Source organism: Poromitra crassiceps (genome assembly GCF_964638095.1).
Source record: "Poromitra crassiceps genome assembly, chromosome: 2".
Lineage (NCBI taxonomy): Eukaryota > Metazoa > Chordata > Actinopteri > Beryciformes > Melamphaidae > Poromitra > Poromitra crassiceps.
The window spans coordinates 20,507,114-20,579,202 of NC_139624.1; the positions used below are offsets into that span (position 1 = coordinate 20,507,114).

General features: G+C 42.8%; 3 protein-coding genes across 3 annotated transcripts; all 3 read left to right on the forward strand.

Annotated features, from left to right (window-relative positions):
* Window positions 1-5,763: 5,763 nt before the first annotated feature.
* On the forward strand, window positions 5,764-46,271 carry tbk1 (TANK-binding kinase 1). The gene is made up of 21 exons (XM_083658121.1): window positions 5,764-5,808; window positions 7,328-7,434; window positions 17,841-17,981; window positions 18,593-18,722; window positions 20,031-20,212; window positions 20,677-20,837; window positions 24,669-24,779; window positions 26,006-26,185; window positions 27,511-27,707; window positions 27,999-28,057; window positions 30,222-30,313; window positions 32,887-32,988; window positions 35,690-35,768; window positions 36,665-36,786; window positions 37,520-37,596; window positions 37,909-37,948; window positions 38,646-38,747; window positions 39,909-40,005; window positions 41,009-41,109; window positions 42,585-42,656; window positions 42,774-46,271. The coding sequence occupies exons 2-21, from the start codon at window positions 7,348-7,350 to the stop codon at window positions 42,823-42,825; spliced, it is 2,184 nt and encodes a 727-aa protein (XP_083514247.1). The 5' UTR covers window positions 5,764-5,808; window positions 7,328-7,347; the 3' UTR covers window positions 42,826-46,271.
* Window positions 46,272-53,327: 7,056 nt separating this feature from the next.
* gpr19 (G protein-coupled receptor 19) lies at window positions 53,328-54,614 on the forward strand (the record flags this gene model as incomplete). Its single annotated transcript, XM_083651131.1, has 1 exon — window positions 53,328-54,614. The coding sequence occupies one exon, from the start codon at window positions 53,328-53,330 to the stop codon at window positions 54,612-54,614; it is 1,287 nt and encodes a 428-aa protein (XP_083507257.1).
* A 5,387-nt stretch (window positions 54,615-60,001) lies between these two features.
* crebl2 (cAMP responsive element binding protein-like 2) lies at window positions 60,002-65,417 on the forward strand. Its single transcript, XM_083654817.1, has 3 exons — window positions 60,002-60,247; window positions 61,029-61,226; window positions 63,714-65,417. The coding sequence occupies exons 1-3, from the start codon at window positions 60,233-60,235 to the stop codon at window positions 63,864-63,866; spliced, it is 366 nt and encodes a 121-aa protein (XP_083510943.1). The 5' UTR covers window positions 60,002-60,232; the 3' UTR covers window positions 63,867-65,417.
* The last annotated feature ends 6,672 nt before the right edge of the window (window positions 65,418-72,089 follow it).

Below are 72,089 nucleotides of genomic sequence, written 5' to 3' on the forward strand. Positions count from 1 at the left end.
AAAAGCACAGACAAAACGGGACAGCGAGACGGAATTAATCTGATGCCAAATATGAAAAACATTGACCATTTTTGCTCAACGCTACTACTACTACTTCTACTACAGGCTGAGGCTGGGCTGTGGAAAGAGAGAGGAGCTCCCCCCGGAGGCCGTGGGCCGCCACTGCTCTGCTCTGCAGGCCGGGAGGGCAGCCATTTTGTCCGCGCTGGAGGAGCAGGGGTTTCTCCAGTTACCCTGTAAACTGGGTGATAAGCCTTTTCAGTGGCAGAGAATGTGGTACTGGGTCTTTTTTTTTAACCTCTTCATTTACAAAACGGTCGTAGGGTCGTCTTGTCTGTGTGTCGTTTTCAGTCGGCTGTTGCAGGTGTGAGTCATTTTGCTGGATCCTGGATACAGGACAGAGCTTCTGATCGAACGCAATAACACTAAGGCACATATTTATTCATTTTTGTCACTAGCCTCGCTCGGCACGACAGTAGCCACTAAACCGTGTCGACGAGGAAGCGTTTGGAGCTCGGTCAGAAGTTTCCAGAGGCAACAAATAAGAATTTGGCGACGTACTAAACGATCGGGATCGAGTCAACTCAGGATGGCTCACATCTCCAATTCACCATCCACATACAGACAGGACGTCAAGCAAAATGTAGGCAGTTTGTCCTTTTTATTTTTCACTTCTAGTTGTTTTTTTTACATTACAATGCCTGACTGCAACTGTAGAAACCATATTTTGAGTGAAACAAGACCCAAAAGCACATTGACTACAGGGGTGCGTTCATGAACCCCCGAAAGCGACTTTCCTGGCCTGGGTTTTAGCGGTGTTTCCCTCCCACCAAGGACAAGATCTCGTGCCTGACCAGTTACACATCTTCACTTTTTGTTTTTCTTTGTTGTTTGTTTTTGGAAAACACAGAGGAAAATCCAGTGCCCACTAAATGCTATAGTATTTTTGTACCACATATTGTGTAGATAACGTATTTATAAGCTATATAGAAAATCCATTGTAAATCTATCCATTGAATTCTTGCAGTACTTTCTTTCATTCCGTCTTTTTTTTTTAATATGCCTCATTATATTTTTCTACAAAAATATCACTCCAAAAGTATGGCGACAATCTCAAGACAGATCAGTCAAAACGAAGAACATATCCAGGTATTTCCCCTGTATTTGTCATGGAGAGAGTGATCTGTGCATTTAAAGGATCGCTTTGCCCATTTTCAACCAGCTTTGTGTCATTACAATGTGGATAGATAGTATATGGAAATGAACAATGTTTACCTTCCCTCCGTATTGCCTGGACCGAGAACGCCCTTCACCTCACCCCACGGAGTTTCTGCCCCGCGAATGAAAGGGGGGATCTCGGTCCTGCTCTATATACTACCCACTTTATTATTACATTACGTCATTTAGCAGACGCTAATGTCATGATACAAAGCTGCTTGATCCTTTAAACTGCTCACAGGTCAATCTGACGTTGAAGGACTCTTGTGCCAAATCGGAATTTTTACAATCTAGAGGCCGGTGCCCTCCTCGCTGAGTCTCGAGGCCGGTGCCCTCCTCACTGAGTCTCGAGGCCGGTGGCCTCCTGGTGGCCTCCTCGCTGAGTCTCGAGGCCGGTGGCCTCCTGGTGGCCTCCTCGCTGAGGCCGGTGGCCTCCTGGTGGCCTCCTCGCTGAGTCTCGAGGCCGGTGGCCTCCTCACTGAGTCTCGAGGCCGGTTGTCTCCTGGTGGCCTCCTCGCTGAGTCCAGTTTGGGGAACTGGAGGCAGGAAGGGAAAAAAAGGCGAGCTGGGACCACGGGTCTACATGAGGTGGCATCTTGCCTCTCTGCTTGTATCAAACAATCTCTTTTTTTGTAAAAAAAAAAACTGTCCTGTCTCTTGTGGCGTCTTGTGATGATCAGAAATCTATTTTTCAAGGTAACTCTTGTTGCATCGTCTAAAAGAAATGTTCGTCTCTGAGGAGGATTGTTTTGTCAACGTTGTCTCTCTTTTTTTTTTTAGCATTCCTCCCTGTCGTCAGATGTTCAGCATGGGTACAGGTTCTTCGTTCGCAGCTCCTTCCTGTGTGTCTTTTTTTTCAGGAGACATTGTGGAAATCGACGCGTGTCGTTTTTCGCTTCTGAACGTCGCCGGGTTTGTTTTTTTCCGTTTTGCTCTTTTCTACACCCAAATTGTTCCCTGTAGTGTAGTGAAGACAAATACACCAGCATGCATTTAAAGACAATCTTTAACACTTACACACACACACACCTCACGACACCTCAAGTTGTTTCTGTTCTTCAAAAGTCTAAATGTGTCTTTTCTCAAAGGGCAAAACTGTGTATTGATGAGACATGCTCATCATTTCTTATTTTTATTTAATTTTTTAAGCAGTGATATTCAGTCTCGGACCTGACGTCAGGGACGCTGGAAGTCAGTCAGAGTTGGGGGTGCTGAGAAAAAGTCTATATAATGGCATCATCTTAAATGCAGAGGTTGATACGGTTTGTTACACAGATTTGGTGCAAGATTTAACCATTTTTGACCGCTCAAGAATTGATGGGCAGAGATCTCCCCCTAAAACACCACCTGAAGACCTTGTGACCTTGAAAAATACTAGAAAATGTAATGATGTGATGCAGTATCAATAACTTTCTAAAATTGGAGATTTGTGCGATTTTGACATGCACCATTTTCTGAAAATGCCTCAGAAAAACCCACTTATCTTCAATGTAGCTGGATATCCCGTGTACATTTTCTGAATGGTCTAGGTCTAGTTTGGGGTTGTAAAGTTTCATGAGGCTGTGATTTGTCCTAGAGATCACAATAGTTCATTTTTTGCAGTGAGGTCAAGTTCCATGTCACTAATATAATCACACATTAATACACTGAACTCATTGAACCTGAAAGAGTCTCAGATTTCCAGTCAGACCCAATTTATGCAATTCCAAGACTGTTTAGGGACCCCAGTATGCAGAAATATTCAATTAGAAAATGACACATTTATACTGCATGCAATAGTGGGATGGCATACTGCATGGGTTTAGCATAGTGGACAACATGTCTGTCAACAGGAAACTTGTTGGTACCCATAGAACCCATTCTCAGTCAGATATCTTGAGGTCAGAGGTCAAGGGACCCCTTTGAAAACAGCAGCATGAGATGGTTGATACCAATGCATGCCTTGGGTCTTCTAGTGTATACCAGTATATTCACTCTGGCTTTACAAATGAGCCCCGCTACAGCCTCTGAAAGACTAATGTCAGCCACGGACGTCCGCGTCCTCAAGGAGTAGCGTTTTAGACTTGTAGTTACAGCCCCCTGCCAGCAGGGGCTACTGCAGCCCCCTCAGCACCCCTACTTCCAGCGTCCCTGCCTGATGTGCTGGTTAGGTTACACATCAGAAAGAAGAAAAAAAAAAGTGTATAATTCTGCAATGGAAAACGCAAACCACCACAACCAGTAATGACGCCAAATGTGTATGTTGGACCAGTATATACCGTATATCGCTCCCCTGCTGCCTCCATGTCTTCAAGTCTGTGGTGTATTTCTGTCAACATGTAAACGAGCCAAGAAACTGCCTGTGGTACAATCACTCATTTACATATCTTAGGTGTTTTTCAGGCCAACCGTGCACATCCATGTCGAATTTAAAATATTGTTCGGAGAGGTTCTCATTCTCTTAACTGCACTTTACAGTAGTTTTTAGCTGATTTCCGGTACAACACTACCATGTTATCATGCAGCTGACTTAGATTGATGTAAGGGTGACACGTCTGTGCGTGTGGAAGTGTCCATATGAGAGGGGGGGGAAACTATTGGCTCATTCGAGAGAGAAAGTTTTGGCATGTACGTCGGGAGAACAAGACGAATCGGATCAGAAAGCTCCGTTTAGTTTTCTGGCTCAGTGTCCTGGTTGAGGTGTCGGCCATTTGTGGTGCCCTCAGAGCTGTGCGCTGACGGGCCGACCCTCGCAGCGTCCGGCTCTGTTCAGAGCGGGTGCTGAGCAGAAAGCGGCGTACATTGTACAGATTGCGGCGAAAGTGACGTGCGAAAAAGGTCAAAGGAAGTTGTTCTGTTGTAAAAAAAAAAGACGTATTACTCAAGGTGGACATGCGGAGGTTAAGTCATTTGGAATTTAAAAAAAATAAGCACTTTTGTCTCCATGTTATCGGGGGTCAATGATTTAAGATGGGGAATCCGGAGAAGTTTGTTGTTTTTTTGAAATGTCATTCATCCATTTTGATACCATGGTGCTTTGCAAGGATGTATTTCAAGATGACCAACATTTGGTTAGTCATATTCATTTAATTTCCACTAACGCTACTTTTTTATACATTGATTGCTTTACATGTAAAACAGTGTATAAGATGGACCTGTACAGCTCATCCAGCTACTACCATAAGCTGTTGTAACAAATGAAATGCTGATTTTTTTTTTAATATAAGTGAGTGACTTTTATCTTCACTGTTGTCCTTGTCTGACTCTCAATATACAGTTATATTTATGGTAGATGCACATGAAGGGTTAACCAGTGGCATGGCATCGCACAGTAGCAATAACTGCAATGCAATTGAGATTTTTTTGTACAAATGTTGAAATGCCCTGCCAAATTACCAATTTCACAGCCATTTGCAGTTGCTTTGCATGTTATTTACTATCTTTACGGTAGTGACCCACTCTACTCTGCCTCTGATCGGTTGCCTTCCATGGCAGCAGAAAGCAGATGAAAATCCTGGTGTGTGCTGATTGACAAGCAACTTAAATTTGAAAATGGCACTTCATATCAAAAAGGCTTCCCACCCCTAATATAGACTAGACTATTCTATAATGATTAAATATGAGTTATAATAACCAGCTACACACAAAACTTGAACCTAGGAACCCATCCTTTACTTGCTGACATGCATTTCTCAATATACAATGTGCAGTAGTGTTTATTAGCATATAAAAATACTGCCGAGTGAAATTTCAGCTCATGACCAGTCTGTGGGGTATGACATCATCAGTGGGTATATCTGCTTTAATAACGAGCCAGTCTGTACAACACAATATTGTGTTTTTGTATGATTAATATTGATATATAATATTATATATATAGAAAAATCAAGTGCTTTTGGGGGGCCTAAGCAGGTAGGGGCCTAAGCAGTTGCTTAGTTTGCTTATGCCTAAGGCCGGCTCTGATCTATGGTATAACATCATCAGTTACTACTGGTGGCCTTTGCATGCTCAGTTGATGGATTGTGTTTGTGTGGGTCGCTGCCGGCCACCACAAGATAACATTTGGACTTCTGTTTTTGCCTGATTGAGTGCTCAAGCTGGCTACACTAGAGAAGGGGGTGAATTTATATACAGTATGCAGTATGAAACAAACCAACTTATGAATATACAATGTTAGAATGACAGGGCTTCTGCTGAGTGGTTGGACAATGTGTATTATATAATGCAAGTATGAGAAGGACGTCCAATCCGTCCATAGCTTTCTGTTTCGTTTGCGACTATATAATAATCGATTATAAAGAAAGTTGCGGTTCTCAGTAGGATAACTGTTGTCCAGCGCTATCTACCATAACTAGGGGCATAACTGAAAGCAGTGGGGATAAAATAATACCGTTATGAAGAGGGCAATGCAATTCATTTTATTTATAAAGAGCCTCAGTCCAGAAATGGGTGATAGTCTCATGGATAGTCTCGTCTGAGCCTCTTTTCTGAATATTACGGTAAGTGAGACGCTTCCTGGTCCGCTGGCCACACCCCCTTTGCCGCTCTGCCCTGATTGAAGCGCTTCGACCACGTGACCCAGGACACAGCGGAAGAGGATTTGGCAGAAGGGTGAGGAAATAAACAAAATACATGTAGCTATAATACGGTTGATTTTATGAGATAACCCCCGCTTATTAGCTGTCAGTATCACGTCGTTGGCGCTCTGAATGTATATGTGGTTGTTACAATGTAAACATTGAGACTTATTGAATTGTCTTATTTGAGGTGCAGTTTCACAGGATATGTCCGCCGTCAAGAAAATGAAAACATTCCATAGGTCGGAGCTTAGCTAAACGTCCTGTGTGCCTATAATATCATAATGCAACGTTTGTCAGGGGACATTATTATTTCAGCCACCTGCCAGTTAGTGATATTTGCAGTAGCCCTTCTAGGTTTAAGAATGGTGTGGGTTCGTTATTGGCTCGTTCACCACGTCGCAGACTGCGTTACGAACGGAATGAAATGGAAAAGAAGCAGGCTTTGTTACATTAAAGTGCATGTTGCTCAGGGGGAAACTGTCTGTCATGGCTGCTTTAGCTTTCGGTTCATCTCTTTTGAAAGGTTGAGTTGGTTTGATAATAAATCCATGGTTTGAGGCCTGAGCTGAAGGGGGGAATTTCCCACTGTTACGCCGTGACGTCACGACAAAAATAAACACGCTGTAATAGACTTGAGACAATGAGGCTAGACCTTTTTCACATCAGCCATTTAATGATGTGTCATAGCAGGGTAAACAGGTACATCACCGATCCTTTCTTCCATTCCATTTAGTTTGGACCTGTCAGCTATTAAACACTAGCAAAGACTGAAACAGAAAATACACTTTGATCCATTTAGCTAGAATACGTATTCTATACATACGTATACGTATGTTGTCAAGTTGAAGCTGATAACGTTATTATGCATGCTGGCTCATTGGAATGGCATGAATGGCCCACCTATTAGTTACACCTGTGTTTATTACCCTGCTATGACACGGCAAAATGGCTGCTTCTGAAAAAAAAGGTCTTATGTGCAGAATGATAAAGTAACGTTAGGACGTAGGCTATGTGACTGTTAGTACAGGCCTGTGATAGACTGGCTGGTTTGGTGTTTCTAGGCAGCATTGCAGCAGCAGTGCTAGCTGGTGCCACCCAAGCAGACAACAGAATGTTGTTACCATGCTAAGCAGTGTAGCCAAGCAAGTAAAGGCTCTATTTCATAATATGAAACGTTACAGTCGAAATTAAAGGTATGCAATGGGGGGAAATCATACTCGGCAGTCTGTTATGCTCACTGCATTCCAGGAGGATGTGTAAACGTGTTGTCATTTACATTCCCTCAACCTGTCTCGTCTACCTCGACTTCAGATCTCCTACATTTCCCAGAATACCTTTGGACAGCCCTCAGAGAACAAGCCCTGCACCGTGTTGCATTCAGCTGTGGGTTTGATGTGTAGGTGGAGGGAGCGATATCAATGCAATAGTGGATTAAGAGGTTTTCCGGTTGAGAAAGCGAGAGTGGGGGTGGTGGGGGTTGATAGAATAGAAGATAATGTAAAAATGAGCTTGCTGGAGTGTTGATGTGAGTCTGGCTGCTCTGCTTGCAGGAGCAGTTGAAGCAGTCAGGATGCAGAGCACAACAAACTACCTGTGGCTCATATCAGACCTGCTGGGCCAGGGGGCCACAGCTAACGTTTACCGCGGAAGACACAAGGTAAGCATGCTAACACAGTGGCAGTGCTAATATCAAACCCAGAAATGCTGTCGTGTTTTTGACTGTGGTGTTCCCATCTTCAACATCACAGTCACTTCCTGTTAGGGCTGTGAATCTTCACTGGCCTCACGATTCGATTCGATTACGATTCATCTGTCAACGATTCGATTCGATTCGATTAAACGATGCATCACGATGCATCGCGATGCATCTTAAATCGATGCATCACTTTTTCCGCAATACATGATTTATTTTTTCTCACTTTCTTTTTTCTCACTGTGTGGCTACTTTTAAAATAAAAGTGCATTTGGAATTGCATTGTATTATGATCCATAATTAAAATAAACAACTGCATGTACTTACATTCTATTTTATTTGATTATAAAAATAAAATAAAATAAAATAAAATAATAATAATAATCGATTTTTGATATTTGTTAATCGATGCAGAATCGTGCACGTCCGCATCGCGATGCATCTTATAATCGATTATTTTTGACACCCCTACTTCCTGTAGTCTTTCTCTACAAAGCTTTGAATAGCCGTAATCACATTCTCCTCCATTTTTCACTTGCCAGCCAGAACTATTGTTCATGAAACAAAATCACATCAGTTAGGAAAACAATAAAGCACTAACAACTGATTGGCTGTTGACAGCACTAACAACTGATTGGCTGTTGACAGCAGATGCCCGTGAAAAGCTACAGTATTCACACATTGCCAAGTTTCCCTCAGCTCTATATGAAATGAATAGACTTCTGGTGATTTGTTGTCCATTCAGAGTTAAGGTACATTGTTTGTTGCAGCTATGCTGTTACAAGAACCTACTAGTATAACCTTTTAAGTATTCACTTTCAAGGCCAGAAATGCCCATCTCCCAATCACATCAGAGAGTGTATGTGGAGAACCTGCCACAGTAGCTAGTGTAAACAATCACATCAGAGAGAGTATGTGGAGAACCTGCCACAGTAGCTAGTGTAAACAATCACATCAGAGAGTGTATGTGGAGAGCTGGTCACAGTAGCTAGTGTAAACAATCACATCAGAGAGCGTATGTGGAGAACTGGCCACAGTAGCTAGTGTAAACAATCACATCAGAGAGTGTATGTGGAGAGCTGGCCACAGTAGCTAGTGTAAACAATCACATCAGAGAGAGTATGTGGAGAACTGGCCACAGTAGCTAGTGTAAACAATCACATCAGAGAGTATGTGGAGAACTGGCCACAGTAGCTAGTGTAAACAATCACATCAGAGAGAGTATGTGGAGAACTGGCCACAGTAGCTAGTGTAAACAATCACATCAGAGAGAGTATGTGGAGAACTGGCCACAGTAGCTACTGTAAACAATCACATCAGAGAGAGTATGTGGAGAACTGGCCACAGTAGCTAGTGTAAACAATCACATCAGAGAGAGTATGTGGAGAACTGGCCACAGTAGTTAGTGTAAACAATCACATCAGAGAGAGTATGTGGAGAGCTGGCCACAGTAGCTAGTGTAAACAATCACATCAGAGAGAGTATGTGGACAGCTGGCCACAGTAGCTAGTGTAAACAATCACATCAGAGAGAGTATGTGGAGAGCTGGCCACAGTAGCTAGTGTAAACAATCACATCAGAGAGAGTATGTGGAGAGCTGGCCACAGTAGCTACTGTAAACAATCACATCAGAGAGCGTATGTGGAGAGCCGGCCACAGTAGCTAGTGTAAACAATCACATCAGAGAGAGTATGTGGAGAACTGGCCACAGTAGTTAGTGTAAACAATCACATCAGAGAGAGTATGTGGAGAACCGGCCACAGTAGCTAGTGTAAACAATCACATCAGAGAGCGTATGTGGAGAACTGGCCACAGTAGCTAGTGTAAACAATCACATCAGAGAGAGTATGTGGAGAACCGGCCACAGTAGCTAGTGTAAACAATCACATCAGAGAGAGTATGTGGAGAACTGGCCACAGTAGTTAGTGTAAACAATCACATCAGAGAGTGTATGTGGAGAACCGGCCACAGTAGTTAGTGTGTAAACAATCACATCAGAGAGAGTATGTGGAGAGCCGGCCACAGTAGCTAGTGTAAACAATCACATCAGAGAGCGTATGTGGAGAGCTGGCCACAGTAGCTAGTGTAAACAATCACATCAGAGAGAGTATGTGGAGAGCTGGCCACAGTAGTTAGTGTAAACAATCACATCAGAGAGAGTATGTGGAGAACTGGCCACAGTAGCTAGTGTAAACAATCACATCAGAGAGAGTATGTGGAGAGCTGGCCACAGTAGCTAGTGTAAACAATCACATCAGAGAGTGTATGTGGAGAGCCGGCCACAGTAGCTAGTGTAAACAATCACATCAGAGAGAGTATGTGGAGAGCTGGCCACAGTAGCTAGTGTAAACAATCACATCAGAGAGTGTATGTGGAGAGCCGGCCACAGTAGCTAGTGTAAACAATCACATCAGAGAGTATGTGGAGAGCTGGCCACAGTAGCTAGTGTAAACAATCACATCAGAGAGTGTATGTGGAGAGCCGGCCACAGTAGCTACTGTAAACAATCACATCAGAGAGTATGTGGAGAGCTGGCCACAGTAGCTAGTGTAAACAATCACATCAGAGAGAGTATGTGGAGAGCTGGCCACAGTAGCTAGTGTAAACAATCACATCAGAGAGCGTATGTGGAGAGCTGGCCACAGTAGCTAGTGTAAACAATCACATCAGAGAGCGTATGTGGAGAGCCGGCCACAGTAGCTAGTGTAAACAATCACATCAGAGAGCGTATGTGGAGAACCTGCCACAGTAGTTAGTGTAAACAATCACATCAGAGAGTATGTGTAGAGCTGGCCACAGTAGCTAGTGTAAACAATCACATCAGAGAGTGTATGTGGAGAACTGGCCACAGTAGCTAGTGTAAACAATCACATCAGAGAGTGTATGTGGAGAACTGGCCACAGTAGCTAGTGTAAACAATCACATCAGAGAGTGTATGTGGAGAACTGGCCACAGTAGCTAGTGTAAACAATCACATCAGAGAGAGTATGTGGAGAGCTGGCCACAGTAGCTAGTGTAAACAATCACATCAGAGAGTGTATGTGGAGAACTGGCCACAGTAGCTAGTGTAAACAATCACATCAGAGAGTGTATGTGGAGAACCGGCCACAGTAGCTAGTGTAAACAATCACATCAGAGAGTGTATGTGGAGAACTGGCCACAGTAGCTAGTGTAAACAATCACATCAGAGAGCGTATGTGGAGAACTGGCCACAGTAGCTAGTGTAAACAATCACATCAGAGAGAGTATGTGGAGAGCTGGCCACAGTAGCTAGTGTAAACAATCACATCAGAGAGCGTATGTGGAGAACTGGCCACAGTAGCTAGTGTAAACAATCACATCAGAGAGTGTATGTGGAGAGCTGGCCACAGTAGCTAGTGTAAACAATCACATCAGAGAGCGTATGTGCATGTGGAGAACCGGCCACAGTAGCTAGTGTAAACAATCACATCAGAGAGTGTATGTGGAGAACCTGCCACAGTAGCTAGTGTAAATAATCACATCAGAGAGAGTATGTGGAGAGCTGGCCACAGTAGCTAGTGTAAACAATCACATCAGAGAGAGTATGTGGAGAACCTGCCACAGTAGCTAGTGTAAACAATCACATCAGAGAGTGTATGTGGAGAACCTGCCACAGTAGCTAGTGTAAACAATCATATCAGAGAGTGTATGTGGAGAACTGGCCACAGTAGTTAGTGTAAACAATCACATCAGAGAGAGTATGTGGAGAACCGGCCACAGTAGCTAGTGTAAACAATCACATCAGAGAGAGTATGTGGAGAACCTGCCACAGTAGCTAGTGTAAACAATCACATCAGAGAGTATGTGGAGAACTGGCCACAGTAGCTACTGTAAACAATCACATCAGAGAGTATGTGGAGAGCTGGCCACAGTAGCTAGTGTAAACAATCACATCAGAGAGTGTATGTGGAGAGCTGGCCACAGTAGCTAGTGTATACAATCACATCAGAGAGCGTATGTGGAGAGCTGGCCACAGTAGCTAGTGTAAACAATCACATCAGAGAGCGTATGTGGAGAGATGGCCACAGTAGCTAGTGTAAACAATCACATCAGAGAGAGTATGTGGAGAACCTGCCACAGTAGTTAGTGTAAACAATCACATCAGAGAGAGTATGTGGAGAACCGGCCACAGTAGCTAGTGTAAACAATCACATCATAGATAGTATGTGGAGAACTGGCCACAGTAGCTAGTGTAAACAATCACATCAGAGAGAGTATGTGGAGAACCTGCCACAGTAGCTAGTGTAAACAATCACATCAGAGAGTATGTGGAGAACTGGCCACAGTAGCTACTGTAAACAATCACATCAGAGAGTATGTGGAGAGCTGGCCACAGTAGCTAGTGTAAACAATCACATCAGAGAGTGTATGTGGAGAGCTGGCCACAGTAGCTAGTGTAAACAATCACATCAGAGAGCGTATGTGGAGAGCTGGCCACAGTAGCTAGTGTAAACAATCACATCAGAGAGCGTATGTGGAGAGCTGGCCACAGTAGCTAGTGTAAACAATCACATCAGAGAGAGTATGTGGAGAACCTGCCACAGTAGCTAGTGTAAACAATCACATCAGAGAGTGTATGTGGAGAACCTGCCACAGTAGCTAGTGTAAACAATCACATCAGAGAGAGTATGTGGAGAACTGGCCACAGTAGCTACTGTAAACAATCACATCAGAGAGTGTATGTGGAGAACCGGCCACAGTAGCTAGTGTAAACAATCACATCAGAGAGTGTATGTGGAGAACTGGCCACAGTAGCTAGTGTAAACAATCACATCAGAGAGCGTATGTGGAGAACTGGCCACAGTAGCTAGTGTAAACAATCACATCAGAGAGAGTATGTGGAGAGCTGGCCACAGTAGCTAGTGTAAACAATCACATCAGAGAGCGTATGTGGAGAACTGGCCACAGTAGCTAGTGTAAACAATCACATCAGAGAGTGTATGTGGAGAGCTGGCCACAGTAGCTAGTGTAAACAATCACATCAGAGAGCGTATGTGGAGAGATGGCCACAGTAGCTAGTGTAAACAATCACATCAGAGAGAGTATGTGGAGAACCTGCCACAGTAGTTAGTGTAAACAATCACATCAGAGAGAGTATGTGGAGAACCGGCCACAGTAGCTAGTGTAAACAATCACATCATAGATAGTATGTGGAGAACTGGCCACAGTAGCTAGTGTAAACAATCACATCAGAGAGAGTATGTGGAGAACCTGCCACAGTAGCTAGTGTAAACAATCACATCAGAGAGTATGTGGAGAACTGGCCACAGTAGCTACTGTAAACAATCACATCAGAGAGTATGTGGAGAGCTGGCCACAGTAGCTAGTGTAAACAATCACATCAGAGAGTGTATGTGGAGAGCTGGCCACAGTAGCTAGTGTAAACAATCACATCAGAGAGCGTATGTGGAGAGCTGGCCACAGTAGCTAGTGTAAACAATCACATCAGAGAGCGTATGTGGAGAGCTGGCCACAGTAGCTAGTGTAAACAATCACATCAGAGAGAGTATGTGGAGAACCTGCCACAGTAGCTAGTGTAAACAATCACATCAGAGAGTGTATGTGGAGAACCTGCCACAGTAGCTAGTGTAAACAATCACATCAGAGAGAGTATGTGGAGAACTGGCCACAGTAGCTACTGTAAACAATCACATCAGAGAGTGTATGTGGAGAGCTGGCCACAGTAGCTAGTGTAAACAATCACATCAGAGAGTGTATGTGGAGAACTGGCCACAGTAGCTAGTGTAAACAATCACATCAGAGAGAGTATGTGGAGAACTGGCCACAGTAGTTAGTGTAAACAATCACATCAGAGAGTGTATGTGGAGAGCTGGCCACAGTAGCTAGTGTAAACAATCACATCAGAGAGAGTATGTGGAGAACTGGCCACAGTAGCTAGTGTAAACAATCACATCAGAGAGAGTATGTGGAGAACTGGCCACAGTAGCTAGTGTAAACAATCACATCAGAGAGCGTATGTGGAGAGCTGGCCACAGTAGCTAGTGTAAACAATCACATCAGAGAGTGTATGTGGAGAACTGGCCACAGTAGCTAGTGTAAACAATCACATCAGAGAGTGTATGTGGAGAACTGGCCACAGTAGTTAGTGTAAACAATCACATCAGAGAGAGTATGTGGAGAACTGGCCACAGTAGCTACTGTAAACAATCACATCAGAGAGCGTATGTGGAGAACTGGCCACAGTAGCTAGTGTAAACAATCACATCAGAGAGCGTATGTGCATGTGGAGAACCGGCCACAGTAGCTAGTGTAAACTAGAGAGCGTATGTGGATAGCCGGCCACAGTAGCTAGTGTAAACTAGTAGTACATCTCTAGCAATCCTCTTCAATAATCACAATTTCAAGTCGTTGCATTCAATTTCAAAACGTACCCTACAAATTCATATATACTTTTTTCCATTGTGCCTATCAGCATGACAAATTCAAACGCAATCTCTGCTAGCACTAATCATCACTTTCTAAAGTGTATTTTTATTTTTTTGTTTGTAATCTTTGTAGCAGCCACCTATAAAACAAACAAGGACAAGGAACTGAATTCAGTTTATTGCTGCTTTGGTGATTTATGAATCACTCAATGCAGCAGCTAAAAATAGGGAAGTTAGATACAGAAGTCTGGTGCTCTGAAGGCTGTAAAGTGATGTTTGGGAGTGGGACCTCTCTCTTGCATCCCATCATTTCATTTCCTGAGGATTTGAATGGCAGTAGCATGTGGGTCAAGTAGCCAGAGGCTAGTTCTCACCACTGAGGTAATAGTGGGGATCCCCTAGAACCGCTTTGGCAGTCCCACTGGGAGTCAGCCGTAGATTCTTGGTATTACATCATCAGTGACATTCTGCATTATCATATTTTTGGACTTTCCACTAAACACGAAGTTGACCACTAGGGCCACTAGGGTTCAGTTGCTATTGTTTTTTAAAGGCCCATACAATAGCCAGTATTTTGATTATGATAGCAGGTGCATGTGATGATGGATATCAGCAGTCGTTTTTTAGAGCTGTGATGTGAAATTCAGCTGGTGATGAAGAAGCTAGTGTTATAGAGAGCCAAAGTGAAACGTCACTTCCTGCTTTTCTCCCTGTACCAGCGGCGAAGAAAATATGAATGGCAGTGAACGGAGAATTAGGTTACTTTTTTGATCCCGTTTGAATTGTGCCACGGGGTGCCAACGTTAATTTTGTCCATTTAAAACGTAACTTTGCATGTCAAGAAAGTCGCAGTTTGTCGTCAAACTGAAACGTAGGGGTTAGATTCGTATAAAAACTACATCTCGTGGAAGCTCGTGGCATGTCGCCGGTCTTCAGCTTTGCCGGTAGAGAAAGTGACGTCACTTAGGCGACAGTGCATGTAGTCTTTCTGATTTATAACTTCTAGTGCAACAGTTTGGCGACAAACTGCGACTTTCTTGACATGCAAAGTTAAGTTTTAAATTGACAAAATTAACGTTGGCACCCCGTGGCACAATTCAAACGGGATCAAAAAAGTAACGTTATTCTCCGTTCACCGCCATTCATATTTTTTCACCGCTGGTACAGGGAAAAAAGCAGGAAGTGACGTTTCACTTTGCCCTACTATAATAATAGTAGTCATAATTGTATTTACCCTCTTCTTTACCCTCTTGAAAAATAAAAATAAATCACATATCCACCTTATTTCTAGCTGCCATGATGCCTGATGGGTGCTTCTTCTGCTTCCGGTGTAATAGACTGTTTTACAGTCTATGGTTTTAACTTGACAAAAAAACCATCTATGGTGATTTTACAGTAGAGCCATTCTGCTCTACAGCCGTGTTGTTCGGGTGCTGGGATAACGTAATGCATTGTGGGTAGTCGGTAGGGCTGTGGCGATTCACTTATCTCCCGATTCGATACTATCACGATTCTTGGGTGCCGATTCGATTTATATTGCGATTCTTAAGTATTGCGATTCTACGATTATTGCGATTCGATATTACGATTTATTGCGATTTTTGTTTATTTTTTTCTTTTATTTTTTCAGTTTGTTTGCTTTTTTACACTAGATTAGAACATGGGAAAAGTTGAATCATACACTAGAGACTGTATATTATATATCATGAGTAGGGCTGGGCGATATAGTTAAAAACAGGGGCGGACTGGGATCATAATTCAGGCCGGGCATTAGATACCAAGCAGGCCAGGCCGATATGGGCCAACACGCGTGAAATTTGGGCCGTTTGAAGCCAGATTTGGGCCGTTTGAAGTCCAATTTTACAATGAGATGCACCCACTTTAACCCTGAAGTGTAATTATTACTTCAGACTAACTAATAAAGTAATAAAACCACTAGTAAACCAGTAGGCGGTGCCTGGCCTGCTGTTCAGTGAGTGGCCTGACTGCAAGCACCCAAAAAAAAAATAAAAAAAAAATATATATATATATTTTTTTTATTTGCGATTATCGATTCTGGAATAAAAGATCGATCCAAAAAATCGTGACATTAAAAATCGCGATACTTAGGTGAATCGATTTTTTCCCCCACCCCTAGTAGTCGGCTACTGTGGCGAATGCTAGCGGCTAGCATAATAGTTACTTTACATGGCAGTAAAACGCCACTGAATGACCAAATTGATTTAACTTTTAACCATTTCGAGTAACACTGTTTCCATACGGACCCCCAGCGTTGATTAGTTGTTTATAACGTGACTATATTTATAACTTTTATAACGTACTCCAGTTTCCGGTTTGTAATTCGTGTCTGCAGCCGAGTATAACAAAGGAAATGGCAAGCTGCAACAATAAGTCACGTAAAACCGGACCTTGTACCCACAATTATTTTTTACAGTGGGGCATTCAAAAATAAGGTGGATAGAGGAAAAAAATGGCTCGTGTTGACGTATCTGTAAAGGAAGCACCTTTTTGGTTTTTGGTTTTGTTTTGTTGTTGTTGTTGTTGTTGTTTTTTAAAGCTAAAACAGTGACGGTTGGTTCAAGCAGAGCAGGGATCTCTGTGTGTTTGTTTCATTGCTCTATCCACCTCCTGCAGATTAGATGTCGTCCTTTGTTTCTTTTGAAAGCCACAGTTGCTGCTTGGCTTTGACTGTGAGCTCTCTTCTGCACGGGGGTTTTCCCCCAGCTTCACAGCACAATCTGCAGCATGAGGACGGGTCTGGACCTGATGGCTCTGTAGGATTCTATCATACTTGAGTTATTGTGCAACTGTATGTATGGTCCCAGGCTGGCCCGACTGTAATCACACCTCTTGGGATGTTGGGATACAATCACGCAATAACAATTCTGGACAGGAAGCCAATTAGGTTCCACCACTGCAGAGTCATCGGAAAACGAATGATGACTTCATTGGTTTCGCTGAAGATAAAACTAATCTACAGTAACTGAGGAAATGAACAGGCACGGCGTGTTCTCTGCAATATGGTAGAACCTCTGCACAACCACCAGAGGTGCTGTTGCAGGGAACTGCAAAGTGCCACTCCGGAAAAACCTCCCTATAATACAAACAGCCCTCTCTGTACAGGTGGATCTCACTGCCCCACACACATTAACCTGCACACGCATTTCACTTCCTACTCTCCAAACAATGCACTGTCATTTTCTTTGCTTTTAGCTAGAATTAATTAAAATTAGCCTGACATGGTTTGAAGGCTCGCAGGCTGGCAGAACATCACCCAATTCACATTAGTAATTAATGTTGCTGTTACAATGTACAACTCAAATGCTAACCGTTTCATGTATGTGGATGGAGTATGCTAACGCCATTAGCGTTCCAGGGTGTATAGTGAAATAAAAACACTGATTTCCGGTGGTCTGTTTGTTAGTGTATTATTCAACTTTTCTAGTCGAGCACAGTCCATTTGGTAGTTTGTATTCGTCCAAAAACGTCTGTCTAATTTTATTTATTTATTTTTATTTTTATTTTTATTTTTATTTTTATTTTTATTTTTATTTTTATTTTTATTTTTATTTTTATTTTTATTTTTATTTTTTTATTTTTCTTATTTTATTTTATTTTATTTTATTTTATTTTATTTTATTTTATTTTATTTTATTTTTATTTATTTATTTATTTATTTATTTATTTATTTATTTATTTATTTATTTATTTATTTATTTATTTATTTTTGCTCCTGGCGGCCCACCTGCAGTACCTCCCACTGGTGGGCAACCAATCAAATGGCTCGGCCGGAACTAACTGTTGTATAAATAAGTTATTAGGCCGTAGGTTTGCAGGCCTCTTTCTGAGCCAACACTACTACTAGTACAGGGTTCTTTGCGAGCCCTGGGAAGGATGGAAATGTGTGGAAAAGTATGTTTAATATGTATTAAGTTTCCTGTGTCACTTTGTGTCCCATGGTAGAAAACAGGGGACCTCTATGCAGTAAAAGTGTTCAACAACCTGAGTTTCCTGCGCCCGCTGGACGTCCAGATGAGAGAGTTTGAGGTGCTGAAGAAGCTCAACCACAAGAACATTGTCAAGCTCTTCGCTGTGGAGGAAGAGGTCAGTATGGGGGAGATGTTTCCTTCTTTGTCATTTCCTCCATTACTGCAAAGTGCAAACAAAGGACACCCATCGGCAAGAAGATTTGGAGCCTCTACCAGCCATATTAGGTCAGATATCGTGGGGAAATCTGTGGATATTGCTTTAGCACACAAACATTTATGTTTTAGGGCACAAAGACAGGAAGAGGGTGCTAAAGCTTTCATACTTTCTGGCAAAGGCAGATGATGGAAGGAGAGAAGTGGCGATGGAAAACTCACTTCCAACCTGTTTAACCTCTTCAGTAAAGACCAAAACACCAGGGAGGGGGATCAGGGGCTTGAAGCAACAGGGTTTAAGGGAAATGTAGTCTTAATTTGGAGAAAACACTAACAATACCACTGATGTGAGATAGAGGTTACCAGTCGTCTCCACCATGGTCTTGTTTATTCCCAGCAATTTTTTCACGGTATCACAATACATTTTGCAATATATTGTACGCTGTGCGGTCGTTCTAGTTTTTTCTTTTGTGCCACTGAGACCAAAAGCAGAAAACGTGCTCTGAAGTTGCTGATATGAAGCATCAAAACAAAAGAAACTGAGGCTTTTGTATGACCCTGTTGTCCCCCCAGTCCAACACTCGTCACAAGGTCCTGGTGATGGAGTATTGCCCCTGCGGGAGTCTCTACACCGTGCTGGAGGAATCCTCCAATGCCTACGGACTACCAGAGGACGAGTTCCTCATTGTTCTGCAGGATGTCGGTGAGGGAGGGTTTTTCACAACCCGAGAATTCACATCGTGCCGATCACCACAAATCGCAGAAGCTGCAACAATTAATCAATTAATCCATGTCATCTTGGGCTTTGGGAAACATTATATACAGTGTATATATATATATTTATAAAACGGCTCTCTCAAATCTAGCAATCTGATTGGTTCACAGCCATTGTATAAATCCAGTAACCCACTCCAATAACCCATGGCCATGGGTTATTGAGTTGCCATGGCAACTCTCTTACTAAAAGGCTTTGGTTACCTCAAATGACAATGTAGAAAAAACAAATGGCGGAGACAGCTGTCAGATCCGTGTGAATCGATCTTCGCTTATAACTTTACTAATACTTTGCAGAAAATTATGTTTTGTACAAGAATAGACGCGGGCTAATGTCTTCTTTGCAAAAAAAAGGCTGTTAACCCCGCATTTAACCCCGTAACGTTAGTTGGTGTCGGGCTTTGCAGAAAAGCTCTCAGCTTCTCAGCAAGCGCTGAGAATGCAGCGCTGCGCTCGAGCTGCGTGTCGGGCTTTCCAGAAAGCTCTCAGCTTCTCAGCAAGCGCCAGGATTGGCCAATGTCAACTTCAGTCTCCAGAACGATCCAATCAAATCACCCGCACGTTCTTGCGGTCCCGCCTTACAGTAGTGTTTCAACTGACTATCAGAATGACATGCCAGTCGGACTTATAGTATTATTATTATTATTATATTATCATACTTGGAAACTCATACTTGGAAACTGCTCAGCAGTTATCCCACTCGGCCTGCGGCCTCGTGGGATAACAGCTGATCAGCGGGATATATTTGCCACAACACACTGGCTCTCATGCTATATTGCTTAAATATATGTATACATTTTAGTCACAATAATAGGAAAAAACTCCCTGTGAAATCCCGTAGCTAATGGTATAGGTATATATATATATATATATATATATATATATATAAATATATATATATATATATACCTATACCATTAGCTACAGGATTTCACAGGGAGTTTTTTCCTATTATTGTGACTAAAATGCTTGACTTTACAGCAGCTTTGGTCAAAAGTTACAGTGGAGGGTTACGTGTTTTTTGCAGTAAAATTATGGAAATTGGTTAAAAGAAAAAGCAAGTCAATGAAGTCTGATACAAAAGTAACACTAAAGAAATAAAAAGAAAAGATTTGTATAACTACCTCCCATGAAATTTGAAATTCCTGAAGGGTGGTTTGTCTATGGAACACTCCAGTCATCTGCACTTTTTTCATGGCTTAGAAGTAAAGAAATCTTTTCCCATTGGCCGTTACAGTGGCAGGAATGAACCACCTGAGGGAGTACGGCATTGTGCATCGGGATATCAAACCTGGGAACATCATGCGGGTGATCGGAGAGGACGGCCGCTCGGTATATAAGCTGACAGACTTCGGTGCGGCCAGAGAGCTGGATGACGACGAACAGTTTGTTTCTCTGTATGGAACTGAGGAATACCTGGTAAGCAACACAATGAACTGGCTTATGTCAGGTAAAGTCCTTAAAGAGCACATGAACTGGCTTATGTCAGGTAAAGTCCTTAAAGAGCACATGAACCGGCTCTCAGAGAGGCTCGGTGACGTGTCAGGCTGAAAACCGATATATTGCCTGAGATGAAAGAGGGTTGAGAGGCGGGCCATAGCGTGTCGATGATTTGATTGGACAGTTCTGTGGACTGAGAAGTCCACAGAACTGTCCAATCAAATCATCGACACGCTAGATTGTTCCTGAAATGCATCTGAAACGCTTGTGTGGACGGAGATTGGCTTTCCTTTTAAAACGTCGTTTTAGAACAAAAGCGTGTGGTGTTGTGGACATAGCCGAATTGTTACAGAAAGTAAGTGTGTGCAACTGTATGAATGTAAACACACAATAGCAACGCATCATAAGTGTTGTCCATGTGTTCCTCGTGTGTTCCTCGGCAGCATCCTGACATGTATGAGCGGGCTGTGCTGAGGAAGGACCACCAGAAGAAGTACGGGGCCACAGTCGACCTGTGGAGCATCGGTGTCACCTTCTACCACGCCGCCACCGGCAGCCTCCCGTTCAGGCCATTTGAAGGGCCTCGCAGGAATAAGGAAGTGATGTAAGAACATGTTCTCAGGGTTCCCACAGGTACAGCAGGTGTGGGACCATATGAACATGTTCTCAGGGTTCCCACAGGTACAGCAGGTGTGGGACCATATGAACATGTTCTCAGGGTTCCCACAGGTACAGTAGGTGTGGGACCATATGAACATGTTCTCAGGGTTCCCACAGGTACAGTAGGTGTGGGACCATATGAACATGTTCTCAGGGTTCCCACAGGTACAGCACGTGTGGGACCATATGAACATGTTCTCAGGGTTCCCACAGGTACAGCAGGTGTGGGACCATATGAACATGTTCTCAGGGTTCCCACAGGTACAGTAGGTGTGGGACCATATGAACATGTTCTCAGGGTTCCCACAGGTACAGTAGGTGTGGGACCATATGAACATGTTCTCAGGGTTCCCACAGGTACAGCAGGTGTGGGACCATATGGACATGTTCTCAGGGTTCCCACAGGTACAGCAGGTGTGGGACCATATGAACATGTTCTCAGGGTTCCCACAGGTACAGTAGGTGTGGGACCATATGAACATGTTCTCAGGGTTCCCACAGGTACAGTAGGTGTGGGACCATATGAACATGTTCTCAGGGTTCCCACAGGTACAGCAGGTGTGGGACCATATGAACATGTTCTCAGGGTTCCCACAGGTACAGTAGGTGTGGGACCATATGAACATGTTCTCAGGGTTCCCACAGGTACAGTAGGTGTGGGACCATATGAACATGTTCTCATGGTTCCCACAGGTACAGTAGGTGTGGGACCATATGAACATGTTCTCAGGGTTCCCACAGGTACAGCAGGTGTGGGACCATATGAACATTTCGTGTCACGATTATCCCGGACGAAATAATTGTGATTATCACGCTAATCATCAAAATATGCTTAACACTGGCACTAAAACATACTGGAAACACTTTACTTTACATTTTATAAAACAAATATATAACAAATAATATAAGGTGTTGGCCACCAGGGCAGACAGGCACCTTCCTCCAGCAGGTTCTGCAGGTGGGAAGTGGAACCTCGTCTTTCTGGCGATCCTTCTCTTTGAACCCAGAATATTTCCACACATCTGATTGAACTTTTTTAGCTGGAGGATACAGCGGGCAAGTAGCCTGGTAAACCAGCTGGTCATGTGAACTCATGTTTCATTTCGTTCTACCAGACCTGAAATGTGAGTTCACGTGACCGGCTGGTTTACCAGGCTAGCGGGCAACCATGTTGACGACGATTGACTGGAAAGACGCGCAAATGGCAATTCAAAATAAAACAATAAATCAATAGGACTGTGACTTGTTAGTGAGCTAAGTTAGACAGCTTTTTCAAGTCACTTGTGATTCGGGATGATTGATATTCATTCTCATGATGATATTCACGATTATATGATTAATTATCCCTTGATAATGTATCATTCACCATACATTATCTTGAGTGTTTTTTTATCGCGATAGACGATAATATCTTATATTGTCCCACTCCTACACCCCAAAATGCTTGAAAGTTTGTGAATTTGTGTGTGTGGGAGGGGTCTTGAAAAGGCCTTGAAAGCTTTTGAAAATAGACATAAATAAACATTGTTCATTGAAAGTGCTTGAATTTATATATTTTGTGCACAAATAGAAATTTAAAGTCCCTGGAAACCAGAAATATGTTTTTATTATTTAGCATTTTGAGTTAATCACATCACAGGAACCTATGTTAATAAGCCACCAGTCAAATTTGAACGATGATGAACGTCGCAAAGTATATAAATTTAGGTTTGACAGTCATGGCAAAAGTCATGAGAATCAATTAGATTTTAGTGTATTTTCTCCCGTGGACTGTGTGGGCGTGTCCCGTCTGCAGCAGGTCTCTCTCTCGGAGGAGGAGGAGACCTGCTCGGAGGAGACCTCTCTCTCCATTAACGGAGAGAGAAGGAAAGAGAGATGGAGTGTGTGTGTGTCTGTGTCTGTGTGTCTGTGTGTCTTTGCGCGTTGCTCTGTGCATAGCCTACTGACAGAGAGGAAGAGATATCTGCGCTGCGAGTGCACAGCGCTACTGTGTGTGTGTCAGTGTGTGTGTGTGCGCGTGCGTGCATGCGTGTGTGTGATTTGATTAAATCTTATGACGTGATAAGATCATGCATTTTAGCACCACGCGCACCGCTCTCTTCAATGAGGAAATGGAAATCCAGAACTTGTAGAAAAGTGTTGATTTTTGGGGTTAGGGTTGAAAGTAATGTCAACATACTTTCTGAGGCACACAATTACTCACATAAGACCCTAAATTTAATAGTTAGAACGTTTTTGTGGATTTTGGTTTCCAGGGACTTTAAGGTATTTAGATTTTTTTTACTTAACATGTAACACAGCATAGTTGAGAAGTGTTCACACATTCAAGCCTCTCTCGTTTGAATTGTCTGTGAGCTTCTGTAAAGCCTGCTAATTCTCATTATAAACATTTTCAGTGTTGTAACAGCAATTAACTTTGATCTGTGACTCCAGCTATGCCATGTTGGGTTTTTCTTTTACCTTTATTTATACAGGGGGAGTCTCACTGAGAGCAATGCTCTCTTTTTTTTTCAGGAGTGCCCTGTTCACATTCACACACACATTCATACCTGGAAGTAGCCTAGGTAAACCCAGCCCCCACGTGACCTGCTCTCTCAGTTCCCAGTCACTACATAGTGACTGAGAACAGGTCTGAGAGCAGGTCACGTGGGGGATGGGTTTACCCAGGCTAACCTGGAAGCTGACCAGTACAACCACAGTCTGATCTGCTGGCCACTGAGCAGCTCCACTGGAGCCATTTGGGCTAAGGGCTCAAGGGCACCTCAGTGGTGGTAAGGAGGGAGGGGCAAGCGCTGCTTTTTCACTTTCCCCACCCAGATTTTTCATGCAGGTCCCGGGGATTGAACCGACAACCTTCCGGTCACAATCTTGTTTCTCTAACCCTTTGGCCACCACTGCCCACACAAGTCCTTGAATGTGATGTTTATAAAGGTGTGTTATCATCACTTTGATTTGTATGGACTGATATCTAGATAGCAGAAAATGATCAACATTTGTAAGAATATGGATCAAACTGGCATTGAAGGAACAGTTCACTCCAGCATGATCTACTCACCACCATGTCAGTGGAAACGTGTAGTTTGTGTGAGCACAGAGCACACAGCAAGTTAACTGCCACACAGTTGCAGTGAGTCCAAAAGGCCTACATTTACATCTTTACACAGGTCCCGTGGGTGTGGGAGAGCAAGCTCTTTATTGGCTGCTGAGTTACAAATAGAATCAGACAATTTCCTTGTTTTATTTTCCATACAAGAAGAAGTTACTAACTGCTTCCTCGAGCTAGAATAAAGGTCCTTACACATCGGGAGCGTTTTTTTTCGTGCGATTAATTCGCACGTCAATAATATTTTCCGAACCTATATCAGTCAATGGAACCGTGCATACTAACGGCGAAGTTTCGCTGAGCGTTATTGCGGTGTTTATATTTTTGAACCACGGTCGATTTTTCAGAAATTCGCTTCCGACATGTACCGTACACATCTGTGGCTGTGATTGACAGGTGGGTCAAAACTCGCATCGCAATTTTGTGCCGTATATTCGCATCGCTCTTGATGTGTAAGGACCTTAACACTACATAATGAGGTAAATGTTTATAGAAATCTGATGTTCATTTCATCTCCTCCTTTATCTGTAAACAGCCAGACCTCATTCACTTCAGTTGTTTAGAAGTAGGTTGAGGGGCAACTAACTGCTGTAGCCAACTCACTGTGTGTTTGGTGGCTGTACCAGCTTCAAGCTTCCTTTGTGTCTTAACTGAGTGCTGTGCTCATCTCAGGTATAAGATCATCACTGAGAAGCCTTCTGGAACCATCTCCGGCCAGCAGAAGTTTGAGAACGGAAAGATAGAGTGGAGCACAGAGATGCCAGTATCCTGCAGCCTGTCCAAGTAAGATCTCACAACTCAGATCCATTTGATTATGCAGATTTGAGACCATCATAGTTCTCTATGCCTTGCTATTTTAAATTTGCACATATATAGGCAATATATACTGTATGGCTGTGTGGTCCAGCGCTGCACAAAAACACATTAAGAAACTCCAGCTCGCACAAAACAGAGCTGCAAGATTAGCTCTTCAGTGTTCTTTCAGAACCAATGTCAGAGAGATGCACCGTCGGTTGTCATGGCTGACTGTTGAGGCAAAAATAATATCTAGTCTTGCTATGTTTACTCGAAATGCTATTGTCGATGGAAAACCAGAGTTTTTTTTAGAGCAAATGGTACAAACAGGTCTAAGGCATACTCATCATACTAGACAGGTCAGTGTATGCTCTTACGACCTTCCAAAGCCTAGAACAAATCAACTCAAAAATGCAGTAATTTATAGAGCAACCAGTCTTTGGAATTCATTACCCACTCATATGAAACACATCAAAGGTAAATATCCATTTAAAAGATCTCTGAAACAGAAGCTATTGCATGAATTTACACAACAGGAATGATACTCGCACTATCAGCCATGCTTGTTGTGCCTCAATTCAATAATCTGTATTGATAACCTCCTTCAATGTGTATGTGTATTATTTTTAAAACTTTTATGATGCTTGTATGTGTATTGTAAATGTCATGTTTTTATGTATTTGTATTTGTATGTAAATGTATTGTAATGTATATTTTATGTGGACCCCAGGAAGACTAGCAACCACTGTTGTGGAAGCTAATGGGGATCCGAATAAATGAGAAAAAAATAGGCTACTAGGGGCTTTCTTGGGTTGCGGCTCAGTGACTAGGTTTACATGTACACAATATTGTGGTTTCTGCCCTTATTTAGAAAAAGACAATATTCCAACTAAGCTGTTTACATGGCTAATGAAATGAATATTCTACTAATATTACCATTTACATGCAGCCGTGCATACTCTGAATACTATAATGTAAAACATCCCCATGATGTACTGTACATCCTACAGCTACGTTCATTCATCCATTCACGCATCCATACTTATCTTAATCTGTCCCCTGATACTAGGGCTGTGCAATCAAATTGATATTGATACAATATTGATACAATATTTTTTTCTGCAAAACTATATTTCAGAAGAATACCGTGATATATCACTGTAGGTCTGTAGACTGACCTGTAATCTCTGTCCTGGGGGTGTCTTGGTCCACAGAGGCTTGCAGAGCCTGCTGACCCCGGTGCTGGCCAACATCTTGGAGGCTGACCAGGAGAAGTGCTGGGGCTTTGACCAGTTCTTCGCCGAGACCAGCGACATCCTGCACCGCATGGTGGTTTACGTCTTCAGCCTGCAGCAGGCCACACTGCACCACATCTACATCCACCAATACAACACGTAAGCCATTGACTACACTCAGGGTTCCTACGTTAGCCTGGGTGAACCCATGACCAATGACATAGGTCATTGATTTGAAAGTGCTTGAATTTATACATTTCAAATGATACAATATATTGTTTTGCTGTGCTGTGTTAAAGAAGGCAAGAGACCACATAGTCTCACCGTAACACAGCATAGTTGAGAAGTGTTCACACGTTCAAACCGCTCTTTTTACTTGTTGTCTGTGAGTTTATGTAAAGCTGCTAGTTCTCATTATACAAATTCTCAGGGTTGTAACAGTAATGAAACTTGATCCATGTCTCAAACTACCACTGTGCCATGTTGGCTCCTTGAATGTGAGGGAATTGGGCCTGGAAAGTCCTTGAAAAGTCCTTGAATTTGAGCTTTAAGAAGGTGTGGGAAACCTGTACAGAGACCGTTAGAAATGTTGTTTTTAATGCCCATCTATGGCCAATCCGTCCACATTATTGGCTCTTTAACATTATTGGCCCCGCCAGGGTTTCTGACCGTTTTCACTATTCTTCCAAGACCCACAGCATATTTTCTTCTATGACTGTAAACACAGAATATCCCAAAAGAAAGGAGAGACTCTACTTTCATAGGCACACAACTTTTGATTCTCCCTTCATCCGTTCTTTAGTTATCGACACTTGAATGTAGGTCGTTTTCAACAAAACCTTCGGGTGCTTCTGGTGCTCGATGTCTGGAGGTGTGGGGACATAGCTGGCGGCTGTGTGAGGGCTCACAAACCACATTACTAATCTACCTGACAGGAGAAGTGATTTGTGTCTGTATGTTTACCAGCGTCTGGGGGGAAAAATCCTTCAGCTTTGAGTGACTGTCACGAGTCTGGACCAGGCTGGAGCTGTTTTATGGATCTTTTTCCTGAAGGGAGATTGTTGCTTTTCTCTACTTGCTGGTTTTGGTGGACAGTAACTGTTGCTTCTGGACAACTCTGGAAGTGTAGAAGTGCAGCAGCTTTTCATAAGTGGCCAAGAGATCCATCTCTCACATGACGGTGAAAACACAGATTGATGTGATATCATGAAGGTCGAGTTTGAAAATGGGTGTGATCCAAGCAAGGGGGCTGGTCCCCCACACTGCGCCCCCCCCCCCCAAACTTTACGCCCCTGTCCCATATTCATTTTAAGTCATGGGCGTCGCGGCTGGTGTGATCCCATCGCCAGATCAAATCTTTATTTCTGCTGTAAAGGGCGTCTTAACATGGGGGTCAATGGGGATTGACTTGCTTTGTTGGCCTCGTTTTCAGGACCGGAGGTCGGGGCTTGGTTGTAAAGCTGCAGTTATGCGTTTGTCCACAGGGCCACACTGTTCCAGGAGCTGCTCTCCCGCAGGACCAGCATCCCCTGCCACAACCAGGAGCTGCTGTATGAGGGCCGGCGCCTCGTCCTGGACCCCAACCGCCAGGCCGTGACCTTCCCCCGGAACTCCAGGGACAACCCCATCATGCTCGTGAGCCGCGAGTCCGTAGCCACTGTGGGACTCATCTTCGAAGACCGTATGTAGCCGACAATCCTCCTTAAAAAGTCTGAAAAAGTCTTGAAAATAATTCTGCAAATGTATTTTTTTTGTAACGCAATGTTATCTTTCCCACCATGTAATGACACAGGTGTCTTCACTCATGCACAACAGGGGTGTGTAGTACAATACAAATCCTATCTGCTTTAACTGTTCATTTCCTGGTGCACTTTTTCTTATTCTGGAATGGAACCGGAGAGAGACATCATGAATGGAAGACAAAGCCAAAGAGAGCGTGCTTAACCCTCCTGTATGTTTTTTTTCTTCACAGCCAGCCCCCCTAAAGTGCAGCCTCGCTATGACCTGGACTTGGATGCCAGCTATGCAAAGGTACTGATCACACCTGGCTGTGGAGTCAAGACTACTGAGTCTCCTGATTCATCTCATTTTCAGCGATAAGGTCAAGCTCAAATCGGACAAAATGGCAATTCGAGAAAAAAAGGCAAAGCCATCAGTCCTCATCGAAAAGTAGAAACTTTCCTGTTGACAAAGTTCAGCTTCCTGAGCACCTTGAAGCACCAGGCCATCACAGTTTCAAGTGAAGTTTGTTTATATATATAGCCCTAATTCACAAGCATGTCTCAAAGGACTTTACATAGCCCTAATTCACAAGCATGTCTCAAAGGACTTTACGTAGCCCCACAGAGAATGTGTCTAGTTAGATTTAACTAAACACAATCATGAAACAAAATTGAACAGAGTTGTATAAAAAAAACTAACCTGACGCTGCCAGATGGACGGTTTAGCTCCACATTGCATTTCACTAAACCAGTCGTTCTGGGAATGCAGTAACCCGACCCGCTGACGGAGGCGGGCACTTTTTCCAAGCTACTTGGCAGGTGATTGGATGACCCATCTGTCTATCACTGCTGGTGCGTGTTAACTTCAACCAATCAGATCGCCATGCCTCTGACGTCACGTTTGCGACCGGAGGAAGGTGCCTGATCTCCATGGTATTCATTGATTAAGTCCTCACCATCCTCATCGTCGTAAAGTCACCTTTGAAGCACGACATTAGATTATACCGAACTAGTTGTGTGGCTTAGCCTTCCCAAATGTTGAGGGTCATTTTTTAGAATTGAATACATAGAATTGGGAACGTTACATTCAATTTCATTCAGACTGCCTGTCACTTCCACGGCGGCAGCCATGTTGACGAGTGAAAAGAACTACAAAGACCATGTACCCACTACTTGCCCAGATGAGCCTAAGCCCGCCTAAGGCTGCCGCTGATTCGTCGAGCCGGCATGGTTCGGCCAATCATCTTAACTGCCTGTGCATGACAAGATGGATTACGTCGAGAGAATCTCTTTTGATCTCGCGAGGTTATCCATCTTGCAAGCAAGGTTATAAAAAAACAAAGACTCAATATTATCCTACAGTATTATAAGAACGCGAAGTGTCTGTGTGTGAGCAGAAATTGTGTTCAGCCACAGCTACTGTATGCGGTTTTACGTGTGATTGCGCTGAATCTCTCAGGAAGTGTAAAGAGCACCCCTGCAGGTGACCTGCAGGTATTTTTTTTACAAGGGAATTAGGGCAGATTAATGGCCGAACCTGCAATGCTGCGCAGCCCCACTGCATGGGTGTTCCACTAGTAATACTGTATGTGTAATACAGTCAATAAATAGAACACAAAGTAGGCAAGAGCAGATTTGAGCAAGAAAAACAATCTATAGCGTAACCAACTAGAGCTGCAATGATTAATCAATTAATTGATTAGTCGATCGACAGAAAATTAATCAACTATTTCGACAACTATTGTAATAGTCGATTAATCATTTTCAGTACAATTTTAAGAGAAAAGGTCTAAATTCTCTCATTCCAGCTTCTTAAATGTGAATATTTTCTGGTTTCTTTACTCCTGTATGACAGGAAACTGATATTATCTTTGAGTAGTGGACGGAAGTGAAGCCTCGTCGCTTTGGCTTTCCAGGAACATTTGGCCTGCGTGTCATAAGTCATAATGCATCTGTACACCTGACATGTGCTTTTCCTGGGTGGAAGACAGTCAGCTATCACAGAAACGCATTCATATCAAGCCATAAGTAGAAATGAGACGTGCAAACAGTCGTCAACGTGTAGGTGTTCAATTCATTCATCTGCACGACATGTCATAATTCAGCGCTCTGCCGTGGCCTTGAAATATATCATTGGTGGGCTGTTATGAATAATTGAGCAAATGGGCCATTGAGTGAGTCACAGCCCATAAGGCAACTAGTAGACTAGAATTTCAGTCAAATGTAAAAACAAAAACAAAAAACAAAACAATGGATTTGTTGGATTTGGATGCGTCAATTTCTTTGTTTTTAAACAGCTGATTGAAATGCAAATGTGATGATTACTATAAAAAAAATAATTTAATCTGACTCATTTCAGTCAATTCAAAGTCAAATATATTCTTGCCCGAGTAGCAAGATTACATTACATGAGGGGGGGGGACTAATCCCTGGCAGAACCCTAAAGCCAACACTCACATGTTGCTGTGGCTCAGACTTTTGCAGGTGATGTGGGACACTTGTGGAAAACCTCTGAGTCCCTGCTGGTCTATCAGGAACTAGTGCGCAAAGGAGTACGTGGTTTAAAGTAAGTCCTGTCTGTGTGTGTGTGTGTGTGCGTGTGTGTGTGTGTGTGTGTGTGTGTGTGTGTGTGTGTGAGAGTGTGCGTGCGTGTAGACTGTAAACAAGGTGATGGGAGATGTGAAAATGTGGAAAAGGAGGGTATCTATTTAATGTCACATTAGGGATGCACGGTCGGTGATATCGGCACGTCACCAGTATTGGCCGATAAAGGCTTTCAAAGTAAATATATCGGCATCGGCCCGAAACTAAACATTTCTGCTGATATAACAGGCCAATAAAATGACACTTTAATTATGCCCAAATGCTTAAGTAGGATCAATCTTTCAGTTTTGTTGGAAAGAAAATGTTACATAAAAAATTGTATGACCTAAGTTGAAGTAGTTTTCTTATTGTGTCCAGTGAATGTGTACATTTTGAAAAGCATTGTATTTATGTCTGCATCTGCCAGTGGGGCATCATGATAAGAGCAGGCATAATAATGTGTTCGTTCCACTACAGGAGAGACTTGATGTTGACTGAAATTAGGTGGGGGAAAATGTGTGCATATATCGGTAATTCGGTATCGGCAATCGGCCAAAAGAGTTGGAAGATATCAGGATATGGATATGTGCAGAAATAATCCAACATGGTGCGTTCCTATATCACATGGTGCATGTAGAGAAGTGTTGTGAGTAGAGCTGCCGAAAATAATCGATTCAGAGATACATCGCGATGCTTAATAGGACGATTCTGAATCGATTAACAAATATCAAAAACCGATTTTTTTTTTTTTTTTTTTTTTTTTAAATAATCAAATAAAATAGAATGTAAGTACATGCAGTTGTTTATTATGCCTCCGCCGGCGAAGCCAGGCCGAAGGCATTATGGATCCGGGTTGTCCGTCCGTACGTACGTACGGCCGGCCGTCCGTACGGATGTCCGTCCGTACGGATGTTTGTTAACGCCATATCTGAGGAACGCCTTGACGGAATTTCTTCAGATTCGCCTTAAACATTCACTTAGGCTCAAGGATGATCTGATTAGATTTTGGTGGTCAAAGGTCAAAGGTCAAGGTCACTGTGACCTCTCGAACGCCATTTTCAAGCTTGTTAACGTGATATCTGAGGAACGCCTGGACGGAATTTAATCAGATTCGCCTTAAACATTCACTTAGGCTCAAGGATGATCTGATTAGATTTTGGTGGTCAAAGGTCAAAGGTCAAGGTCACTGTGACCTCTCGAACGCCATTTTCAAGCTTGTTAACGCGATATCTGAGGAACGCCTGGACGGAATTTCATCAGATTCGCCTTAAACATTCACTTAGGCTCAAGGATGATCTGATTAGATTTTGGTGGTCAAAGGTCAAAGGTCAAGGTCACTGTGACCTCTCGAACGCCATTTTCAAGCTTGTTAACGCGATATCTGAGGAACGCCTGGACGGAATTTCATCAGATTCGCCTTAAACATTCACTTAGGCTCAAGGATGATCTGATTAGATTTTGGTGGTCAAAGGTCAAAGGTCAAGGTCACTGTGACCTCTCGAACGCCATTTTCAAGCTTGTTAACGCGATATCTGAGGAACGCCTGGACGGAATTTCATCAGATTCGCCTTAAACATTCACTTAGGCTCAAGGATGATCTGATTAGATTTTGGTGGTCAAAGGTCAAAGGTCAAGGTCACTGTGACCTCTCGAACGCCATTTTCAAGCTTGTTAACGCGATATCTGAGGAACGCCTGGACGGAATTTCATCAGATTCGCCTTAAACATTCACTAAGGCTCAAGGATGATCTGATTAGATTTTGGTGGTCAAAGGTCAAAGGTCAAGGTCACTGTGACCTCTCGAACGCCATTTTCAAGCTTGTTAACGCGATATCTGAGGAACGCCTGAACGGAATTTCATCAGATTCACTTTAAACATTCACTTAGGCTCAAGGATGATCTGATTAGATTTTGGTACTCAAAGGTCAAAGGTCAAGGTCACTGTGACCTCTCAAACGCCATTTTCAAGCTTGTTAACGCGATATCTGAGGAACGCCTGGACGGAATTTCATCAGATTCGCCTTAAACATTCACTTAGGCTCAAGGATGAACTGATTCCATTTTGGTTATCAAAGGTCAAAGGTCAAGGTCACAGTGACCTAACAAATGCCATTTTCTAGCTCGGTAACGCCATATCTCAGTAACACATTGACTAAATTTCTTCACATTTGGCTCAAATATCCAATTCTGCACAGAAACGCCTTGATGCAATTTCTTCCAATTTGGCTCCAACATCCACTTGGACTCAAGAATGAACTAATGGCGGAGGCATAAGTCCGCGTTGCGGTCGTTCTAGTTTTAATTATGGGTCATAATACAATGCAATTCCAAATGCACTTTTATTTTAAAAGTAGCCACACAGTGAGAAAAAAGAAAGTGAGAAAAAATAAATCATGTATTGCGGAAAAAGTGATGCATCGATTTAAGATGCATCGTATAATCGAATCGAATCGAATCGTAGACTTGTATAATCGAATCATGAGATCAGTGAAGATGCACAGCTCTAGTTGTGAGTGTTGTGTTGCTGCTGACAACAGCATGTCTTCATTCATCCAGTGAGCTCATGAAAGAGGACTACAGCGAGATCCTGCACAAGAAGTCTGAGGTCATTCACCTCTGTAACTACTGCACACAGATACTGGAGAGGACCGAACAACTGTGAGTCACACACACACACACACACACACACACACATGCACGCGCACACACACACACACACACACACACACACACACACAGACACACACAAGTTTAGCATTTATATTTATGTGATTTGAAAGATCACATTTTGTGTAAAACATGATTTCCCTTGCCTCTTTGATTATAAGAGACTTGAGCGTGCTATATAAACATCACAAAGATCTCAAAACACATGGTCCCCAGTAGAGCTGATCGTTGATTAAAAATTAATTTACATCTATTTTGATAATCGATTCCTCATTTGGAGTCATTTTTTAAGAAAAAATAAACATCAAAATTCTCTGCTTCCAGCTTTTGAAATGTGAATATTTTCTGATTTCTTGATTCCTCTGTAAACAGTAAACTGAATATCTTTGGGTTGTGGACAAAAACAAGAGATTTCATGATGATGTCATCTTGGGCTTTGGGAAACATTGATTGAAAATGTTCACCTTTTTCTGACATTTATAGTCCAAACAACTAATCGATTAATTCAAGAAAATAATCGACAGATTAAATCAATAATGAAAATAATTGTTCGTTGCAGCCCTAGTCCCCAGATAATTCCACACCAGCCATGTAAGGAAAGAAAATGCCTCCAAATGAGTCGTTTTGACTTCTGTTACTTTGTGACATCACAAAGTAACACTCATTTAATTTGCCTGCTTACAGCACTGCCCCTGCCAACTGAATGTGGAAGACAAGCCTTGTTATGTGTAGCTCAGCTGTGTAGCATGGCTGTAGCATAGCTGTAGCTTAGCTGTGTAGCATGGCTGTAGCATAGCTGTAGCATAGCTACATGGCTTTAAAGAGCCATCAGACATGCTTTAAACAGCTACAGAATTCATAACCCTGTTTTAAAGAGCCATCAGACATGCTTTAAACAGCTACAGAATTCATAACCCTGTTTTAAAGAGCCATCAGACATGCTTTAAACAGCTACAGAAGTCATAACCCTGTTTTAAAGAGCCATCAGACATGCTTTAAACAGCTACAGAATTCATGCTTTAAAGAGCCATCAGACATGCTTTAAACAGCTACAGAAGTCATAACCCTGTTTTAAAGAGCCATCAGACATGCTTTAAACAGCTACAGAATTCATAACCCTGTTTTAAAGAGCCATCAGACATGCTTTAAACAGCTACAGAATTCATAACCCTGTTTTAACGAGCCGTCAGACATGCTTTAAACAGCTACAGAATTCAAAGCTTAGCTGTGTAGAATGGAAACATGTCCAGAAAACAAGCAACTGCACCAACGATGGATCTGTCCTAACAGATCATCTTATCAGAGGTCCCGCCCCCTCAACACAGCACATAGTTAATGAGGGTAGAGACAGAGCGGATACAGAAGTCCCACAGAGGCTGGATTAGAGTGTCATATAACCCTGTTTTAAAGAGCCATCAGACATGCTTTAAACAGCTACAGAATTCATAACCCTGTTTTAAAGAGCCATCAGACATGCTTTAAACAGCTACAGAATTCATAACCCTGTTTTAAAGAGCCATCAGACATGCTTTAAACAGCTACAGAATTCATAACCCTGTTTTAAAGAGCCATCAGACATGCTTTAAACAGCTACAGAAGTCATAACCCTGTTTTAAAGAGCCATCAGACATGCTTTAAACAGCTACAGAATTCATAACCCTGTTTTAAAGAGCCATCAGACATGCTTTAAACAGCTACAGAATTCATAACCCTGTTTTAAAGAGCCATCAGACATGCTTTAAACAGCTACAGAAGTCATAACCCTGTTTTAAAGAGCCATCAGACATGCTTTAAACAGCTACAGAATTCATAAGCCTGTTTTAAAGAGCCATCAGACATGCTTTAAACAGCTACAGAATTCATAAGCCTGTTTTAAAGAGCCATCAGACATGCTTTAAACAGCTACAGAATTCATAACCCTGTTTTAAAGAGCCATCAGACATGCTTTAAACAGCTACAGAATTCATAACCCTGTTTTAACGAGCCGTCAGACATGCTTTAAACAGCTACAGAATTCATAACCCTGTTTTAAAGAGCCATCAGACATGCTTTAAACAGCTACAGAATTCATAACCCTGTTTTAAAGAGCCATCAGACATGCTTTAAACAGCTACAGAAGTCATAACCCTGTTTTAAAGAGCCATCAGACATGCTTTAAACAGCTACAGAATTCATAACCCTGTTTTAACGAGCCGTCAGACATGCTTTAAACAGCTACAGAATTCATAACCCTGTTTTAAAGAGCCATCAGACATGCTTTAAACAGCTACAGAATTCATAACCCTGTTTTAAAGAGCCATCAGACATGCTTTAAACAGCTACAGAAGTCATAACCCTGTTTTAAAGAGCCATCAGACATGCTTTAAACAGCTACAGAATTCATAACCCTGTTTTAACGAGCCGTCAGACATGCTTTAAACAGCTACAGAATTCATAACCCTGTTTTAAAGAGCCATCAGACATGCTTTAAACAGCTACAGAATTCATACCCCTGTTTTAAAGAGCCATCAGACATGCTTTAAACAGCTACAGAATTCATAACCCTGTTTTAAAGAGCCATGGAATGAGAGCTTTCATAGGATGAGCTGGTGTTGTGTTTGACAGGTTTGAGGTGTTGATGCAGGCCAACATGCTGTTGTGTTTGACAGGTTTGAGGTGTTGATGCAGGCCAACATGCTGTTGTGTTTGACAGGTTTGAGGTGTTGATGCAGGCCAACATGCTGTCGTCAGAGTACGATGAGATCTCAGACATGCACAAGAAGGTTCTCAGAGTGAGTACTCACTTCCTCATCCTGTTTCTTCAGCGTCTTCACGTCTGTGTTGTTTGTGCTGTATATCTAAAGCAGGGATGGCAGCTGGCCCCCATCCTCAGCTCTCCAGTCGTTCTAAAGAAAAGGGGGGGGGGGGGGGGGCACAGAAAGCATGTCACATATCGATTCTCCCGCTGTGTGCCGTTAATCTCCTGATTTCATAGTGATACAAATCAAATGGTTGTAGCGAGCTGGAGTGAATCTCTGGTATGAAACTAGAAGATAAGGCACCCAGTGGTACCAACCCTGTCATGCTGCTTTCGGGAGATAAAAACTGGCATGGCCATTTTCAAAGGGGTCCCTTGACCTCTCACCTCAAGATATCTGAATGTGAATGGGTTCTATGGGTACCCATGAATCTCCCCTTTACAGATACTATGCATTTGAATATGAAAAATATAAATGTTGGTATGATCAACTTTGTATATAATATATACCAGTATATATTTGATTATTTTCATCAAATTAGTCGGTAGCTATAATTGTGTAATTGGGAGTGATGGGGTTATATATGATATATATGATTGCCTATGCGAGCTGCAGGGCCAGCTCGGCAAGCTGCAGGGCGGGTGAGGCCTAGCGAGCCCACGCAGCGGGCGAGCCTAGGAATCGATGCCTAGTAAATTAGAATATCATACACTTAGTGGCCTCTTTATAAGTTATACCTCAGTAGTACTTTTGTCTCCAGAACAACCCATTCTAATATTTAGTGGAACAGTAATTGAGCCTCTCCGTTCTGTCTGCATGCTGCATGATTCACTGTCTGCATACGCAGAGAGGTGTACCTTATAAAGTGACCACTGCGTTAGAACCAATGAGAATAGAATGTAATCTACGTCGATGTCTGCACGCTGCAGATCTCCAGCTCGTTGGAGCCCATGGAGCGAACAACGCAGGACCTCAAGACCAAGTTCATACCAGGGGGGCTCCTGACCGATGCCTGGACACAGCAAGTGGGCACACACCCCGAGGACAGGAAGTAAGAGAGAGAGAGAGAGAGAGAGAGAGAGAGAGAGAGTGTGTTGGGGCGGGTGGGTGTCTGGTTGAGATACAGTATACGCAGCTGATTAGGGCATTCACGACTGCTGCGTTTTAGTAATCATTGACTACTCCCCCAAAGTAGTCGACAAGTCACGGCGGGAGAGGTATCATGTTTTTTTTCACCTAATAAAAATGATCAATTCTCATCAAACTATCTCAAAAACAGGCAGTAAAGGGTTAACTAATGTAGGTATGTGAAATAGCAGAGTCCTGATTGGCCGTTTACAAATGAGCCGCTAAACCCCAGCAACTTGTCTGAGCATTTATTTAACATGGCATCATGTCGAACATTTTTGTTCAAACAAATCTATGTTCAATCTAGTTAGTTATTTAGTTATCTATTTAGTTATATTGTTTATTCCTAAAACCACCATCTAGTGTGTCAAATCCCTCCAGCTGATACACTCATATGAACAGTACAGTATGGACTAGTGGTTTTGATAGTGGACTAATGGGTGAAAGCCCTCCAGCTGATACACTCATATGAACAGTATGGACTACTAGTGACTAGTCCACTATCAAAACCACTAGTGACTAGTGGTTTTGATAGTGGACTAGTGGTTTTGATAGTGGACTAGTGGTTTTGATAGTGGACTAGTGGTTTTGATAGTGGACTAGTGGGTGAAAGCCAAAAGAGAAGTCAGCATGTGATCCTGGGCTTGTCTTTGCAGCGTGGAGAAGATCAAAGTGCTACTGGATGCCATCACAGCCATCTACCAGCAGTTCAAGAAGGACAAAGCAGAGAGACGTGAGTTCAACTATCCGAGCACTCGTCCACAGCAGACATCAGCTGGTCTATAAAGGTTACTATCACAGGCATTTTAGACAGCTGGTCTATAAAGGTTACTATCACAGACATTTTAGACATGGCAGTTCAACAAGGAGCTACTGAAAACCCTACACGATGTTATACACAGCAGCACATGGAGATGCTGGATCTTCTGGCAAGCAGAAAAATCCTCTGAAAAGTGTAAAACAAATCCATTGATTTATTGGTGATTTGAGTTGCTGTATGAACAAAACTAATTTGAGATTTTATCCTCCCACACTTTTGTATTAGGTCTGCCTTACAATGAGGAACAAATCCATAAATTTGACAAGTAAGTTGACTGTGCTGTGCGTTTACAGCAAATCACACTGTACTTCCCTTCTGTCAGTGCGTGGCCCAGACACACCGGGGGAACGAGGAAGAACTAGCGGCAACGAAGGCCGACTGTTGCGTCGCCTCACTTCGCCTGTGTCGTGTCGGGCCCAAACAGTTGCACTTGAACAACACACCGCAAAGACTACAGCCAACCGTCAACTAGCACATACGTCCTGCGGCTGCGTGAGACCTACATGTAGGACTGCAGATATACCATCCAGATACATCACTATTTTCACATCACTCTCACTCACTACTTAAAGGGTTTTGTTTGTTTCTGTAAAGTTGATCTGTATAGCATATTTCATACACAGAGGCCATTCAAAGTGCTTCACATCAAATTGATAAAAAGAAAAGAGCACAGAGAAAAAAAAAGTGTTACAAGGTCAAATATACAGTCAAATCCAAAAGTCACTATGCGCGCCCTCTCGTGCACTGCTGACCAGCCAATCAGAGTGATCTCTCTCACTGACGGCCCGATGCCGATTCAACATTTTGAATCAGCCGAAAAAAACGCCGACTATAGCCAACGGTGCGCGACACACCGCTAACCGGCGGCCCCGACGTTGCCTTGGTGTGTCTGGGCTTGTAGTCTGAACTTCTCAGTAGCCTCCCTGTTTTTGGTCCTGAGCTACGTTTTGTGTTTTACACAGACAGAAGCTGGTCCTCCACGCCACTAAGGCCAGATCTTTGTTCACAGAGGAGTGTGCCATGAAATATCGCCTCTTCATCTCCAAGAGCGAGGAGTGGATGAGGTGAACCAGTCACTGCTGCTCTTTACAGTTCCTATCTCTTTGGATTGATTGATTCTGTTTATATATGATCTGATTGGATGATGGTGGTGATGATGATTAGGGCTGGGTTTAAAATATATATATATGAATCATCAATTGAAGAAAATAACCACCGCACACTTGAATTGACTTAGTGAGATTTATTCAGTGAACAATACGTTTTGCAGGTATGCGTCATCAGGTTCACACTGAGTGAACCTGATGACGCATACCCGCGAAACGCATTTATTTAGAATTAATATATATATATATATATATATATATATATATATATACAGTATATATCAGGATAATCAAATCCCCAGACCTACTAAAGGAGACAAGGTAGGCCCCAAGAGAAAGTTAAAATTAGAATGTGGTTGCTGGACATGGTGTTTCTTCAAAAGGTAGCTCGTTCATCACCACATGAGGGAGTGATCATGAAGAGCCTGGGCGACACCAAAGGTCATGACCAATAGGCCTGCAAAGAGGAGAACCCATTACAATAGCTTCCATGTAATGTGATGTGCTTCTCAAACTGGACCCCTAAACTGACACAAATTAGACCAGGGTCCCCATTTGATACGATTTTTGCTTTTAGATGTTTTATTACAGGGTTAGGGTTAGACCATTTGTTTGAAAAAGGTCGGGGACCGAAACGTCACAACCATAAATCATCTTCATTGCAAGTTGGCAGTGGCAGACTCTTTTCACATTTTCATAGATGTTTTATTACAGAAAGTGTTTGAAGAAAGTGTATGAAACCCATGCTCAAAATAGTCATACATTCTGTCATTGTGTTACTTATGGATGGAATTACAGGGAAAATAAATGATCCCTCTTTTTGCTGGGGACTTCCTGGCACCCCCTCGAGGACCCTTATGGGCTACCCGGACCCCACATTGAGCACCACTGCTCTAAAGCACTCAAATCCAATATAAAGAGGTGTGTTGTATTTGTCCAGTGTGGTGATAATCTTTGGTATTGATTCAGAGTCACCGCCTCACATTAACATGGAAATTCTATTATGGATTCTCGGAAATTCATGGAGAGGTTTTGAAAGGTTATCCATGAAGAGGTGTGGGAACCCTTAGTATGGGCTCTGTGGCATTAGCATGGTCTCTGTTGCTCTCATGTTTGCAGAAAGGTGCACCACGTGAGGAAGCAGCTACTGGCTCTGTCCACCCAGCTGATAAGCATCGAGAAGGACGTGACCATGCTCATGGAGAGAGTCATCAAGGTGAAGAGAACAACTGAAAGCTAACTCGGCGCTAACGCTTGCTAGCTGTGAGCATCTTGGCCAACAAGCCATCTCAGTGATTCTCAACCAGGGTAGCGTGCAGGCCCCCTGCATGCTGCCCTGGATGAGAAATAGATAAAAAATAATTAATCAAAATAATTAAATTAAAATATGTAATCACCCAGTCAGCTGAAAATAATTCAGTGACGCCAGCCCATCTACAGCAGCACCAAACACTCAGGAGGTCTTGGTCAAACGGACAAATTGTTCAATCGAAAACTAAACGAAATTCAAGTCAAGTCAACAACAAAAAACTAGATCAATTGTCTCAGCTGAAGCTAAGGCGACTGATGGAAAGGAGTTGAACCTGCTACTGGGCTAGTCAGAATATAATTTTTTCACTCATGTGTAAATGTCTTTGTATTAAAGGGGAGTTATTCATATCATTTAATTTAATAATCAGTTGTGTTAAATAGAACAAATTTAGGAGAATCATTGACATACATGAGTGAGGGGGTACTATTGGCATGGCAAAACCGCTAAGGAGTACATAAGACAAAACACTGATCTAATTAGATGACTACAAATCCAAGACAGCCACCAGCGGTGAGCAGCTACAGCTGATGCTAGCCAAGCTGAAAACTTGCAAACAAAAGCACACCAAACAAATTAATCAAAGGTAGAATGACACAACTTCGCTTAGCTCAGGAAACCAGGGAGCTAGAAATGAATCTTCTTCTAGCCAAATGCTTCTGTAAGCAACATGGAGAAATGTCAAATGGACCAATCAATCTTCTATTGTGGCTATGGTGAAAACTATCAGCTGGATTATAAACATGACGACAACAGCCATTTCAGACATGGCAGCTCAACAAGGACCTAATGAAAATCCAACTAAATCAAAATGGCTAAAATTGTGTGTGTGTGTGTGTGTGTGTGTGTGTGTGTGTGTGTGTGTGTGTGTGTGTGTGTGTGTGTGTGTGTGTGTGTGTGTGTTGTGCAGCTGCAGGAGCAGTTGCCTCAGAAGGTGTTGCCCCTGGCGTCCGGGGGGATGAAGCCACAGGCCTACCTGAGCCAGAACACCCTGGTGGAGATGACCCTGGGGTGAGGACCCTCTTCATCAGCCTCAAACCTAATGTACCCTTATTGTAAATTGTTAGCATAATTACTGTAAATGAGGAGATCAGCAGCCTAGCTGCCGACCTTGAATCTGCATTTGTCATTGTGTGACGCACCGGATCAGATATGGAGGGAAACCTGCAAACGGCTGAAGATTTCAGAGATTCTGGCAGCAGATGGTGGAAAAATCACTTCCAACATGTTTATCGTCTTCGGGGAGGGAGAGGGAGACAGGAAGCAACGGGGCTTATGGGAAATGTAGTCTTATTTGGAGAAACACAAGCACTAACAATACCACTGTTATGAGAAAGAGGTGACCAATCATCTCCATCATTTTTTTTTACCTTTATTTATACAGGGGGAGTCTCACTGAGAGCAATGCTCCACCACTGACTATATCATCTCTAAATGCATAATATAGTACAGTATACTCCATTTTAAAGCAGATATACATAGATATGAGTATAAGGGTTACATTTGCTGTTACAATATGAAATGAGCATCACATAATTATAGATTTAATTTAATTGCCAAACTGTGAAAATAAAAAATGTATGACATCCTGTTCTCCAAAGAAGTAGAAGTGTTCCTCTACATTACAACAAAGCAAACCGAGACTCCTAGGCTCGCCTGCTTCGCGGGCTCGCTAGCTCAGCCGCTGCAGAGAACAGACTCAGAGATTGTCCACTTGTCAATTTCTTTTCTTTTTTTAGATTTTTATCAAGATGGTCAAATGTTTTAAATATAAAATATTGATCTGAAAAGTAACTACCGTACTAACTATAGCTGTGAAATAAATGTCTGTCTAACCGTCCATCCATCCATCCATCTTCAACCGATCCGGGATCTCGGGTCGCGGAGGTAGCAGTTCCAGCAGGGGACCCCAAACTTCCCCGTTCTCTGGCCACATTAGCCAGCTCTGACTGGGGGATCCTGAGGCGTTCCCAGGCCAGCGTGGAGATATAATCTCTCCACCTAGCCCTCGGTCTGCCCCGTGGTCTCCTGCCAGCTGGACATGCCTCGAACACCTCCCTAGGGAGGCAACCAGGTGGCATCCTTACCAGATGTCCAAACCACCTCAACTGGCTCCTTCCTGCGCCAAGGAGCAGCCGCTCTACTCCGACTCAGAGTACCCCACGAGTACCTCTGAGCTTCTCACCTTCTCCCTAAGGGAGATGCCAGCCACCCTCCTGAGAAAACCTATTTCGGCCGCTTGTATCCGTAAAATAAATGTATTTGAGTAATAAGTACAATATTTCCCTCTAAAGCGTAGTGGAGTATAAGTACAAAGTAGCATAAAATGAAAATACTCAAGTAAAGTACCTCAAAATTGTACTTATTTACAGTACTTGCGGAAATGCACATAATTACTTTCCACCATTGCTGAAATGACAGAATTGAGTTTGTGTGAGCGTTTGGCTATTTAACATGGTGCTTAACCCCCCCCTGCTGTCTTTCAGCATGAAGAAACTCAAGGAGGAGATGGAGGGCGTGGTGAAGGAGCTGGCAGAGAACAACCACTTCTTGGAGAGGTGAGGTAGCATGCATCTCACAGACATCCTGCCAGTGTCATCTGTCGCCTGAAAACATCAAGTAGTCTAGTCTAGTCGAAAAAAAATGGCTGAGAATGACACATTTTCCCTCTTCAGATTCGGCACGTTGACGCTGGACGGAGGATTGAGAAACGTCGACAGAATCTGAGACGAGCAGCTCCCCGCCGCTGCGTCAACATCCAAGAGAGGAACAAGTCGTCTTAACATTGCCAATTTGTAAATACTCCGTGTCTCTACGTTGTAAATACTATGTCCAACTTGTAAGATTTTGTATCTACCGGCATTTCCCTGATTCTATCAGTATAATCTATTCAGAGGAAGATCCTGTACATGTAGGCTGCTGTACAACCAAGGCTGGTTGCATTGTTTAGTTCTTTTCAGTTTATAAAAGGCATTGTAGCAAGATATTATGGCAGATGCTTGTCTGCTTCATATCCCTTAGATGCTTAAAAACGTTTTTAATATGATTATTGAAGGAATACAGATTAGTTGAATACGTTTATTAAATTCAAACAAACCGTTATTTATTATCCCTAAAGACCCACCAACAATCATGGCATTTTTGTATTTGCATGTCATATTATTTCTGCACAAAACAAGTTCTTGGTTAAGTATGGGAGTTATTACTGTGTAGTCATGCATTTGCAACATGCAGGACTTATTTTCTCTCTTGTGCAGAAATCCTATAGCCTAGTGCAGCATCCTAATCACGTGAACTCACATTCTGTTTGGTTCTGCGGATCAGTCTTGCTTCCAGCCCGTCCACAGCCATTTCCAGGAAGTACAAAGTCCACGAGCCAATCAGGGACCTGCTTTGTAGTTGACAAATGTCAATCTGGCAATCTGGAAAAACAGTATGGCGGCTCCCGAAGCAACGTGCAGTCACATTAACATTCATACGTGCAGTTATTGCCCCGAAAGAGAGACTATAACAACAATTAAACAACAGAGTGGCGTTTCTCGGCGGAAAAGCCGTTTTCGCCATTCTTCCGAGTGGATTTACAGTAGATTGGATTAGGTGACGCTGATTGGCTGAAGCGGTTGTCTGTCAAGGCACGTACTCCCGCCCACTAAAATCGCTGTAGACGGCTCAGAGTGCAGACTGATGCATAGAGGGAAAACAAGATTTTAGCTGGTGTGTGTCCCTATCATCTTCTCCCGCTGGTGTGTGTCCCTATCATCTTCTCCCACTGCCCAAACCTCTGCTCCTCCCAGTGATCTCTGAGCTTCCTTTGGCTTGCCTCCTATTGTCCCGCACAAGGACCCTCTCCCCTGCTCATAGAGGTGAGTCACGGGCTCTCTCGTCATACCGCTGTTTATTTCTGCCAGCCACTTTACCCATATACTCACAACCTATACCATATTATACATAGTGCATCTGCTCATAGTGTTTGGCTACCCACTCTGATGCCATCGTAGGTTGGCTGCTAGGATTGGTCACTCCCATGGCCATGTGGATGGGGAGGCGAAGAGGGAGGCTTTGGAAGTGGAAGAAGATGATAGTATAGTAAATATTGTTATATACTACTTACTACTTACTAATAGCAAACATGGGCGGGACAGCAAATTAACCTCTTTGGGTATTTTGTATTTAGGATTTATTTGAAATCAAATAAGACATGGCACTCCATGTAACGTGACAGTCTATCGTTAGAGGGCGCTCAGATGCCTGGATAATGTATGGTGTCTGTTGGATTGGGCTGAGATTAACATAATTTAAAATACAAATGTCATGAAGGTTTCTCTGTTGGTTGAGCTCCTGTGTTCACAGCCTGGCATGTAGCCTGCCCCCAATGGAATGGTCGCTTGTTCTCTTGGACATCACCAAAGGAAAGGCGGGGGTCTTTCCTCACCTGTTTTAAGGCTTGTCTGATTGGGCCATCTGCTAGACCAGGGGTTTTCAAAGTGGGAGGCGGGCCTCACCCTGGGCTTAGTTTCAGGGGAGGCTCAGTGAATGGAAGTGAAAAAATCTTACATTAGTTACCGTATTAGTTATCAAAAGGACATCACATAGAATAGCCTAAATAAAATCACATCGAATAGCCGAAATAATTTAGTTCAGAGATGCAGTACTGTTGGGGGATTTTACTGTTTTTCTCAGTGTCAGAAATAAATGCCATCACACAGACCTTTTCTATGTAGGCCTATTATGGTCTGACGTTATGTCAAACAGCAATGTCAGGCTATCTTGGCTGAATTGTTGAGTTTCTATGGGATCAATAGATAGATAGCTTATTGTCCTTAGAGATGATTCTCTCCACACTTCTGGGATCAATAGATGGATAGTTCATTGTCCTTAGAGATGATTCTCTCCACAGTTCTGGGATCAGTAGATATATAGCTTATTGTCCTTAGAGATGATTCTCTCCACAGTTCTGGGATCAGTAGATAGATAGCTTATTGTCCTTAGAGATGATTCTCTCCACAGTTCTGGGATCAGTAGATAGATAGCTTATTGTCCTTAGAGATGATTCTCTCCACAGTTCTGGGATCAGTAGATAGATAGCTTATTGTCCTTAGAGATGATTCTCTCCACAGTTCTGGGATCAATAGATAGTTCATTGTCCTTAGAGATGATTCTTTCCACAGTTGGTGCACAGTCCACTCAGACACAGTACAGACAGGACAAACACAATCGATAACGGAGACCCAAAACACATTGACATTATATATATATGAATGGCAGAAGGGTCAAGTGCTGCTGAAGTAGGCCCTCCTTAACCTGACGCTGCCACATGATGGGTTTGCTTCACATTTGTTTCACAAACTTACTTGGTGGTGTTGTGAACTCAATAGCGCCCCATCTGGCAGAGTCAGGTTAGGCCCTCCTGCTTCAGCAGAGGATTTTAAAGTGCTGCAAGCTCCTGCTGCCTGAAGGCTTGTTTCTTTTTATTTCAACGTTTTATTTGCGAGGTTATCCATGGTTTTGAGTTTGGATATGTTTTGATAGTTTTTACTGGAATTGAAATGTCCACACAGAATTTAACATAGTCTGTAATGACAGACAATCATGATCCCATAGGCATCCAGGAATTGAGTGAAACTAAGTGAACTCAGGCACCTTTTTCCAAGCTTTGTCTGAGGGGAGGCCCCCCCACAGTGTCAGACTTTGAAAACCCCTGCCTGCGCTAGACCCATGATAAATTGCTCTCTAAGCAATATGTCTCACTCTAATGTGCCATCTTTCCATTTAAGCCTGAGGAATAGTTTGTGCAACTGGAGAGAGAATGTACTAATTTGGGGTTGTTGTCTAGAGTTAAACAGTTTCGATCTTAGCATTGACATCATTTGAGATTTCGACTCTCCCAAATCAACACTTGACTGAACCCCACTAAATGTTGGGACCTCTGGGGCATCACCATCACTGGCTGGCCCGCACCCTCATCAGAGCCACTTGTTTACTTTTTGGGTAATTCCCCATTCAGGTAACGTTGGCTCACATCATTTAGCTAATGTCCCCTCCCCCTATCTGGCCTTTTACACTTTGCTCTATAAAGCTGCATTTTGTTTGTTTTTTTGTTTGTTAATAATAATCAGCATTTAAAATGAAACATGCCTGTTTGGAAAAACTTGTAAATAAATATCTTAAAGATGGTGTTGTCTGAGTGTGTAGTGTCAACTGGAATCCTTGAGATCCCCCATAGACCTCCATGGAATATTATAATTGATATCGTACTTCTCCCTTTAACCAAGCATTTGCCTCGATAAAGCATCTGATCATTCTTCTCTGCCGTCTGTAGCTTTCCTCTCTCCACCAGCTGTCAGCAATACTTCACCATCACCACCATTGTTTGTCTCCCATAGCGACTGGTCCGGTTGCCATGGCGAAATGCTGCGACAGCAACCCGTCAGCATGGGAGCAGTAATGGTAGATGGACATGGACTGCATTATCGCCTTTTATAGATGAGACATGTTGAAAGCCTACAATGACAGGAAACAGCCCCGTGTGGTGTGACGCTACACTGCATAAGTGGTGCTGTTATGTTAATGAGGCCAGCATGGATAGGATAGGCTACCACTCACAGGGCAAGCTGCTTTCTCTCAGGGCCTCAGTAGACAGGATCTGGCCCTGCTCAGGCGGCAGGTTCAGGCTTGGACAGATGAGGCAGCGGAAGTGATACTAAAAGCTGTATCTCCTCGAATGGCTACTTGGTATCCAAAAGACGAGAACGAATGTCTCCACCAGGAACAGCCTATTGCGACTGTTAACAAACTTAAATGGGGGGGGCTTCATCCAAGCATGTTATGTAGGCTACATTGGCACTAGGCTTGTGCTACTCCACCGCCGAGTACACCTGTCCAGCATGGAGCAGATCATGTCATGCATAAACTAGACCCTATCTTCAATGAGACCTGAGGGATCGTGAGGTGCATTAAAATAACTTTGCTGCCCTTCCTTTTACGGCCTTACAGGCATAATTGCTCCTCCACAAGTGGAGCGCACAAAGCAAGCCAATGACAACCAGCACCTACTCCATGAGCACAAAGCAAGCCAATGACAACCAGCACCTACTCCATGAGCACAAAGTAAGCCAATGACAACCAGCACCTACTCCATGAGCACAAAGCAAGCCAATGACAACCAGCACCTACTCCATGAGCACAAAGCAAGCCAATGACAACCAGCACCTACTCCATGAGCACGAAGCCAATGACAACCAGCACCTACTCCATGAGCACAAAGTAAGCCAATGACAACCAGCACCTACTCCATGAGCACAAAGTAAGCCAATGACAACCAGCACCTACTCCATGAGCACAAAGTAAGCCAATGACAACCAGCACCTACTCCATGAGCACAAAGTAAGCCAATGACAACCAGCACCTACTCCATGAGCACAAAGTAAGCCAATGACAACCAGCACCTACTCCATGAGCACAAAGTAAGCCAATGACAACCAGGCCAGCACCTACTCCATGAGCACAAAGCAAGCCAATGACAACCAGCACCTACTCCATGAGCACAAAGCAAGCCAATGACAACCAGCACCTACTCCATGAGCACGAAGCCAATGACAACCAGCACCTACTCCAACCAGCACTTTGTTGCCCAAAAACGGCTCAGCTCCAGGAGCCGTTTCTTGGATGTCACTGATGCATTGGAGACCAGCCCAGCTGATGCCATCATGCCAGGGTCAGTGAATGGCTCACCGAGTGGAACAGCCTGGGCAGCCAGTCAACCCGATGGATGGAGAGAGGAGTGACATCCCAAATGAATGCCTCGCTCCCGGGCTGTACCGGCCATGACCAACCTGCAGGTCGACAAGGGCTGCGAGGTGTCCATGAACAAATGGAAAATGACAACCTCAGATGCATGTGTGGTGTGGCCACCCCCGACCCATGGAACAGGTCATGACCTCCACTCCACTATACCGGAGATGACCCAGCCCATCGGAATGCTGCCACCTGCACCCGCCCGCCTGTGCAACTACTGGAACGATATGATGGCCGGACATGAGGAAGAGTGATATTTGTATTTTTCATATAGTTTTATTTTCACAATAAGTACCTATACATAATATAGATGTTTAATAATAATAGTAATAACAATATCTATTTACAGTAGTATGTATAGTAGTATAGTTTCATGCCTTGCTTAAGTGTTTATAGCCTATCTTTTTTCTATTACATTGATATATAATAGGCTAATAATACTAGCCTGGGTAAACCCAGCCCCCAGTGACCTGCTCTCAGGCTTACCCTGCTTACAGTCACAAGGTAGTGACTGAGAGCAGGTCACGTGGCGGCTGGGTTTACCCAGGCTTTAATAATACAATGTTTATAATTGAATGTACATTTAAATGCATTTATTTGTTCTGGTATTTGTCTTTAGGCATCCTGTACACAGTATAGGCCTATTACCCACATTTTGTTAATATTAAGTAGCCTACACAATGCCTACAAAATTGTAACAAAATCATATAATAGTGTGCCTCTCAGTTCTCACATATAGCATTTTAAACCCTAACAATGGAGAAATCCAGTTGGGCTCATATGAGGAGTGAGGACGACCTAATAGGCTAAATATTCATTTATATATTTTATTGATTTAGTGGAGGCCAGGGGGCAATTGTAACATTTGTTGTGTTTTGATGGCATTACTCAAAAACCGTTTGAACTATGTGGATAGCCTACATTTATAGGTAACTTGTATCTCTGTTCTACTTTTTACAAGCAATGTTAGAGTTACAACAGATTGAAACACAGAAGTTAAATGTTACATCTGCCTGCACATGCAGGGGCAAGCCGATTAACATGTAACACCTTCATAGCCTAAATACAAAGTACCACAATAAACTCACAAGAATAATAAATATAGTTAATACAATTTAATATCATTGAACAATTAATTGCAGTTTAATTTAAAAAAATATGTGTAGTTTCTGATTGGTGCAATTTAAGATGTTATGATTGCCCCTTGTTCCAGTTGTCCCCGGTCTCCCCTATATTACTGACTTTGGGTTTTCAGGTTCCGTTCCTTACCACTGAACCAGTTTCACTATTTGGGGTTTACATAGGCTACGGTTTGATTGATGCAAATAAATCTCCATATCTTTTCAAACGAGTGGGACACACACAGCAGATGGCACTCATAGCCATAGCGTCTCCTGTGAGGAAGAAAAACACGAATGTGGTACAGTCCTCTCCTCCTCTTCCTCCAGCTCCAGGCTGTCAGCATCAGATCGACCATGTCTGAAACATGCGCGGAGCTTCTTGTCCACCCGCAGTGAATCCATCCAGATAAGATAACATGCACCATAACCTCCCTGATCTGGACCTCACGGTGAGTGCGTTTCTTCCTACGTACCTGGCTGCCTACCATAAAATACAGTGATCCAACCTACTGACATGTAGGCTATGGCGCTATGCGCTGCGTTTTAGCGCAAACGGGACAACATGCAGCTGTGGCGGGATATCACTGCTCATTCGTCTTTGTGATGGTTTCATTGTGATATTTGTAGGCTAACTAGGCTACATGAGTTAGCCATAACGGTGAATCAGATGCCGCAGACATGATGAAGCTATAGGCCTACGGTAGGCTAGCCTATGTTGTTTTCGTGCTTTGACTTCCATGGTGTGAGATAATGAAGTGGCTCCTTGGCATTTCGTCATGTGGTTTATGGTTTATTTCACATGGATGGATTCTAGATGTGAAGATGACGCATCTTACGCCAACTAATGCCCACTACTTAGTCTAGCCTACATAGCCTAGTTGATTGATTGATTGATTGATTGATTGATTGATTGATTGATTGATTGATTGATTTGTTTGTTTGTTTGTTTGTTTGTTTGTTTATTAACCATTACCCAGTCAGAGGCATGTAGGCTAAGGCATTTGGCCAGTTACGGCTTTTTATATTAATTAGGCTTTTTGTCAATGCATTTTTTATGCCGCCTGTGTGTGTAGCCTACAGTAGGCTAGTTCTAAATGTGGCAGATATGTGTTGTCCAATCATATATTAATATCTTGCAATGGTGGAAGTTAATGTCATTACTGTTGCATTAGCTTATTTTATGTGTGTGTGAATACCTTTTGTTAAGTCAGTAGGATAGGCAGATTTGACTCATTACTGTAGCCTACATTTTAACTGTAGTAGCCTAGACCAGTGTTTCTCAACTGGTGGGTCGGGACCCAAAAGTGGGTGTGTTTTGAGTGGGTCGTGGATGTGTGCATGAGAAAAAAGTTATTCTACTCATTGAGGACGCTGGCGTCTGCAGCCAACATACTACTGTCTTTCAGAGGCTGTAGCAGGCTCATTTTTAAAGCCAGGAGTGAAGATGCTGGTACCATATGAAACTAGAAGACCTAAGGCAGCCATTGGTACCAACCTGCTAGCTTGTTGTGAAGGGGGCTAAATGACACTAGTACAAAGCCACCTGGATATCGTTTCCCTGCTCACTGAAACTGCTATTTCATACTAGCATGATTTGTGACAGCACAAATACTTGGAGCCAATTCCTGTCCAGTATTAAGCAGTTAAACTTTAAAAATCAACAATATTTGCATATTTACAGGTTCTGGAATTTTTAATGAGGGAGAAGGAGGAGAAGTCATTTTAAGGATTTTAACAAGATAGCCCTTTTTTTTTTTTTTTTTATCTCCCTGTAAGGGTGGCCTTTTTTTCTATTCTTGGGGGGTTGGGGACATGGTGACATGGATTTCTGATAAATTTGAGAATGTTATGTTTTATAAAGCTCAGCTTATTCTATAAAACATAGATCACATATAACACAAGTCAGTAAATTTTTACTTTGATGACTAGGCTATATTTTACATTAGCTACTTTTTAAAACACGCATTTTTACTCTAAAATGATTTTTTTTTTAAAGAAATGTTACTTATGTCCTAAAATTTTAATTTCAGCACATCGCCTACTTGAGGATGAGTTGTGCTGTCTAATATATATATGACTACATTGTTTTGTGATCCAAACATGAACATGACTATACTTGTTGTTTTGCTGTGGTTCCCTGAGGCCTGCTAACCAGCTGGATCAGGTTGCTAAGCCAGCAGAGTAAACATGGAGGAAACGATAAGCAGAAAGCTTCCCCCATGCCACCTCCTTCACATCCTATGGCTGACCCCAGAGAACAGCTGGGTCTCCACAGACGCCAAGCTAGCCCCTGTGAAGGGTTAATGAAATCAGACAGCACAGGTTGTGACTGTTAATTAGCCACCGCTGAGGGTTTTGTTGATGTTTATTTATGTCTGTGTCTGTGTGTGTGTGTATGTGCGTGCGTGCGTGTTCGTGTGTGTGTGTGTGTGTGTGTGTGTGTGTGTGTGTGTGTGTGCGTGTTTGTGTGTGTGCGTGCGTGCGTGTGTGTGTTTCAACAATGGGGAGTCAGTCAGCCCCTGAGACTTCTCTTGGCCAGCCTGTTCTGGGTCCAGCAAATACACATTTCTGATTTGAGGGGGTCTATTTAAAGTTCAATATTAAAGATGTGCTCTGTCATTTTAACAAAGCTGCAATATTAGGACATTTAGACTATATGGAATCTGTTTTCATGACTGTATTTATAGGTCAAAACCAGAAAGAAAGCCACATTTTCTGCTTTCAAACAAACACCATCTGCATTCCTTGTCAGTGAATAAAGTCACATGAATGTTCCCAGGTTTCCACACTGTCACTACAGCTAAAGTAAATGCATCCAAATACATGTGAAGCCTGCAGTTTCTTGTGAATCGCCATCCATAAAGATGATGGTGACGTGGTGAGTGCCATCCATAAAGATGATGGTGACGTGGTGAGTGATTTCTCAAGTGTGCGCGTATGACTTCATTAGACATGTCCCTGTGTGTGACGGCCCCTCGGCCCTTCAGACCAATAATGGTCTGTTGAGTTGCTGGGCTGAGGAGAAGGCTGATTGTGAGATCTTGGGCACCTGTGTGCCTCCCCTCTCTGCCCTGTTTGGTTTGTTTGACTTGACTTGGTTGGTTTGATTTTGATTTGAACTTTTTTCACACATCCACACACTACAGACATTACTGACTTACTGACTGTACATTTTTATTTAGATTAATTAAATACATTTAATTATATTTACCTTTATGTCATGTGTGGTCTCCGTTTTTGTCATAAGTTGAGTCAGGTTGTGACATGTGTTACTTCAAGTCTAGCCCGTCTCAGAACGCTGGTATATACAGATCATATGACCTGAATCCAGCATCCTTTATACAACAAGCGCCCGGGTTTCCAAATGAAGTCTCAAGCCACAAACATGTCGTCCGCGCTGGACTTTACACGCGTCCCACCGAAATTTCAAACTCACCACAAGTTCCCGGACAGTCTTGCAGTCTCCCGTGCAACATCACTAATCTGATTAATATGACATATTTGGGTGATGTTCCCCATCAAATTGCTGTAGCGGGCTGTTTTAAAGCTAGAGCAAAGTTTCTGGTGTCATCTGAATGGAAGAATGACTAAATTGAATATGAAAAATATAAATGTTGGTATTAATAAACTTTGATTACCAGTCCTTTTCATCAAATTAGTAGCTATAATTGGGAGTGCTGGTGTTACAGTAGGCTACTGGTGGAACTGCAGGGTCACAATCTGGCCCTCTGGTAGCGAGGACATTTTTGTGTGGTCCTCTCTATCATCACAGTTGCCCATCCCTGGTGGTGTAGTAGACCTATTGTATTGAATCAGAAACCATCATGGCCCAAGGCCAGGCATCCTCACCAGGCTCCTTTTAGCGATGACATTACTTTGAGGTGATGTAACCAGCAGAGATTACAGTCAAGGTGTGTCTCTCATGGGAACAGAGACATCTTGGTCTTTGTTAGAACAACATTATGCAGGTACAGAGATATGTGCAGATAACAGAGCTCTCGAATACCATATCAGTTTTTAGAAGAAATCATAACCAGTATAACTTCATATCAGTTTTTAGAAGATATCCTATCTATCTATCTATATATCTATCTATCTATCTATCTATCTGTCTATCTATCTATGACAGCGAATCAGAGTTCTGAATGTTACAATTTCAAGAAATCAAATATTTCATCACATAGGATTGCTGTAAGGGGGTTTAGTGTCAGCAACCTTACAAGCTCTTAAAAAATGTAACCTTACAACAATGATCTTACTGACAAATATGCATCTGTTTGTGTCTCCACAGCTCCTCCCTGTGGCAGCATAGCCATGGTGTATGCCCAGTCAGCAGATACCGTTGGTGTCCATCCCTCCCTTTACTCCCCGGCTTTCGCGTATCCCATGTCCTTTAACTTCTCTGAGACGGAAAACTCCACTGGCCTCGCAACCACCTTACCCACCACTCCGCTCTGCAACCAAGACGGCGCCTCTGGCAGCCAGCAGAACAGGACCTCCGTCCCTTATGAGCTGACCCCAGGTGAGGTAGCCGTCCTGGGCTTGGTGTTTGGATTTCTCTGGCTGGTCTCCATCCTGGGCAATGCCCTGGTCTGCCTGGTGATCCACCGGAGCCGGCGGACTCAGTCCACCACCAACTACTTTGTGGTGTCCATGGCCTGTGCAGACCTGCTGCTGAGCCTGGGCTGTGCCCCCTTCGTCCTGCTGCAGGTCATCTCCGGCCGCTGGCCTCTGAGTGCTGCCGCCTGTAAAGCCGTGCGCTATCTGCAGCACCTGTGCCCTGGTGTGCAGATCTATGTCCTGCTCTCCATCTGTGTCGACCGCTTCTATACCATCGTCTATCCCCTCAGCTTCAAGGTCTCCAGGGAGAAAGCCAAGAAGATGATCCTGGCTTCCTGGCTGTTCGACGCAGCCTTTGTCTCACCCTGCCTCTTCTTCTACGGCTCGACAGTCACAGATGGCGGCACTGGTCATTGCGACTTCTTCCTCCCAGACAGCGGGGGCAGTGTAGCCTATGCCGTGGCTCACCTCCTGTTTGGCTTCCTGACCCCGGCGGCGCTGATAGTGTCGTTCTACCAGCGGGTGGTCCGCTACATCTGGAGGATCAGCGCCGACGGCCACACGGTGCGCCGGACAATCAACATCGTCCCACGGACTAAAGTCAAGACCATCAAGATGTTCCTCATGCTCAACTCTGTGTTCCTCCTCACCTGGACACCCTTCTACGTGGCCCAGCTGTGGCACCCGAGGGAGTCTAATGGCCTGAGCAGGCAGGGGGCGCTGTTTTTTACAGCCATCGCCTGGATCTCCTTCAGCTCCACAGCTTCCAAGCCCACCCTGTACTCGGTCTACAATGCAAACTTCAGAAGGGGCATGAGGGAGACCTTCTGCATGTCGTCCATGAAATGCTACCGCAGTAACGCTTACACCATCACCACAAGCTCTCGAATGGCCAAAAAGAACTATGTTGGGGTGGTGGACATCCCGGTGCCGGCAAAGACTCTCACTAAGGACTCTGTTTATGAGACCTTTGACCACGAGGCAAAGGAAAAGAAGCTCGCCTGGCCCGTCAACACTAATCCTCCCAACACTTTTGTTTAAGTGAGCCAGGTTTTGAAACTGTGAACGTACAACAAATTAATCAGATGCTTTGTTTAAAAACTATTTAACAGCACAGTGTCAATGTCGGGTGAGTTAGCTGGGGTGCTAACTATTAGCTCTGTACATTTAGTTGCAACTTAGAGCTAAGCCCCCAACAGAATACGCGTTTCATTTGTATAGAGGGCTTTCTGGTGATGTCACATGCTCTCTGGGAGCCATTTTGGAGGCACCACAGCTCTGTGACAGCTTTGAACAGCGATGTTTCTAAACTGACAACTCAACATCATTCAATAGAGAGGCAAAGTGACCGCCTACTTCCTGCTTCAGCACTGTACCAGAGATTTTCATCCGCCATTTATTTTCCCATACACATTTCGTAAAATGCGTATAAAAATTGTTTTACTCGTTCAAACCAAACGGTATAGATATATTTAGAAACAGGAGAGATCGCATAATATTTCACTGGGACCAAAACGTAACAAAATGCGGGTTTAAAGAAAATATCTTTTCAATGTTTTTTTTGTTTTGGTCCGAGTGAAATGTCTCTCCCGATTATAGCGTTAGCTGAACCGTTTGGTTCGCCGAAGTAAAACTATTTTATAAGCATTTTACGAAATGTCTATGGGAAAATAAATGGCGGATGAAAATCTCTGGTACAGTGCTGAAGCAGGAAGTGGCATTCCACTTTGCCTCTCTCTATAGATGTGGTTAATTTCTGAGCCATTTTGGAACTCATCATTAGCTAGCTAACCACAGTATCCGCTCAGCTAAACACATGTGATGTAGGGCTAAGGAGGACAACACATTTCACTCTGTCACAGTAACCTACATTTGTTATCTACCTTATCAAACGATGAAGTTTTAACTTCACATTACTGAATTGGCCTACATGCACACACCACAACAATCTTTTTCAGGCGTGTCTCTTCAGTTTGCGTACAGCTAAGTCGCCAGTGGACTTCCATGATGGCACCAGACTCCCAGGTTGCTGGGAGATTTGTGACACAACTGGGAAAGCCTCAAGTTGATCACCAGCCAAATCTAAAATACTCAAACGTGTCGATTGAATGTGTATATTGCAGTTGAAGGGTTCTCTTTCGTGTCGAGACTATCTCTCCCCACTACATTTTCAAGGTAGCTGTGTACATTAGCGTGTGTGTGGTTGGCATTAGTGTTTGTCTACTTCAGCAGCGGTTCCCAACCTTTTCCGACTATTGGCCTACTAGAAAGTCAGAGAAATATTCGCGGCCCATATCCGACCACAAACAATACAGAGGAGGCCAAATACGGTCATGTGTTCTCAGAGCACTTTTTATTTTAACGATAACGGGAGCTGTCCATCAGCACCACACAGAAATCAGAAACTAAAAAAGTGAGGGCCTGTCTGCAATAGGTTAATTCACAAATCATTGATTACAAATCATTCAACAATTTATTTGATTTATCGTGTATTTGATAGGGACAATGCAAGTATAGATGGTAACATTTCACTCATTTCAAACAAGTTAAAGTAACTGATGTTTTGAGTGTATAGATATTGCTAGTTTCCAACTCCTGTCCCTAGTTAGGCTTTTAGGATGGAGAAATCCATTCTCATACATAACAATAGTATAATAATAAGAATCCCCCCACATTGTAATGTTCAATGATTTGGCGGCCCACTTGCAATACCTTCACAGCCTGTGGTTGGGAATGGCTGGTCTACTTTGTACTGGTCCACGAGCCCCTCTCTGGATGGCTGGGTGTCTCTGCACAAGCTGGCGAAAGCGTGGTGGCTAGCGGTATCGGCGTTGATCCTTTCCTCGTTGAACCCGCCCGAGTTGGGTGAGACGATGAGGGGCTTGCTTCCAGCTAGTGTCTACGCCCCAAGGCTGAACCAGGAACCAGGAAGCCAGTGTTTTTGAGTCGCCCCAAAATGGCTCCGATCAAGGTTAACCGAAGAGGCTCCGCCCGCATGGTACTGGTACTGATATAAGGCTCGTTTGAGATGAGCAAGTTCTGCGCAGATTCAACCAGCAACTTGCTTGGCCCGTTGCATGATGGTTAGAAAGGTTGTCCGACTTGCTCCGCCTGCCCGACTGCGTGAGCCACGGGACTCTCGTGAGAGCGAGGCGGGCGCAGAGGATGACGAGAAACGCATCAAGCTGAGCGCCCATTGGTGAACCAACAGTGAAGTGTAGAAACTTCAATTTTATATCTATTCCAAGCTGTCACTCCATTTTCTACATATATACCACCAGTAATGCTTACATTAAAATAAAAATACGTAATCTGAAGGGCTGGGTCGTTTGAACAGTGAGTGTGGGTGGCGCTAATGCATGTTTTAATTTGTTTACAAACCGCTGTTAAACAAAACTGTAGAAGAAGAAAAGCAGCAGTGAGTGTGCAGTCAGCGGTGTTCGACTTGTTGACGCCTCGCCTGACTGCGCTCGGCTGCTCTCGTCTGCTTTCCAGGCGAGGCGGCAGTCAACTCAAACAAGCTTATAGTCTTGGGGCTAATCAGTGCATGGCCTCACCACAGGTGGAGGTGTCTTAAATAGTAATCCACATCAACTGCCGCTGATCAGGGATAATCCCAGGCCTACATTTACATTGTAGTGGGGACAGATAGTCTCTCCACTCATGGAACCTGGGTTACAGTGTAACCAACCTCTCAGGTAGTGCAGTCTGTATTCAGCCTACCCTTTTCCCAAATCTTGCCACCAGAGATGTGGCGATGGAAAAGACTAAGGGAATTAATTTGTCAAATGTGTCACCCATAAAAGTTACGTTCACTTGTATTCTGTTTTATTCTTGTTTATTCCTGACTTATTATGTCTAGTCACATATTACAGAATGAGAAAGCTGAGATCTGCACTCTTGTTATGTCTATGCCAGATCCATCTGCCTGAAGAGGACACTGCCATTCCCTGGTTTTCTCACATTTTATAATGCTACAGTATACCTGCTTGTAAAACAATATGATACACTTGTGAAATGCCTAATTTCTGTATAGCCTACTGTCAACTACTGTGATTTCAAGGTCCATACAGAAGTGAAAATAAATTCAAGTAAAATATATCATCATCATCATCATCACTTTATTGACAGACACAAGGTCCAAAGAAAAACACACAATACAATATAAAACAGGCAAACATCACAAGGAGAACACTTGAGATTTGTTTTACATTTTAAAGTGTGCTATATAAATTAAAGCCATTATTATTATTATTATTATTAACACTAGCCACTCAACAATACTACAATAAGGCACTGTCTGTACCAATGTTCCCAGATGGAAGACAGGTATCTAGTGTCACTGAGATTAGGCTAAGACAGCAACATAATGAGCATATTCTGAGCCACATTCAGACGACAGATAAACTTATACGTCAGGTTTCTCAGCAGGGCATGAAAGGTGCTCACTCCTGCTCCACAAAACATTTCACTGGCGCTGCAACAGATCCTCAGGCAGTCATTATAAGCAACCTGGAGCTTTTGAATGCTAGCCTGCTTAAACTTGACCCACAGGGGGGCAGTATAGAGAGGAGTACAGTAGACTCTAAACAGGTTTAGTTTTACATCATCTGAGCAAAAATACAACTTCTTCCTCAGCATGTTAGCTTGAGCATACAGTACACGCCTCTGTCTGTACATGTCATCATCATCACTCATTTGATCAGTAATAGGGAGAGGAGGCTGGCCAGCGAGACTAGTAATAATATGACCCAAATATTTAGTTCTACAGCAAACTGCCAGCACCTGCCCAGACAGATCAAAAGAAGGAAAAGAAAGATCCTTATCACCTCTTGTTCTGCAGATCATAGTGACACTCTTTTTAGCATTGTATTTCACATCAAAATGACCTCCATAGTCAGAACAGATATTCAGCAACTGTTGGAAACCAGTACTACTCAGAGACAGGATGACCAAATCATCGGCATACATAAAGTGATTTACAATGGTATTTCCAATTACATAGCTGCTGAGCTGTACAGAGAGATCATTCATATAAAGATTGAAGAGGGCGGGGGTTAAGAAGCCCCCCTGACGGACGCCATTCCCAACACCAAAAGGAGCAGAGACCGTATTACCTCACCTGATCTGCATGGTCTGGTTAGCATACCAGAATGCCAAATTTCTAATAATGCTACCAGGCACACCCCTCTCCCTCAGCTTTAAAAACAGTTTCTGATGGTTGACTCGGTCAAATGCCTTAGAGGCATGATGCATATGCATATGATGTATATACTGTAATATCCATATGTGGTTTCAATGTTTTAAACCAATGTAGCCTATATTAGAACCTGCTTTGAGAAAAATGTCATCCCATAGTCGACATTTCATTGTAGTGAGACTATTTTTCAAAACTTGACGTCACTGTATAAAATGACCTATTGTGACCTCTGAGATAATCACAGCCTCATGAAACTTATAACCACAAACTAGAGACCTAGAGCATTCAGGGGATGTATGGCTTTCCTAGGTAATTATATTGACAATAAGGAAGTTTCTGAGTAATTTCCAGAACAGAAGTGCTCGCCACACAATCGCAGAAAAATTTATGTATACGAGGGATCAGCTGAGCAGCATTTTGGCAAACAAACCACATCACTGGGTGGCAACGGCAATGGAACCCTATGGAGCGTGAGCTTTTGGAGGCTTGAGTGTCTGACTCTAGCCGGCTGACTCTGTTTACATTTTAAAAACGGCGCCAGTTCACACAACTCTAACACGACATGCATATATTATACATCAAACTCACTCAGAATGTCAAAATATAAGCGATGTCATGTATAGTTTTTGAGATATCAACGTTTGTTTGGCACAACTCATTCTAATAACTGCCGCATTATTAGTCCCGCATTTCTGGGTGGCAAGTGACGTCACGCTGATTCGTCATATATATATATATGAAGAGTTCATTTGCAAAAACAGGTATCTCCGTTTGAATTTTGTATCATTTTATTTTATATATTGAAGTATTTATACTGTAATTAATTTATCTTTGGGAAATTTGTATTATCAATCATAACTAAAACATATTCATCTGATAATTTTCACATAAATCACCTCAATAATGTTTTCTATGTGCACTCCAGGGAGTATCAAACAGATGTTGTTTGTTCATTTTAAGAATGGGGTTTACCTGTTTTTGCAAATGAACTCTTCATATATATATATATATATATATATATATATATATATACATGCACGCACGCACGCACGCACGCACGCACGCACACGCACACACACAGTTTGTAGTAGTCTGTAGGCCAACGCCAAGTGTTGTTGGTGGTTGCGCCAATTAAAAACACTAAGTCCCAGAATTCATTTGTCCGTGGAGCCTGGCGGAAGTATCGCGAGTTCAGCAGACATCAACAGGAAACACTGTACATGATGTAAACACTGGACAGAAAGAGAAAGAGCAATGAACAATGATCTAACGCTAGTTATGAAAGTGGTGTTTAGGACGTGTCAGCTGCAATGTGACGCCTGTTAACAAACACACGGCTTCGGCTTCACCCGAGCTTTCTTTTTTTTTTAGCAACACTTGATTGTCAGTTACCCTTTCTCTTTGTTCTGTTGGCTAACATTAGCTAACGTTAACCAACAAAACGTTAGCATTGCCCAAAATGGATGACAACAAGGTAAGGAGACGAACAAGTTTGTTTTGTTTTACACTCCAGCCCGTCTCATGTGACGGCGTAACGTTCAACCTTAGTTGTAAAAGCTATTCACTTTACTCACATTGCCTTGCTAACCTAGTTTTGGTAGAAAAGATCACAAATGAACGGAGCCGTGTTAGTTCTAGAAGAGCTAACGTTACCGGGGCCTGTAACTATGCTAACAGTTACTGTAACTATGTCCATGAATCATGATTGCTAATTGGACCAATTCGTTACTTAACTAAGTTAGTTTCGCTAACGTTACGTTATTGCCTTCAGAGGGTGTTGATTTGTATACAAACTTTATGATGTTAAACTCTCGTGTATTCATTCATTCAATCAGTACTGTGGGGCAATGGCATGTTATTTCTAAGACAGAACTTGTAAACAAATTAAAAAGCTGTCTCTCAAATCCCTGAACAAAGTCTCTGTCATGTCATCAGGATGAGTCACTGCTGAAAGTGAATTGGAGGCTGATTATAGGTTAAGGCAGACAGGAAATAGTCTGACCCTCATGCTTGGGGAAACTCTGGCTGGTCCCTTTTTAAATGAAGTATTAAATAAAATAAAACATTATTGAACAGTTACATAAATAAAATGGCATTGCGGTTTTTCCAAAGTTGAGTATGTCATGGAGGAGCCTCCATCGTATTCAGAGGTGGATGATACTGACTGGTCAATATGTAATACTGACTGTATAAAAGGCCAGTATTGTCTCTATCTTGGTTGAACCCGAATGTTTATGGACCTATTTTGTTAACAGATGGTGGGTGGCAAAGTGAAAAAACCTGGTAAGCGTGGCCGCAAACCTGCAAAGATTGATTTGAAGGCCAAGCTGGAGCGGAGCAGACAGAGCGCACGGGAGTGCAGAGCCAGGAAGAAGCTGCGATACCAGTACCTGGAGGAGCTGGTTTCCAGTAAGGAGAGAGCCATTTGTGCTCTGCGGGAGGAGCTGGAGATGGTAACTAGTTCCTCAGCACAATCCCAGTCAGACAGAGCTGATATTGAGTGAACTTTAGCGTTTTGAGAAGCTTAGGTTAATCAGCAAATATTGGCTGGTGGCTGGTAAACTAAACAAAACATAGAACAAAGAAAGAAAAATATAACATTTTACCAGCCAAAATAATGAATATACATTTTCATTGATACATGTCACCCTACCCATTTCCAATGCTACTTTGTGTATAGATTGCAATGTACAGACTCTACTTATCTCTCAATACTGATACTGATCACTCACTGACGTCATCAGTGATGCGAACTGCGAAGTTGAGCAATTGTGTGCTGAGTGATGTCACTCGAGCACTCCATGATGTGATCAGTGATGGTCACTCGAGCAATCGTAATGTCATCAGTGAGCGAATTGTGCCAATAGAGCAGGCGAGGCCACGCAGCGGCCAAGCTGCGCATGCTCGCCCGCATAGTGGGCGAGCTCCAGGGCGGGCGATGGCGAAGTAATAATAATGTATTAATCCCACTACAGGAGAGACTTGATGTTCTCTCAAATTAGGTGGGAAAATGTGCACACATCGCCATCTGCAATCGGCCAGTTGGAAAATATCGGCATATCGGCAAAAAAAAAATCCAATATTGTGCATCCCTACTACAAAGGAGCAAGTTCGTTATTCAATATGAAGTAACTCATCATATGGGAGTGATATTAATGTTAAATTAGTTCACCATCCAGTAAGTTCAGATGCTATTGCGGCAGTAATTGTAATTGTAAGAGGCAGCCAGTGTTGTGCATGAAAGCGCTAATAGAGCAGCGTTCACTGAACAAGCTCATTGTTTTGCTGAACGTGAGCTGAGCGCAGCGCAGCTTTTTGCAAATTCATGAACGTACAGTGTGCGTCGCTAACACCTGAGGGAGTCAACGGCCCTCTTGTCGTTCTTTTTCTCGCTCTCTTCTTACCTCAATAATTGCCCATTGTGTACATATGTGTGGTCATTTACATAAGAATAAAACCGGTTTTCATTTTGCCAGGCTCCGCTTGAAGTTTGACTGATCCATGTACTGTAGCCTAAAGTAGGCGTACTAGTAGACTAGACACAGCCCATCAGGCTGCATATACCGTAGTCCACAGCTGTGGCAAATTGACTCAATCAATCAGTGCATGTTTATAGGCTGTTTACTATTCATTTGGGTTTTACTTATGAGTATTTATAATTATATATTTTACTTTTGGTTTTACTGGTTGTGATGTGTGATTGTGTGTGATTCAAGTTTTTATCCATGGTTTTATTTGCATGTTTTTGTAGATTGCATTTGTTTGGTTCTTGCCGCCGTTTACAATTATTTTTGACCAGAAGTCCGCAGACGATTGGTAGGCAGACATCTGCAATTGTCTGGGATACTCAACTTGATTTGCCCGGGGGCCACTTTTGCAAATTGACAAGAGGCCAGGGGCCAGTTAATAAACAAACATTAATATACATTTTTCTGTAACAGATTTTAGGATTTTGTCAGCCGGAGTTTAGTCTCACAATAGATAGTTAGGTTAAGTTGAGTTAGGTAAGTACATGTATACTGTTTCAATCATGAGAGACCAGTGGGTAAAATTTAACAAGCAAGCTTTATTCACAAATGGCATGGCGATTAGTTCTATGGCATGAAATGGCATGGCAACTAATTCTAAGGCACGGCAGCATTTTGGGGGGTTCCCTTTCTTTTGGGGGATTCTCTCCTAGTCCGAGCAGATGCCCTCCTCTCTCACCACAGGAAGAGAGGCATCTTACCACGGAGTCATTACGCCAAAGAACTAGTGCCATGCTGCCCATCTGTTCGGACTAAGATAGAGAATCCCCCCGTAGGGGATTCTTTAGGAGTCAAGACGTTGGTGGTGGTGGACTGGGGGGGTGGGTGGGGCGAAACACAGCTTCAGAGGATGGGATACGATCAGCCCAGGTACAGCGACCATGGAGGTGAAGGATCAGGGAAAGAGGACGATGACGCGCTGAGCATGGCTATATGTACTGCCACACCATAGCCTCGGCAGTGACGTCATTACCGACGTCATATTGGCATGTTGACAGGGGCTGATTGGCTATTGAGGATGGGGTGATGAGTCAGGAGGCACACGTCATAACGGACGTCACACTAGGATTACGCTCGACTTAAGCTGGGAGCTGATGCCTATTGTGATGTGAGGTAACGTGACTGCTCTTCATCTTGAAACTAGGTTGAGACCAACATAAGTGCCTGGGCAGCAAGCAGATGGCCACATTTGACAATTTAGCTGGAGCTCAGTCAAATTTGATTTAACATTCCTTTTCATTGTGAAGTAGAAAATGGTCGGGGGGCCACTCGGCACCCTATCGCGGGCCGCATATGGCCCCCGGGCCGCAAGTTGAGTATCACTGGTATAAGGTGTTCAAAAGTTATCATGGCTGGTGGTTTCAGACAGTATGTTCCCCCTATGTATGAATCTGTGTTCTTTTTCCCCACCAGTACAAACAGTGGTGCTCAGCCATGGACCAGGGGAAGATCCCCTCAGAAATCAAGGCCCTCCTCACAGGTGACGACCAGAGGATGCCTCAAGGCAGCAGCACCAAGGCACCCAAGAATGGGAAAAACAACATAACCAGCAATGGCCAAGGCTAAGTCGGCCTGAAGAGCACTCCAGAAACCACCCTGAGGCAGGTCAAAGACTGACGATAAGAAGAAGGCTTTAGAGCACAACTGTTGGGGTGTCCGTACGCTTCATCTGGTTTAGGGGGAAAAAGCTTTTGTTTGAAGTGACTCACAGGAACATGCACATAGTTACAGTAAATAACGCAAGAGGCTCATGATTTTTTCTTATTTACATATTGGCTAAATTTTCTAGTTATTCAGATGCAACGTACACGTCTTTCTCCATCTAACCTTAGATGTGATTGTTGTTTCACCAATCTAGAAGGAAGCCGTATTCATGTCAGGAACCCAGTTCCTAAATAACTCCTAAAATTGTTTCATTTTTGACGTTTTTATGTCAAACAAGAAATCAAGTATGTTATTATACATGCGAGTGTGTTTAGTTTGCTCAGGCATATCTAATCATTGATTGATTGATTTTTATTTATGGAGAAGACAATTTACAAAAATCCAAGGGATAACGTGTGAAAGTGAGAACACTTATTTCCAACATGGTCCCTGCTGTTGTAGGACAGAACATACAACATACAACACACAACATGAAAAAAAGTCATATCAATATACCAATTCTAAGACACCTAAAATCATCAGAAGCCATTCTCTTCATTCTGCTCCTGCCCATATCACTTTATTTATACACTTGTGAACATTTGAGGTGATTATAGAGGAGAAAATGCCCGAAGGGAAGGGGCATAGTTTATGAATTCGATTTTGTTTTTGTTTTTAATTTGTTAATTTATGTCAAGAAGAAGTGCTTGCCAAACACAAGATGGCCCTCCTGGTGTAGCATTCAAATGAAGCATAGGTTGGGGCATGCGAGGCCAAGATTGCCTAAGTGCTGGATATATAGCATATCCAAACATGCATCAGGAATCAAAATGTACAGTCATGTTGATATGTGGATTGGATATATATGTTGGATATATTTTTGTATTTGTATTTTATATTGGCTCCGAGAAAGCACTTTGTGGATTACTGTTTGTTCATGAATGTATTGTCTAGATCAGATCTGTTGGTTTAGTAGAACAGGTTGTGCTTTCACTTTATTTTGTTCATGCAATAGCTTCTGCTTTTTGTGAACACAATTATTACAGAGTTATAAATTATACCGTTGCATAAACTGCAAGTCGGTCTTGCAAGATTCCCTCCTCCTTGGCCAAGAAAGTTAAAGTCCAGTTCAAAATAGGATTCGAAATATTAAAATCACTTTCAGGAGGTTTCTCTGTGTGCGGTTTGTCCAGTGACAAAGTCAGACCTACATGTATATTCTTATAGACCCAACAGTTTTCGTTTTTGCACAATTTTGAGTTGTATATGTCATTGTAAGTGGCATAAGGTTAACATGTTAAAACTTGCTAACAACAATATTAATTATGGCTGTCTTAACCCTAACCCTAGGTTTCACGCACCAGAACACAAATGGAATGGGAAGTGTTAGGTATTTTCTAACTCCATATTCATGTAAATTTGTCTCTGTCTTGCAAAGCATGTAAGAGCAACAATGGTGATATAATAAAACAGGCGTACACTGCATTCAAGCCATTTGTATATTTGGTTTTTGGTCATCTAAGCATACTTCAAATGACCTTTTTCTCATAGCAAGTTTTCTGGCTCTATGGTTTTGTAGCCAAGGTCGCCCCATCACAGAATATGTTGCTTGGATACAAATATTTTGTTGCATTCCTCTGGCTTTTGCGGTCCTCAAGGACAAGGTCGTGTGATTCAGCAGGAAGTCCCAAAAGCAACACTTTTCCCTGGACAGTGAATATGACAAGTGCAAAATGATCCCACATCTGACCAAAGGATTATGTTAATTTATGGATGAGGACATTTGATTGCAGACACCTGCTTTAAACAGTTGATAATAAATGACAGTATCAACTGTTTATTAAAGCGGATGTCTCACTCCGGGAGAGCTGCTACGTTTGGACGTAGGCTTGGCAGCCACTCTGGGCTTTGATCGTTCAGGAATGCAAACTAGTCACCTTGAGGTGACAATCACCCTTTTCATCCCAAAATAAGACACTTAAGTGAAGGATTTCTGAGTGGTTTTATGTCTGCGCTGGTATCTGTCACCTTTTTCACTCTCCATGAGTTTGCATCCCTGTTCATTCAGATTCCATGCATAACCATGCATGCTAATTGCTCCAGTATGCAAAAGCTTTCTGTTTTCAGTAGCACTTTACATTACAGCTGAGCTCGGTAACAATGGTGATGGGCGGTAATAGTGTGATAATAAAGAAGTAATAATTACTAATACTATACCATGTAAACAAAGTAATAACCAGGTAATAGCTTGTGAGTTATTACCCCATTAATGTCACCATGCATGTTTTAATCCAAATATTGCACTGATATAACCATGTTATTGTTAGCAGGTTAGGTTACCATATTGTTACTAGAATATCACCATACTATTACTAAATAGTTTTGCCTCATTGCCATCTTTAAATGTTTCTCCCCTTTATTACCTTCGGTTTCTGGCCCTGTTTCCCTATTACATAAATTTGATCGAATTACCCAGATATACCCATAGTTAAACCAAGGTATTACCTGGTTATTACTTTAGAGAACCACAAATTAGGCCTGCACAATGCTAAACTCCCTGTTTCCACTTAATTTCACGTTAATAGTAGATTAAACCAAACATCTAGAGATGTAGGGATTACCTGGACGAGCCCCCAGTAGCCTGTACTACGAAGCTAGTTTAATGCCTTATCCGAGTAAGTTTGAGTTTAAACCTGGTTTAGCCGTACTACAAAGCAAGTTAACTTTCAATCACCATGGCAACTGACGCTGCAAAGCTAACCTGGTCGCGACCAGGTTAGCTTCAGAGGATAAGATCAAAATCCATGACAGACCCATATAATCGGCTCTCTGGAGTCACTCACCGTTCATATAAGATCGCCATATGAAAAATAGATTGCAGTCAACTGAGAATATAACAAGAAAAACATTTGTGGCTCTGTAGGCTACATAATTAAATTAAGCCTACTTACCACTTTATGTCTCAACAGCTCAACTATGCGTGGAGAAATATGATCACTATTAATCACCGCAGCGCATATCATAGGCTAAACGGAGCCTCAAATGGAGTGAGGGTGATATTCTCCTACATGCCAGAAAAGCCTATACATATAATATAGATGGGATAAATATGGGATAGCCCCAATACTAAATATGCAGGCTTCTTGCATGTTTCAGCTGGAACTGTGTCCTGTAGGCTGTATGCCAATATATGAGCAAAAATAGGCTAGTTTTTATAAATGAAAAGTATGCCCGCATCGTCTCAATTCAGTCCAGCAGTTTTCTCTTTTATATTAGGATATCATTATTATAGCCTATATATGAATTATTCGATCAGTGCAACCACACACACATAATGAGTGATAGAGATCATTATTCATTGAGCATGCTTTCTAAATCTATGGTCTAAATAGGCTTACAGATTGTGGAAATTTATAGACTGAGATTACACATTTAATGTACATTTACACTCGCACAAAGCTGTAGGAGACAGAAATCGCTGATCAAACTAAATCAAATGACTGATGTGAATACAAGCGGCAGCTTTAGACAGTCCTTCCCCCAACTATATCCAACGCGGATTTTCATTCTGCCATAGGTTACATTAAATATCCGCTAAAATCTCTGATCCCACTGTGGCTGCGCTTTTTCATTCAATGAGGAAATGGGTGTGGAAATGGGTGTGGGCGTGGATCAACTCAGCTGTTCATAATGTGATTGGCTAGCGCACCTCTTTCGCGTGGATGCGCGCCTGTGTACGAGCGAAAAACGTGCGCGTGCACAGGCAGATCCCAGGTCCACTTACCTAGTAAAAAACCAGCGTCGTAGTATCAGTTAACTAGATAGCTTTGATCCTGTTCAGTCAAACCAGATCAAAGGGACTTATCGCGGATCTGTTAAACTAGTTTCGTAGTACAGGGCTCTGAGCTAGCTCTCTTGGGGTTGTGGTTAACCTGTGCGTTCTCTTGGGGTTGTGGTTAGCCTGTGCGCTCTCTTGGGGTTGTGGTTAACCTGTGCGCTCTCTTGGGGTTGTGGTTAGCCTGTGCGCTCTCTTGGGGTTGTGGTTAACCTGTGCGCTCTCTTGGGGTTGTGGTTAGCCTGTGCGCTCTCTTGGGGTTGTGGTTAACCTGTGCGCTTCTTGGGGTTGTGGTTAGCCTGTGCGCTCTCTTGGGGTTGTGGTTAGCCTGTGCGCTCTCTTGGGGTTGTGGTTAGCCTGTGCGCTCTCTTGGGGTTGTGGTTAGCCTGTGCGCTCTCTTGGGGTTGTGGTTAGCCTGTGCGCTCTCTTGGGGTTGTGGTTAGCCTGTGTGCTCTCTTGGGGTTGTGGTTAGCCTGTGCGCTCTCTTGGGGTTGTGGTTAGCCTGTGCGCTCTCTTGGGGTTGTGGTTAACCTGTGCACTTCTTGGGGTTGTGGTTAGCCTGTGCGCTCTCTTGGGGTTGTGGTTAGCCTGTGCGCTCTCTTGGGGTTGTGGTTAGCCTGTGCACTTCGTAAGCGGGAGATTGTGGATCGAATCCTGCCTCCACCCCTGAGCAATCCCTTAACATGGGTTGCTGCCAGACAACTGTCAACACAACCCAGGCTACATTTAATCTAATATTACCATGACATTTAATGGAAACAGGGAGTTTAACATTTTACAGCCCTGATTCATGGTTATTACACAGAAACTACCACAAGCTATTACCTGGTTATTACTTTGGTGATTACATTACTACTATAGGTATTATCTAATTATTACTTCTTACACACTATTACCATGTTGTTACTGAGCTGTAATGTAAAGTACTAGCCTGTAGCCTACTAGTCTGCTCTTGTCACATCCATTGTTCTTAACCGTTCTCATCTCACATGCTCAGCTCACTACAGAGAAGTGAAATGTTGCACCTCAAAAGCTGCATAAAGAGTCAGCTGATTATAAAACTCATCCACCAAGAACTTCACGATTAATTATTAACTCATGATTAATGAGACTGACCAATAGCCTGTTTGCCGAAGGTGAATCACCAAATAGCTGCAAACAAAACTTAAAATACAGGAAAAAAGGTTCAGACTGCAATCATACCAGGATAGAGAAAAGTATCCTGATTTCAGATATAGAAAACTTTTTTGCACAAAAGTTGCTATAATGTGTTTTCCTTTTTTATTAAAAATAGTTCTCATACCCATTGGAGCATGCGATCACTGTGTGTGTGTGTGTGTGTGTGTGTGTGTGTGTGTGTGTGTGTGTGTGTGTGTGCGTGTGCGTGCGTGCGTGCGTGCGTGTGTGTGTGTGTGTGTGTGTGTGTGTGTGAGTGTGAGTGTGAGTGTGTGCCTGCCACCTGCTGGATGCTAGGAGGTAGCCCACTGGATTGAGACCATACTTAACTCATTAGGAAAGTGTTGACTGCGGTCAGAACAGGCTGTCTGTATGCAAATGTTTTATTTGATAATTTTAATGTTTTTCAATTGTATGTGTTTATGTGTTTGTTTGTTGTAACTTTGTGTTGCTGCTGTTTCTTGGCCAGGTCTCTCTTGTAAAAGAGATCTTTGATCTCAATGGGACAAACCTGGTTAAATAAAGGCTAAATAAAAAAAGTGAGAAGTTCAAGTAGGGTCCTTTTTCCCATTGACTTCCATGTCAGGGTTACTTGACAATCTGACTTCTTTTTGCAGCTAATGGAGTCGCCCTCTGAACCCAGCAAAGATTTCCACGTATAACGACCGTATTCTGCACGTCAAACCACTACATCGAGTCAGGGTCTAATTATATATCCGGAATGGAAATCGTAGCAACGTCGATGATGGATGACATTACCTCTGCGACGTCAAAATATGCCACTCCCACAATGACTATATTCAGATAGTCTTAGTTCTAAAAATATCTGCACAGTGTGCATTCAGCAGCATTACACATAGCCTACACCCTTCTGGGTAGATGACCATTAGAAATGAGATTGTCTGGTGACGTCGAGGTCTAGACAATGTTTGCTGGGAAAGAATGCAGGTGGCACTTCCGTTCTTCACTTCCATTGGCACTTCCATTGGCTTCGTTCTTCAGAACTGCAGGTCGCCCCTTGGAGTCAACAGGGAAAACGAAAATAGAATAGAGACATGATATGATGAGCAATAAAATACAATAAAATATGAATAAAAAATTACAACCAAGGCCGCCCCCCCCCAAAAAAACATTGATTTAGTTCAAGTAAAAAATATGCTGATATTTTGATGAATAAATATTTTTTGGATTAATAAGAAATAAAAAATAAAGAAGTTCACAACAGGTATTTCCTTTGTGATGGGGAAAAAAAATAATAAAAATGTGACCCAAAAGTATAGAAGGGTAGCCTGATATTCAAACTGCATCGACTCAATTCATAAACTCATTTCGAGAAGAGCAACTGTGGAGTGGGCGTGGCTTCGAAGAAGGGGCCTGACTCTGAGGTCAGTGAGGAGTGTCACTCCGCCCAGAGCTGCTGCTAAGAACCATGAACCAAGCCTTCAGAACATGTGTGATTATGTAAGTAGACATTTATTACATTCAATAGTTGTTGTTGTTGTTGTTGTTGTTGTTGTTGTTGTTGTTGTTGTTGTTGTTGTTGTTTTTTCGTAAAACCAGCCGGTGCAGGAAGGCTGCAGCTTGCCAGGTTACCAGATCTCGCGAGAGAAACAAGCCAACCAGGTCGCTTTGTTTCTCTCGCGAGATCTGGCCACACTGGTTGCCTGCGCCTTTAAGAAGCCTGTTGAGTTCATTTGACTGGAGCAATGACGGCATCCTTTTATTTTGATCGCAGTGACCTCATCTCTTATGGCAGGAGGACTTTACCAAGCAGTCAGCCTCTTTCTCTCCTAACAACTTCACAGCTCCGAGCGTCTCCTTCCACCGCCTTTTCACCGCCAAACCAAGCCGAGCGTGTCTTTAAAAACCAGCCCGGACCCAAAGAGACGCTGTTTTGGGTTCGGCAAATTTAACGGTGAGTTTCCCCCAAATCTCTAGTTAACGTTAAAGTCAGCAGCAGCCAGCAGCAGCAGCATCTGCTCCACAGGGCCTAAGTTAAAGTTTTGCCCATGTGTCTGTTAACACCAAGTTACATGTTACACCATGTTACATGTTACACCGTCCATAACACGACACTAACGTTAGTTTTTAGACTGTCTCCATTATGACAGTTCGCTGTTTGCCGCCGATACACACCGACAAAATGTCACGGAATAGAAAGTGTGTCTGTATTAACGAATCTATTTCTATATACTCATCGAAACCGATCCCGTATTGAAGGTTGAATGTCACGTTAGAAGAGGGTCGTTTGGACGTGTGTCCAAGTTTAACCACCATTTTAAATGATGACATACATGTTTTAAGAGGTCATTTCAGAGTAACGGTGGTTTGCCTTGCCTTTTGAGTCAATATATTTGAACGTTACCCACCTTTTTATGTCATTTATAACTGGATGTAGGCTTTTTACAGTTTATTTTCACGTTTAGTCAACGTCAAGTCAAGTTTATTTGTATAGCACATTTCACACACAGGCAATTCAAAGTGCTTTACATAAAGTCGATAAAAAGAAACAAGGATGAGAGAAATACAAAATTAAGAAAAGAAAATTATCTTCCTGTCTAAACGCACTTAACCCAATAGGCTACTGGCTGCTTTTTGATCAGGTTTTGTGCACTATATCTAGTTATAAAATAATACACCATTATATAAACAATGAGGTTCAAACTCAAGCCTTTTCACTTTCACAACGAACCAATGAGGATGTTCTCCTGTGGCTGAGATACAACTCAGTTTAAGTGTGGATTAATGTGATCAAACAGTCAGTCAGCTGTCACATACACTATTTCTGGATTGTTTTTTTTCCTGATAGATTTCCATTCCACAGACTCAGCCTGCTAACAGCAGTAGCCTATGGAAGACGTCTGCAACATTTGATAGTATCATGTGACTGATTTTATTGTCTCGTCTGATTGAGGAATTCTATCTAGAGAACTGACTTTTGTTGCACCGGTATTCACGAGTGTGGTGGAATTGTCTGTTGGAAGTTGTTATATCTGGTGGTTGTATGTGATGGGTTAGGTAGATAGGTGTTGTAGGTCTTACATCAGTGCCTCTCTCTCTGTCATCATTACACACTTGAGCCATATCTGCCAAGACTCACTCAAATGACCCTCTTCACACTCTCTCACACCACA

Bases quoted from the DNA above. Each gene is read 5' to 3' on its own strand.
- crebl2 (XM_083654817.1), top strand. The intron at 61,227-63,713 runs GTAACTAGTTCC...TTTCCCCACCAG, and splicing joins TGCGGGAGGAGCTGGAGATG to TACAAACAGTGGTGCTCAGC.
- tbk1 (XM_083658121.1), top strand. From the start codon at position 7,348: ATGCAGAGCACAACAAACTACCTGTGGCTCATATCAGACCTGCTGGGC. The intron at 32,989-35,689 runs GTGAGTCACACA...TGTGTTTGACAG, and splicing joins CTGGAGAGGACCGAACAACT to GTTTGAGGTGTTGATGCAGG. The intron at 41,110-42,584 runs GTGAGGACCCTC...GCTGTCTTTCAG, and splicing joins CTGGTGGAGATGACCCTGGG to CATGAAGAAACTCAAGGAGG.